The sequence below is a fragment of the Malania oleifera genome, chromosome 8, assembly GCF_029873635.1.
Source record: "Malania oleifera isolate guangnan ecotype guangnan chromosome 8, ASM2987363v1, whole genome shotgun sequence".
Classification (NCBI taxonomy): domain Eukaryota; kingdom Viridiplantae; phylum Streptophyta; class Magnoliopsida; order Santalales; family Ximeniaceae; genus Malania; species Malania oleifera.
In genome coordinates, this window is record NC_080424.1 from 75,470,272 (window position 1) to 75,542,360 (window position 72,089).

Here is a 72,089-nt window from a genome sequence, read left to right on the forward strand (position 1 = left end):
CCCCCTTTTTGATGATGACAAACCATTGGTGTTCTATATGGGGTATGTTTTAAAGCTCCCCCTTAATTTATGTGCTCTCCCTTAGTTTATGCATATTGTTAAATGATATTTATAATTTGCTCCCCTTTACTATATGCATATGAGGCATAAAAATAATTCATGTTCATTTGAACTTTTAACATGCATTCCATATTTTCTCCCACACATACATCATGTTTTCCCTCACATATATAACACCATAAATCTTATCCCCATGGATAACTTCAAATATCTTCTCCCCCTTTGATCATCATCAAAAAGAGAGGTCATTTATCTTAAAAATACTCTAAGAGCCTATTAAGACTAGTTTTCATGGTGGTGAGGTGAGTGTGTGCTAAACACATATACCAAAATTTTGGGTGCTAAACTATAATATTAGAAAAGTTTAGATTGGCTTCCTTCCAAACTCATGAATGATGATTCAGAAGTTAAACCATTTGTTGTAGATCAAACATTCAATGATCATTCAAGAATGAACATTTTCAAAATAAGCACAAAATATTCATGCTTATAATTTAGGCATGGTAAATGTGTCCAAACAACTTGGTAAAAAGCATGTGTAAAATTTAAAGCATTCTAGGAAAATTTAAAGGATTATTGAAAATTTTGCATGTTTTCAATATAGCATACAATGTTTAGGATTCAACATGTACCACTACCTATTCAATTATTTAACATGCATTATAAAAAATTCATAAAGTTCAACCCACATGCAATGGATTTCAAGCCATGATCATTTAACATGCAAAGACTTATAATTACAAATGAATCTTCATGCAAATGATCTTTTTATCATGCATCATTTATAAATATTCATTAATGACAATGTACGTGAACTTGTCTAAGTGACCACTTAAGGTTAAAACACTAAGTTCAACTTGGTCACCATACTAATACTGCATAAGACTTTCAAAAGTATTTAGAATTTAAAAATTAAGTCTTATGAAGTCATAATTTCAGTTGACTAACTAGCATGTATGTCTAAAATAGATCAATGAATTCAACATGCCAAACCCTAGTCAACTACCAGGATGCAATGGACAATCTGCATCGACCAAGTAGATTATGTTCAAATCAAGCACGCAATTCAATATATTCAATCAATATAAACTATTAAATAATATAACATTTAGAAAGTAATGGATAGTAAGCGTTCAGTTCACATGAAGCATCCAATATATATATAAAAAAAAAAAGATATTTCCAAAATAAGCACAATACACTGAAGTATTTATTGGATGAACTTTAAATTTACTACTTCCCTTCAATTATACAACCCAAGCACAAAAATTTTATGATCTTTTTGAATATATTAATCATTTAAGCTTCAAGATGAGTTTAGGGTTATATGTGCAAAGTCTATAATTAATTCGCAAGAGCTCAATTTTGTATGATGGACAAAATATACTATATTTTAAGATATTCATACAAAAACATATGTATATAGCATTTAAAAAATTATTTAACTAGTTAAGATCCTTTGTCCATTTAGGGGGTTTACTTAAGTATGCAATAACCAATACTATCATATAATAACCAATCATAATGATATATATATATATATATATATATATATATATATATATTAAGTGAAATAGATTGGATGTTTCACTTAAGTTCTCATATTGACTTGATTTTCTTAAGGTTCTTAGTATAATAATAATGTATACTTAAATTTAAAATTTTAAGCACAAAACACTATTTAAGCTTTTAGAACATTATTACCCCTTAAAACCTAGCAAGAATCTTATGAGTAAAAAAAATTCTTTTAAGATATCTCATAAGATATCATGCAAATATAACCCATGATTTGTTAATGAATTTAACATAAGATGTAAATCATGAATCATGACATGAGATAAAGTAGAAGGAGGAAAATATGCCTTTTCAATTAACTTGGTTTTATATAACAATGCTCTTAGAAAATAGGAGACATGTTCTCCTAATTTGCCACTAATGGGAAGGTATTCCTCAAGCATATGATATCACAAATAAATGCTTCACTTTAGAATGCCACTTGTTGTTATGATTATTTTTACTAAAACTCAATTCATGAATGCTATGTTTAGATATTCTACTATGTATTCAAACAAGAGCATATATCATCAAAACAAATTGTGACTAAGAAATACTTCTCTTTTCCATAAGAGATGGATTTACTTATCATAGCATGTTTTGAACTTAAATTCAAAACCTTAGAAACTTTTTTGATAAAAACAAGGTATTTCCATTTAATAAACTTAGAGCACATGCTATTTATCCCATAAAAATAGCCAACATTTTCAAAAAGGAGCCATTTGATAATGATATATACAATTAAAACATCACATTGGTTTTATAATTTGAACTCATCAATATTGGCATGCTTTTCAAAAGTTCCCAACAAGGTAATTTAAACAATTCAAAATTTAGGATTTTTCGCTCATTAAATACTTTTACCTCGGTGGGGTTTAAATCTACCTAAACCTAATTCCTAATCCTAGGTCCTAAGGAAACAATTCAAAAAGCTCATGTGTTTCCTTTTTGTACCCATTCCTCCTTGGGTCCCAATGGATTTTTCTTCACAACCCATTCCATTTTTCTTTATTTGCCTCTAACTCCTCTAAATGGGCAAAAATATCTAACATGATCATTTCTTTCACAATATAGACAAATCTTGTTTTCATGTGAGGGTCTTGACTTATTTGCATTATTTTTGCTTGTCGGGGCATAACTTTGTGATTTATAAGAGGATTTTGAATTCTTTTTAGAAACATTATTTTTCTTAACTTCCAAAGATTTATTTATGTTTTCTTTTCCTCTTATGATTTTGCCATGATTTTCAACTTTGTTTTTCAAAAGGGTATTTTCTTTCAAAATATTTTCAATTTTATTTTTCAAAATTCCTACTTCCCCTTAAAGAATTTCATGGTCTTTTTTAGCTTTTTCCATAAGCTCCTCATTTTCCCTTTTTAAAGAGCAATTTTCTTCTTTCAAGATAGAACAAAGACAAGGTTCCTTGCCTTTGGATTTTGACAATTTTCTTTCCAAATTTTCTATCTTTTCTTTCAAAATTTCATGCTCTTTTTGAGAATTTAAGACAAACTCTTCATTTTTCCTTTTAAGGGATTCATTTTCTTCTTTTAAAGAAAATTCTATTTGTTTTGACAAAGCAAGCTCTTTCTCAACATTTTTATTCTTCCTTTTTACTAAAAGTAATTCATCAAACAATTTAACACAACTATTCACAATTTCATCATATGACGGTGCATAATCCTCCTCATCCGAACTTACTTCATCTTCTTGTTCGTTAGCCATGAAGCAAGGATATGCTTCTTTCTCATTTTCATCATCGGTGGCTAATCCATCGATTTGATCCCAAGTAGCACCATTTATGGCATTATGATCCCCATTTAGAAAATTTTCTTCATTTTGATTTAGAGGGCAATTTATCATGTCATGCTTAGAGTTAATACAATCGCAACATTCAATGCATGACTCTTCTTTTTCTTTTTGTTGCATTCTTTTACTTAAAAGTTTCTTAACTTGTGAAGAATGCAATATCATTATCTTCAATTATTTCTTGTTGATTAGTACAAGATGATTCTAAGACAAAACCATTTTCTATCTTAGGTTTTTCTAGATTTCTTACTTCTTCAATGTTCATAGATGACTTAGGTAAAGATTGGAGAATTTTTTGAATATAATTTTCTAATGAATAAATTCTACCAAATGCTTTCAAGTTGTTTATGAGGCATGTGAACCGAGTGAGCATGGAAGAAATTTCTTCACCATCATTTAATTTAAATATTTCATATTCTCTAACTAGCATGCATATTTTTGATTGTTCATTTTTTGATGTGTTTCCATAGATGTTTTCAAGTACATCCCATAATTCTTTTGCTGTTTGACATTCACAAATAAGACTATGTACATCATCATTTAAACCACAAAAAATAATATGCTTTGCTTTAAAATTTAGCCCAACTAACCTTTTTTCACTTGGTGATTGTTCGAATAAAGTCTTTGGAATATCGTCATTTTTCTTTTTGATTGAGAAGTCTCCTTTGGAGATGATCTCCACAAATCCAAGTAATATGCTTGAATGAATATGGACATTTGATTTTTCCACGCGTGGTAGTTTGAACCGTTGAACATTGGTGGTTGATAAATGGATTGTCCATATGAAGAGGTGCTCACCGAATACTTCATTTAATCTTTTATGCTCTTGATTTTACTCTGAAAATACAAGCGCCTTGCTCTGATACCACTTGTTGGTTGCCCCAGCCCAGGAGTATATAGTCTAGAGGGGGGGTGAATGGACTCTTTTTGTGAAATATGTATTTTTCTACAAAATAAAAACTCTTGGTAAGATACAAGAAATTATATCGTAATATGAATATAAATCATGCACAAGATATAAAATAAAGAGTGTAAAGGAGAGAAAGAACAACACTAGTATTTTTACGTGGTTCGGAACCAAGCCTACGTCCATGCCTTAGCACCAAGCTAAGGATTCCACAATCCACTCTAATCACTCCTTCCGCAGTAGAGCAAGCCTTACAAACTTGGGAACAAATCCCTACCGCTCACAAAGAGCCTTTATCAATTCGGTTCACAAAGAACCTTTCACACGAAGATGGAAGATTACAAAGAATGCTCCTTACAATGAGCAAATATGATTTAAAACTCAAACCTCATACTATTCTCTCAAGAATTGAATCAAACACAAGTGAGTAAGAGAGAATGAACATATGTAATGAAGAACTAATATGCAATGTGCTAGGTTTTGTATAAAATGATGTTGTTTACTAACAATGATCAAAGACCTTCAAAACCATGTTAATACAATTCTAATAGCTTGTATTTATAGCCCAAGAGCCTTAGGAGCTGTTAACTAGCTGTTGGGGGAAAGAAAAAAGGCAAACTAGCTGTTTTCCGCCCGTTAGTGTCATTCTGCCCGTTGGACTCGTCGACGAATCCCTTGTGTTCGTCGACGAAGTCCCTGAATAAAAAAAAGTCATAAAAGTTAACATTCTGAAATTTTGTCTTAGCTTTCCAGGGACACCAAGATTGTCCCATTTGGACCTTTCTATCAAAAGTTATGCCCAAAATAATGAAAAGTGTTCAGGACTAAAGCCTGCACTATGGTAGTGACAATTGCTTTGTTTTTCCTTATCAAAAAGCGTTTTAATGACTTAAAACATTCTTAGACAAAAGTATATGAAATATATTGAGTCTAATGAAGATTAAAACTTGTCTAAGTGAGTTTCCCCATAAATATAAGATATCTTGTTTTATGAAAACATATTTGAAAACTCGTTTCGATATCTTATATGCTTAGTATGTCCTTTATTAAAAATATGCTTGACTTTTAGGACTTTAGGACGTAGAGCTAGTTTTGTAAAATCGGGATCAAGTTTTGAAAATTTTTATAAGTCATATATTACTTAACACTTGTCTCATTTTGAAAATTTAATTGAGTATAGGATTATTTTGACAACCTCTTTGTTTTTACTTTGAAAACTATGAATTGTGAGTTTGTTACTTTTGTGCAGATCCTATATGCTCATATGTCCTAGTATGCTTATGCAATGGCTCAACTCTTACTTAGAAATCATGCAAGACACACACCGCAAGTGTTATAATACACACTCACTCACACAACCCTTATTACAATTAATTTATACATAATAAAAACTCCGGGATGTGCTTTGGTGCTTTTGAGTCAGTGTCCTTCCAATCTTTTCTATTTGATGTCTATTAGGTCCGATCTTTGCTTCTGATTTTGCACCTCTATGTATCTGACACTTTGTACCTATACTAGATAAGATCTACAAGGATGGAAAATACTAGAAACAACAAATAGGTTAATATCATCAAAACATATAAACCAAGATAGTGTAGCTGACAGGGTTAACAACATCATTTTGTTCTTTCAAATGACTGGTTGAAGCATGTAGATTATCATGTTGTAACCAGCTCCCCAAGTGTATCCTCAAAGCATGGGATCGACAGAAAATAGGCCAAGAATTCAGAATCTATCTTTAACTCTTCCGCTAATATTGCTATTGGATTGAGTATATCGGTTGAAGATGGAAAACCTTCTAGGTTTCCACAGACAACGTCAACTGTCGCTGCCAAAAATTTAATGGCTCATGTGTAACGTCCTGCTTCTCTTATCACATAATAAACATAAATAATAATAACATCAACCTGAACCCGTGGGTAGCGGGGATAGCCTGACATAAACAATGAAAACCAAAGCAGCAGAAAAAATAATTTACATCCAACAAACCATTAATTATATAATACCAGAGTCTACTATATTCCCAAAATACAGTATTTGAATACAATCTCCAAAACATCAAAATAGATCTAGAATCTTACAAGAAAAATCTCCTGATCCTAAATCAAAGCCTACCCTTCTAGCAGGGAAGTTCAACTCACTCAATGGCGGTCACGACCCGCCGGTCTCTCAGGGTCTCCTGAAAAATTAATTAAGTTCAAGGGTGAGACACATCTCAGTAAGGGAAAATAAACTAAATGTAGTTGTATGACAACATGAATATATAATGTAGTTATACATATACAATACAGTTCATATATCTGTAAACATTCATCATAACATACTGAATCATCATATACTTTCATATTTAACTCATATCATTCATAAATTGTTTGTTATATCTGATAATACTGAAAACATACTTAGGATGAATAGCTAGTCGATGTCATGTATTACCCCCTATGACGGGTTGTGCAACCCAAAGGTGGGACCTGACAATGGCTAGCTGACCACTGCCAAGTCAAAAATGTCTGTAAGTAGGATGGGTCTGCCACACCTTGGTCCGGATTGCCAGGTGGACGTCTACACTCTACGCTGAAAGCCACGTCGACTATCCATCTCCCACCCCCTCCTCGTGGGGTGGTTAGCACAAGTCTGAACATAGATATCTGATCTATATAGCTACAGTACCGAGCTCTTGAAACTAAACTAAACTAACACCCGCTTTCTGATAACATATAATACATGATATTTATAGAAATTATCATAATTTCATAAATACGACCTTGTGCCGAAATCATTTCATAAATACGGTCTCATGCCAAACATTCTATAAATACGGCCTCACGCCGAAATCATTTCATACATATGGCCTCGCGCCGAAATCATTTCATAATTACGGCCTTGCGCCGAACATTTTATACATATCATACTGAAGATAATCAATTATCATGTACTTGTCAAAATCATCACAATATACTGTATCTTTTCATAATTCCTCAAAATATGCTTAATTCGTAAAATTTGTCATATCATTACTTTTCATAAAAATAACATTCATGCCACACAAAATTGAATAATTCCATACATTTCCTTTAAAATCTTATTTTTTGTATAATAGCAGTATTTTCCTAATAGCATACATTTTCTTAATAATATTCATGTATCATGCATATTCCCTAAAAATTTCTTTGCTGATGATAATAATAATAATAAGTGTGGAAAAATAACTGTTTTAATTTATTCCCTTACTTGGCTACTGAGAAAGCCCCTAAAAATCTTGGTCTAACACCCGTAGAATTTCCTAATCAATGCCCTAAAAACGACAACCCCCAGAATTAAACATCAGTATTTCTTAGTAAATATCATTTACTACAACTATGGTAAGACCAAATTTGGCATAAAAAGTCTTACCTCAACTTAGGGACGAATTTCAACTCAGCTCTACTAACGATCCACTTCGACGGATATGGAGAGAACTTCTCCAGAAGCATTGTGGTGACTTTAGATCTTTGAATCGGAATAAATTCAGCCCGAAATTGAAGAAAGAAGGAGAGGGAGCTGATGGGAGAAAAGAGAGGGAGTTCCTATGCTGAATTTCATCAAAAATCCGAGTTTTTTCACTATTTATAGGGCTGGATTCATAGACGAGCCACGTCATCTAGTCAACGAGTCGTTTAATAATTTCGTCAATGAAACCCACTCCTCGTCGACAAAATTCAGACTGCCCAAAACCTCTCTCGGTATTTCCTCGTCAATGAGACATGTCACCTCATCGACGAGCCCAATTACAATTTCTTCGATGAATGCATCCTTCTCTTCTTGTTTCCATTTTCCACTCTCTTAATCATTATTTAAATAATATTATTCTTCGGGTCATTACATTCTCCCCTCCTTATAAAATTTCATCCTTGAAATTTACTATTCATGTAATCTATCATCCCTTGAAGGCAAAATGGTCTACTTATTTTATTACTTACCCTCACTTATGGCGGAGGAATACCGTGGTTGCATTTTAAGTTCTGGGAGATTACATATACCAAAATAAAATTCCCCCAAAACTAAAATACCACATACTAACTAAAGTATTACATGTACCTGTAAAAGAAAAACTACATATTTACTTACATTTTATAATTACATTTAAACTTCTTAGAATAGTTGCTGATATTTCTGTATGATCTACTCCTCAAGCTCCCAAGAAGCCTCTTCTATTGCATGATTCCTTCATAGAACTTTTACCAGAGGAATCTTTTTACTTCGTAATTCCTGTTCTCTTCTGTCCAAAATCTGCACGGGCACCTTCTCATGGACTTGTGAATCACTGAGCTCCAATTCACTATAACTAATGATATGAGAAGGGTCTGCGACGTACTTCCTCAACATAGAAACGTGGAATATGTCGTGCATCCTGGATAATGAAGGCGGTAAAGCTAACCTATAGGCCACTGATCCCACTTTCTTTAAAATCTCAAACGGACCAATGAACCTAGGGCTAAGTTTACCTTTCTTTCTGAATCTCGTAACTCCTTTCAATGGATCTATCTTCAAAAACACATGATCACCAGCGTTGAATTTCAAATTCCTATGGTGATTATCATCATAACATTTCTGTCGGCTCTGAGCTGCACTGATTCTTTCCTTGATAAGCTGAACCTTGTCATATGCCTGCTACACCAGCTCTAGACCCCCAACTTTCCGCTCACCCATCTCGTCCCAATACAAAGGAGATTGGCATCTCTTACCGTATAAAGCCTCAAACGGTGCCATGACAATACTGGTATGATAACTGTTATTATACGCAAACTCCACCAGTGGGATGAACTGAGTCTAGCTACCCCTAAAATCTAATACACATGCATAGAGCATATCTTCTAGTATCTGTATCTTCCTCTCAGTCTGTCTGTTTGACTGAGGATGGAATGTCGTGGTAAACGATAACTGAGACCCCAGAGCCTCCTGCAAGCTCCTCCAAAATCGTGACATGAATCGCGGGTCTCAATCTGACACAATATATACAGGCACCCTATGAGAACGAACTATCTCCTGAATGTAAATTTCCGCTAAACGGTTGAGGGAATAGCTGCTCTTAATAGGGAGAAAATGGGCGGTCTTAGTCAACCGATCTACTATCACCCAAATCACATTCTGGCCATGCAATGTCGACGTCAGCCCTGAAATGAAGTCCATGGAGATATGATCCCACTTCCACTCTGGGATAAATAATGGCTGCAACTGACCTGATGGCCTCTAGTGCTCAGCCTTTACCTGCTGGCACGTCAAACACTGGGCTACATATTAGGCAATCTCTCTCTTCATACCACTCCACCAGTAAAACTCTCACAGATCCCTGTACATTTTCGTACTACCGGGATGAACCATATACAAAGATCTGTGAGCCTTATCTAAAATAGTCTTTCTGATGTCAGCATCAATAGGAATATATAATCTGGAACGGAATCGCAAAACTTCATCATCTAAAATGTAGAATTCCTCTCCTTGACCAATCTGCACTCTAACCATCACCTCTGCTAATTCTGGGTCCTCCTTCTAAGCAGCTTTAATTCTTTCCTGCAGAGTAGCTTGTACCACTAAAATGGCAATATACACTAAAGGATCACCCTCTACCAACTCTATACCGAGTCTCTCCAGATCCATAATAATTGGATGCTGGATCTCCATAGCTGCTAACACTGGGCTCGCGGTCTTCCTACTCAATGCATCAGCTATCACATTTGCTTTCCTGGGATGGTAACTGATGGTACAATCAAAATCTTTAATTAACTCTAATCACCTTCTTTGCTTCATATTCAATTCTCTTTGAATGAAGAAATACTTTAAGCTCTTGTGGTCAGAGAAAATCTTACATTGTTCACCGTACAGGTAATGCCTCCAAATTTTCAATGCGTGTACCACTGCAGCCAATTCAAGATCATGGGTTGGGTAGTTCTTTTCATATTCTTTCAATTGTTTGGACGCATATGCCACTACCCTGCTATGCTGCATCAATACACAGCCAACTCCCTTCAGAGACGCATCACTGTAGATAGTATACCCCTCACCCCTAGACTAGATGATCAATACAGGCGCTGTGACTAACCTCTATTTCAATTTCTAAAAACTCTACTCACAGCTGTCGTCCCATTCAAATCTGGCATTCTTCTTAGTTAGTTGTGTCAGAGGTCCTAATAAAGTTGAGAATCCCTCCACAAAACGATGGTAATATCCAGCTAAGCCTAAGAAATTCCTGATCTCCTGGACGTTCCTCGGCCTACCCCAATTCACTACTACCTTAATCTTATTGGGATCTACAAAAATTCTATCTCCTAAGATAACATGCCCTAAAAACACAACTTTCTCAAGCCAGAAGTCGCATTTACTAAACTTTGCATACAACTTCTTCTCCCTAAGCATCTACAATACCTGTCTCAAATGTATCTTGTGCTCCTCATAGTTCCTTGAATAGACCAGTACATCATCAATAAAACAACCACAAACTGATCTAAATATGGATGAAAAATCCTATTCATCAAATCCATAAATATCGTAGGAGCATTCGTCAAACCAAATGGCATAACAAGAAACTCATAATGCCTATATTTGGTCTTGAAAGCTATCTTTGATACATTTTCTACTCTCACCTTTACTTGATGGTAACCTAACCTGAGGTCAATTTTAGAATACACCTGTGTACCCTGGAGCTGGTTAAACAAGTCATCGATACAGGGTAGAGGATACTTGTTCTTGATAGTTACTTTATTAATCTCTTTGTAGTCTATACACATCCTCATAGACCCATCCTTTTTCTTCACGAACGGTGTTGGAGCTCCCCACAGAGATACACTAGGTCGTATAAAGCCCTTATCAAGCAAATCCTGCAACTGATCTTTCAATTCTGCCAAATCTGCTGGCGTCATTCGGTACGGTACTTTAGAGATCGCCGATGTACCTGGAAGTAGATAAATAGGGAAATCTACCTCACGATCAGGTGGTAGACCTGGTAATTCATCTGGGAACACATCTGTAAATTCTTTCACCACAGGCGTATTGATAAGCTTTAATTCATTTCCCGACATTTCCTTCACAAAAGCCACGAATCCCTGACTGCCACTCTGGAGCAGCCTCCTCACCTGAACAGCCGAGACCATCTGAGGTAAAGATTGCACTCGTGATCCTGTATATCTGAATTTTGGTTTCCATGGAGGTCTGAATATCACTTCTCTTGCACGACAATTTATAGTAGCAGAATTAGCTGCTAGCCAATCCATGCCGAAGATGATGTCAAACTCGTGCATATCCAGCACCACCAAATCAGTAAATAAAATTCTCCCTTGAATATCAACTGGACAACCACAGAGCATCCTACTACATCTCATCGCTGACCCGGTCGGTGTAGCCACTAACAATTCAACATCTAATGATTGCGTTTCCACCCTTACATAATTTAACACACCCTAAGGACACAAACGAGTGTGTGGCACCAAAATCAAAAAGTGTAATAACTTTAAATGAAAATATATTAATCGTATCTGTCACCATGTCGCCGGCTGTCTCAGCATCACCCAGCGCCAAAGAAAAAACCCTAGCTGGGGCCATATTCCTCTACTAGCCTCCTCAAGCAGGTCTAGGAGTAGGAGCAGCACCAATCTGAGCCTGGAAATCCCTCATCACATGCCCTAACTCCCCACATCGATAGCAAACACCTCTCCCGACACGACACTCCCCTAGGTGCCTTTTCCCATAAGTCGGGCAAGCTGGAGGTGGTTGTACACCCTGAAAATCGCGATTCCCGATCTCCTGCCTCCGATCTCTATAGTAGCCACCTCTCTTCCACGAACCACATCCAACCCCTTGCTGGGAACTAGAAAGTATGGATCTCCTCTTCTGTCTCTGCTCCTCAGCCTTCAACCGCTCTCCAATCTCTGCTATAGTGGCCCTATCAACCAGCTCGGCAGAGTCTTACAACTTTAGTATCGATACCTGCTTGTATATTTCTCTCTTTAGGCCTCTCTCAAACTACCGTACCTTCTTCACCTCATCTGGAATGATGTACGAGGCGAAGCAAGATAGCTCGATGAACCTCGCCGCGTACTATTGCACTGACAGCTGTCCCTGCTTCAAATTCAGGAACTCCTCAATCTTAGCCTCCCTAGACGAGGTTGGAAAATACCTGTCAAAGAATATTTCTTTAAATCGCTCCCACATCATCTCCATAGGTACAGTCCTCTATTTCTCTAATAATCTCACCGCTGACCACCATCTCTCGCCCTCTCTAGTCAATTTATATGTGGCAAATAGTACCCTCTGCTCCTCCGAACACTGCAGTACTGCAAACACTTTCTCTATCTCTTGCACCCAATTTTCAACGACTGTAGGATCTATCCCTCCTGAGAAAGCCGAAGGACTCATCTTAATAAACTTCTCGATCGAGCTACCATGACCTACAGATGGACCACCCTGTTCTCTCGAACTTCTGGAAATCTCAGCCATGACTTGCTGTGCTATGCTACGTAAGATTGCATCAGAATCACCACTCGCAGAGCCTGAGGGTCCAGCACCCTCATTCCCACTAGCGTGGGCACTATTGCCACCAGGGTCTATCCTGAAAAATAAATAACTTAACTTTGAACCCCTTCACTATACATATCACCCAACCAATAAAGTATATATTCCTAATTAATGCATCCCTTATTATCTTAATTCAAGGTTCAATCCTGCAACCTAGATACCCAACCCAACGATAGTTTACCATGACTTTCCTGAAATCATCACCCCAGGAAAATCACACAAACCATCACGGAAGTACTGCATCTAGACTACAAAACCAGATCTCAAATTCCCTTATCCTATACTTTGGTATTATTACTACTGCACTCTAGAATCTATAAAACCTAGTATCCTAGGCTCTAATACCAAACTGTAATGTCCTGCTTCTCTTATCACATAATAAACATAAATAATAACAACATCAACCCGAACCCGTGGGTAACGGGGATAGCCTAACATAAACAGTGAAAACCTAAGCAGTAGTAAAAATAATTTACATTCAACAAACCATTAATTACATAATACTAGAGTCTACTACATTCCCAAAATACAGTATTTGAATAAAATCTCCAAAACATCAAAATAGATATAGATTGCCAGGTGGACATCTACACTCTACGCTGAAAGCCACATCGATTATCCATCTTCCACCCCTTTGTGGGGTGGTTAGCACAAGTCTGAACATAGATTTCTAATCTATATAGCTATGATACCAAGCTTTTAAAACTGAACTAAACTAACATCCGAGTTCTGATAACATATAATACATGATATTATAGCATTTTTCATAATTTCATAAATACGGCCTCGTGCCGAAATTATTTCATAAATACGGCCTCACGCCGAATATTTCATAAATACGGCCTCACGCCGAAATCATTTCATATATACGGACTCACACCGAGCATTTCATAAATACGACCTCGTGCCAAAAATTATTTCATAATTACGGCCTCACGCCGAACATTTCATATTTATCATGCTGAAGATAATCAATTATCATGTACTTATCAAAATCATCATAATATACTATATCTTTTGATAATTCCTAAAAACATGCTTAATTTGTAAAATTTGTCATATCATTACTTTTCATAAAAATAACATTCATGCCACACAAAATTGAATAATTCCGTACATTTCCTTCTAAAATCTCATTTTTCATATAATAGTAGTATTTTCCCAATAGCATGCATTTTCTCAATAATATTCAAGTATCATGCATATTCCCTAAAAATTTCTTTTCTGATAATAATAATAATACGTGTGGAAAGATAATTGCTTTAGTTTATTCCCTTACTTAGCTACTGAGAAAGCCCCTAAAAATCTTGGTCTAACACCTGTAGGATTTCCTAATCAATGCCCTTAAAACGACAACCCTCAGAATTAAACATTAGTATTTCTTCGTAAATATCATTTCCTACAATTATGGTAAGACCAAATTTGGCATAAGAAACCTTACCTCAACTTAGGGACGAATTTCAACTCAGCTCTACTAACGATCCGCTCCGGAAGATATGAGGAGAACTTCTATAGGAGCGTCGTAGTGACTTCAGATCATCAAATCGGCGTAAATCCGGCCCGAAATCGAAGAAAGAATGAGAGGGAGCCGAAGGGAGGAGAGAGAGGGAGTTCCTGCGCTGAATTTCATCAAAAATTCGAGTTTTTTCTCTATTTATAGGGCTGGATTCGTCGACGAGTCATGTCATCTCGTCGATGAGTCACGCCATTTCGTCAACGAGTCCTTTAATAATTTTGTTGACGAAACTCACTCCTCGTCGACGAAATTCAGACTACCCAAAACCTTTCTCGGTATTTCCTCGTCGACGAGCCCAATTACAATTTAGTCGATGAACGCGAAGTGTTCATCGATGTCCTTCTCTTCTTGTTTCCATTTTCCACTCTCTTAATCATTATTTAAATAATATTACTCTTTGGGTCATTACATCATGAGGATTGACTTTTGATTACAACCACCTAAATGAAAAAATTAGAATGGGATGGAGGACACGAAGTGTGCTTCGGGGGGTCACTATATATGATGCTTAAGTTAGGAATCGAAGGAGGTTTAGATTACAATAGTTAAAAAGAATGGGTGAGAATGAGATACTTACCTCCTTTTGAAATACCTTTTTATAGTGGTCGAGGCATGCCCTCCTTTAATTTTGTATTGATGGGTGTATTATTATGGTAATGGGAGGTTAGAGATACTTTAAGGGTATTTACGCAAGGGTGTTAATGGTAGTTTTATAACCGTAATCCCTCATGAATGTGCCTATTAATTTTGGGTATATCATCACTAATGAGTAATTAGTAAATTTGTTTAAAAAAAAAAAAAAAAAACTACTAACAATTGCTCATTATCTCACCTTCCAATAATCTCAACATAAACATTAAATTTAGGGTTGTGAAGTCTACACACACACTATTTATATGACAACTAATATATACTAAAATAATATAATATTAAAATATGATTACTTTTCAAAAGTTGTAATTGTATACACACAACTCAAGGATATCTTGATAATTTTATTGAAATATCTAATGGGGTTTTCATGTTAATCAATTAAATATATAAACTTGTGAATCCTATAAATTATGAAGAATTGAATGTTTGTCTCACAAAAATATATATTTTTTTTCTATTACCATAGTGTAATATTATAAAGTTTAGTATGGTAACATAATTGATTATAATCTCACATTCAATATAAAAATAGAATAAGAATTGAATGCTTGAATATGATCATTTTTAATTAAAATATAAAATAAAATTACAAGAATTAATCAAAATTTTCATAAATAAATAAAAAAAAAATAGATTAATTGCAACATACATTCTATAAGATTTAAGATATGCACTTTTTGGGTCATAATATTCAAAAAAATGTTATTGATTAATTATTTTTATTATGAATATATCAACCTTAGAAACAAATTAATAACCCTTTAAAAAAAAAAGAAAAATATCTATCTATATATTATGAAAAAGTTTTTCTTTATAAAACTTTTTAAAATCCTCTGTCATTTCTACCCCTTTCTAAACTTCTATAAAGTCTGTATTATGTCCTCCCTCTCTTTGAATGAACAATATTAGAAATTTCAATCTACTTGTCAGAGTTATCTCACATCCTAAAATTAAAAAGAATAATTGGTTATAAATATAGTTGGATCCAAAATCTAATAACTTAAAATTTTAAGTCAAATTATTCGTCATACATTGTATCAAAATCTGTATGAAGATCTATCGATTTTATTGAACGAATATTTGACCACCTTCCACTACAACTTTTGTGTTCTCATCTCTCTCTACCCTTTTTTTTTCCTAGTAAAAATGATACTACTTCAATCATTTTCATCTTTATATATTTAGAATATATGTTCTCAATGATCAATATAGCTTTCTCTAATTTAACCATGTCATCTCTATTAGTTGTTATGAGGGCTCCTAAAATTTATTTTGTTAGATAATTTAATATTACACTTTAATCTATAATAAAATGTCATTCTTTACTAACTATTGCTATGATTTATGCTTTTGTATGATTTTCAATTACTATTATTTGATAATTTAAATGGTCGATTTATTTATAATATCTATTGGCTTATTTTTTGAGATATGTTTGAGTGATGAGGGATGGTGTTGAATTATATGACCTCTAAATTTGAAATTTGTTGGCTCAATAAATTTTGTTATGGAATGTCAAGAAAGAGAGAGAGATATGTTGAAATTGTCACATATTATACCCACACATTTTTAAGTGGATGGTTTGACTTTTAAATTAGTTGCATATTTAAGTGTTGAACCATCTTGAATTGATGAATTTAATTTTTATTTTTCATTTACGATCCCAAATGTCCTTAGCTCTCATGATACAAGTTATTAGATGATATAATAAAAGATTTTTAGTGATTTATTTAGAGATAATTTAAATTGAAATATTTAAGCCATTTGTTAATAAGAGATAACAAGAAAAAATATCTTTAAAATTTAGTTTTATTATATTTTAAATTTTAATATTTGTAGGAATTTTTATTGATTAAAATGCAAATCATGTATATTATATATATACCACTATTAAAAAATTACATAGATCTATATGAAGTGTATCAAATGGGTCTCTATAGTAATATTATAATAATATAATATCTACCATTAATTAATTAATCAATTAAGAGGGACATTTTTCAACTTGTAATCTTGTCGATTCTTTCTTAAATGCCCTTCTCCTATAAGTTTATAAAATTGAAAAAAAAAAAAAAAATTAACAAGTAACGAGCAATTAAAGGTTGTGTCTGAATGGTCTCTAAATAAATATTATGTCTAAATCGATTCACTAAATGAATCTATTAGACTTTGATTTAGACATTAAAGCATTTGGTGGTAATTTTAAATTTTCTTAAAATTATTTTATAGAATTAGATATGAAAACATGTTTGATTTAGATTCAAAGGTTTCTTTTCTAATTTTTTCCTTATAGAAAAATTGAAAATGACAAAAAAGTCCATGCTCAAATGATTAAAATTGAAATAATAAATTTTATTTTTATGCAACAATAAATTATTTTATTTGTATTTATAATTATTAATTAAATGTATTAAATGAAAACTTTGTACATCTTAGATTAAAATTTTAAGATATGCAATTGTTTATTAATTTTATCAAATATTTATTCTCCTAAGTATTACGAAGGTTTAAAATTGAAAAAAAGAAAACAATATATATTCAGATAGTAGATAAAAATAATAATTAAAATAAATTAGATTTAATGATTAGTTCAAGTTCAATTCATAACTGATTCACAAAATCACACTTGAAATTATTATTTAAAAAAAAAAAAAAACAAAACCAAGCTTTAACTTCCACTAGGTGGGGTCAGTTATATGAATCATTTTCTGTCAATTTATATGATCATAAATCATTTCTTTTGATAGATTCAGGTTTATTAATTAAATCCTTACTCACTATCTCTTTTTAATTTATTTTAAGTCTATTCCTACCCTTTCTATTGCCTCCCACAGTAACTAATTCACTCTTTCTCACTGACGCACTATGTGACATGCGTTACAAGTGTCCTTACCATCTGAATCATCCCTTCCTTGTCTACTTGAATTTATTATTTAGCACTTAATATTTACTTTTACCAAACATCCCTTAAATTTACATTTCTTTGAAAACTAAAACTCTCTATCACCTAACTCCTTCATTATTACCCTACCATAAATTTAGAGATATGCACAAACCATGTAGGTGTGTCCACAACCGGCATATAATAAGGTATGTGACATTAGAATATGATTATTCTTCTACCATTTCATAGCATTTTAATTGGAGCTTACTAAAGTGCATTATAAGATTTTTATGTTAAGACCAAAATAAGAACACTAGCATACAATCATACGTTATTGGAAATTCTATAACAAAAATTAAATAAAAATATTATTTTTATTAATTAAAGGAACGTATGACAGCTTTCAATGCCTTTTTTCTCATTATGTTAACACCTTTTATTTTTACAAATTTATAATTCCACTTAATGAGTAATCAAGTTAATATAAATAATAAAAATATTTTAATGTCTTGTTGCTATTAATTAAAGGAAGGTATGACAGTTTTCACGTCTTTCTTCTCATTATCTTAACAAAATATCCTCTTAATTTTTTTTTTTTACAAATTTAATGAGTAATTTAGTAAATATAAATACTACCCATAACTATCAATGAATATCATTACTCTTTTTAATTTCGAACTTATACTTTTTTATTATTATTCGTAGCTATAGAAAATAGGAAAGTAGGCATATTCTTAGTTTTCATTAGAGAAACATCTCATTAATTAATTGTCATATCGAACTTTCCCCATTCTCATCTCACAAAATTCATGTTCTTGCCGAAAAAAGTTAGTTGTCTCGGGGACATCGTGCCCCTCCATTAAAATCATGTCACGTAAGTTTGCATGGAGATTACATAGCTTACGTGAGATTACTCTAACGGAAAGAGACATACCTTGTAAATCTCAAGAAATTATAAAAAGTGTTTGCAACCCACATAGGATGTGTCGTATTTAAATAATAGGAACACGAACACGTGGAGAAACACTTTCATAATTTTTCATAAATCTCTCTTTTTGAACAGCATTAAGTAATTAAATTACCATTCTACTGATAATGCTTGCTCATGATAAATAGCATCACTCAGTCTTGTGTTCCAGGTTGCAACATTGAGGGATGGTAGGGTCTGTTTGGGAAGTATGAACCCATTACTGATCTCTGCATCTGTGTGTGTGTGTGTGTGTGCGCGCGTGTGTGTGTATGAGAGAGAGAGAGAGAGAGAGAGAGAGAGAGAGAGAGAGAGAGAGAGAGAATGATAGAGTCCAAGTTATAGATGAGAGCAGCGCAGTACGATTGGGCACTGCCCAAGTCAAGATACCATTTTCTTGCCAACAAGGAATGGGCAGCTGGTGAGTGTAGAAATGCCAGAAAAAGTACCTCCCCTCCACTGTAACTTTGTCCCCAGCTTTGACCACTCAGCAAAATTAATTGATCTTTCTTCCTTCCCTCCTTTGGCCCCTTTCAGAGCAAAACAAATTATTTACTTCAGTCGGCATCAATGGAACTTGCAACCAAGGATGATGTCACTTTGATCTCCCTTGATCTTGCATCAGCTATAAAAAATTTTACTTTTCTTCTTTTTTTGTTACTGAAGAGAATAAAAAATAGAAAAGCTATGGTCTCTGTTCTTCTCAATTCTTTTTTTTCTTCTTTTTAATTCTCTTCCCATTCCTCTATAATTTAGAGTAGCCATACAGTAATATGTTGTAATGCTCAGCCTTCATTTAAAATTGTAACAGCAAGTTAACTTGTTCATAAAAGGGTTGCTTCTTGCTTTGTCTCTTTGATCAGTTTCTTCTGCAATATAAAATGCCCATTACTTCAAAACTTTTAGGAGTCCAAGGACCCAAATAAGCGTTAAACATCATCCAAACCCAAAATAAGTGTTCCATTATCATCCTGTAGTTGTAATCAGAGAGAGAGAGAGAGAGAGAGAGAGCCAAAGAAGCATTCAACACAGAAGACTGAACTGGGTTGGGAAATGGGGAAAATGGAACCCCAGCACGCAAAGAAAGATCTATTCCATCAAGTAATATCAACATAGAAATTCTCTTTGATCCCAAAAACATAAACAATGTCTTGGGGGGTGGGGGTGTTCAAACTTTCAAGGCCCCTCTTCTCAAAACACCCAAGCTTTGGCTACTCAGGAAAAAAAAGAGGTCCCACCTTAAAGGGCGTCCCCAAACATTCAAACAAATCCAATCACATTTACCTTTACAAACCTTTGATGGGCAACAAGCAACACAGGTGCATCATTCAAATCACTCAGACAACTCCTCCCTCCCTCCCTTTCTCCCTCTTCACCCCCCAACTCTTCATTTCTTTCAGCCTTTTCAAAGACATGATAAGCATCCCAAGCATCCCATCAATAGGTAGGGTTGAAAGGGATCCTCAATACTGTAATTAATTCATAAATAAAGCAAAAAAAAGAAGAAAGAAAGAAATAATAAATATATTGAACAAATTGAACAAGTAAGCAGCAGCAACTCAGGGTGCCCCTGTTACAGACAGAAGGCAGGCTTTAAGACCTCCTTCCCTCCTACCTGGGGCCTCTTTCTCACTTGTCTTGTAATGTTTAGGACCTCACAGCAACCAGCCTTTCTATGCACCCCAAAGCTTTGCTTTTAGATCTCTTTTCCTTCCCTGGTTCCCCATTCTTTGATTGTTTCCTTGATGAGACAATCTACTTGAAAGTTGAACCCACATTCATGGAGTAATAATAATTAAAAAATTTATGGAAAAAAAAAATAGAACACGCTCATTAGACCAATACCATTATACCAATATGCCACTGATGAACCTTTCACCAATGGAGCTTCCCTAGCAGACTCACTTCTCATCAGATAAGCCATAATTTTTATCACAATCATTGAATGCAAGTCTCCTCCTTTTGGCACTAATGGCAGATGTAACTGAAGAATTATCAAAAGCATTAGTCTGGCTTAAATGGATTGGCGTCCGATCCGGGGATACCATGACCTGGGTTGTTTTAAGTTTTTCCGTCTCTAGTTTCTGCATTAGACTGTAGCATGAAAACACATCCTCCTGTAGCACAAAGCGACCAAGAAAGAGATCCAAGATTTCATTAATCAGAATCTAGTCTCTTGTTTGTTTGGTTTAATCATCTGCCCATATGAAAAATAACTTCAACAGAAGGAAGATGATGAAGTAGAGGACTCACAATTTCAATACATCTGCAGGAGGCAATGGAATTAATCTTAAATTCCAATTCACTTCTTGTTAATCCCTGCTCTAATGCCATCAAGGCCGCGGCAGCTGCTACAGTGGACGGCCGATGATCCATTAAATTCGCGTCTGCATTAAATAACAAAGGTAATTTCATTGACAATAATGTTGAATCAATTAACACATTAAATCATTAAATGAAAACACGAGACCAGACTTCAAATGTTCATCAATCACCTTTCATCATAGCCAAGATAAGTTCAAGTGCCTTGGACACAGCATTGCTTGGTGGAGCTTCTTTGCAGAACTTTGAGATGAAGTAATGAACAAAAGCAAAAGGAGTGACTACACCCATCCTCCATTCCAATGTGTTCAAAACCAAAAGCTCCATCCTCCGAATCACCTTGCTTTCAAATCTGTAATCCTCCAACTGAAACTCTGATAGTGCAGGAACTCTGCACTCCTCCATCTTCGCCGCCAGCGAAAGACAAGCCACTGATAGCAATCGAATCGCCCATGTCTTTTCGCTCTGTACAATATGTAGCATCATAAAGAACACGCGTCTAATATCACTATCATACAACGAGAATTTGATAATTTGAATCAAACACGTCGGCATTATTGTAAACAAAGATCAATGTGTAGAAAAACAAAACTTACATCTATGGCTCGCTTCAAAAGGAATCGATCGAAGTATGCCATGGACAAATAAGCTGTTTGGAAACGAAATCGGAAGACAGCTCTAGTCTGGATTAAAATGTGAAAAATTTCAATGAATATCAAAGTAATTAGGGCAGTACGGGTGAATTAAAGAGGAACCGAAACTAACTTTAAGAACCCATTCGATTGCTTCCAGGCGAGCGCTTTTAAACCAGTCTCCCATCATCAAAGAACAAGAAGACTCGCCCCTTTTGACCCCAAAATTGATCTCTCTAGCAAGCAACATTTCTATGTACTGATCTTCTGTATCGGGAAAAGTGTAATCTTTGAGGTTATTATTAACGAAGGTATCTTTCTCTACCTCTTCATCCAGGCAAGACCCGCTCTCTGGACAGAGGAGGCTGGAGTGCGAAACTGAAGAAGGGGAATCCTCCATTTTTGATTATTTTCTAAATCTGGGTCTCTCTCTCTCTCTCTACATATAAACACGGAATCTGAGAATCAGAAGCAGGGATTTAAACAGCTAAATCGACGAGCGACTGATTGGGGGGGCGGGGGGGGGGGGAGGAGAAATCGGTTGACCCCCACAACCAAACAGGGGCGAAAACGAAGGTGGGAGGTGGGTTATGGCGGATGTGATGTGGGATATGTAGATGCCGATGCCGCCAAATTTAGCGGATGTGATAGAGCTTAGTGCTTCCTATGTGGGGTTTTAGCGGTTACAGGGAGAGAGGGAGTGTGGGTTTGTGAGTGCGGGTGCGTGTTTGCAGAGAGGGATTGAGGTGAAAGGCGACTCGGGCGAGTCTGCAGACTCTCTCTGACTCGGGGACGCAAGTAAAGCCCTGTTTTGCGGCACGAGCGATTTGGGCTGCTGGAGTGCGTGTAATGCACGCTCCAATTACTTGGCAGCTTGCACTGGCTATCTTCCAATGGTGAGGAGCCATGTCAGCAGTGATATGAGGCATTTTCCTTCCATTTTTCATTTGCTATTGAAGGGTATTTTCGTCCATAGGGAGCAATAAATGAAAATTTTGGTTATGAAAGTATAGGAGACTGTGCGAGTTAAATTGTTTCTTTTTCTTTCCCTTCCTAGGATCTTCTTAAATAAGAAAAATTAATATTAAAGGCAGAGACTGTTAAATTTACAATATTGCATTAAGATATGCTTTTAATAAGTGAAATCCACATTTGATGTAAGCCAATTATTATTTTTTATTTTTATTTTTATTTTTTAAAGTTATTCTCAAAACAGTGTCTATCTGATCAAACTTATAATTATACCCAATCATGTTAGAATACGATTAACTGTCGCAGTGTGTACAATGATATATAATTATACAATTGTCGGAACGTCACGACAAAATTCCTAAAAGGGAACTGATCGGAACGTCACGACAAAATTCCTAAAAGGGAACCGAGCTTCGGCTCCCTTAAAGGGAAACAGGGAGGTGAACCACGTGAATGAAGCCACGTTTAATAAATGAATTTCACTTATTAAAAAAAAAAAAAAGCGACTGTTATAAATACTATCTAATGCTCTTATTTTGTAATTTTTATTTCAATTTTTTCAGGTGAATAAAGTTATATCACATTTAGTTTTTATAATAGAATAAAATTAAAATAAATGAAAAATATAAAGAATAAAATTAAAATAAATGAAAAATATAAAAAAGTTAAGTGTTAAATTCTATTTTATTTTATTTTATTTATACAAACCAAACATATTGTTAGATTCTATGGTCATGTCCAAGTCTGACTTATTTTAGTGAAATTGCTCAAAGTATTGCTTATTCAAGTCAAAGAAATTCAATATACATTTAGTACATAGGAATACAGCAAATTATTAGTAACATAACAAAATTCTTCATCTATTTTCTTTCAAAATCAATAAAGAAATAAATTCTTAGTTCTCCTCATTTTAAAACAAGGAGTCTATATTACTAGACCACTTTATATCCCAAAATGAAATACAAATTTGAATGAATAATATATAAAATTTAAATCATAAATTCAATTTTAATGATTAAATCTTTAATTATTATCTCATTTCAAGTTATTTTAAGTTTACACGTACCCTTTCTAATGCTCCTAACAGTAACTAGCTCACTCCTCCTCACTATTGCACCATTGGCCTACTGTGCATATGCCTAAACCATTTAAGTTATTCACCCCTTATTTCGTCTTGTCAGGAGTTAAGTGTACCATGAATATGTTTATTTCTTACTTTATCTTTTAATTTTATACCAGTCATCCACTTTAACATTCTCATCTCAACATTTTTTATTTTATAGATATGTTGTTTCTTAATCATCCGACATTAATCTTAAAGTATAATTGGTCTTACAGTCATTATATAAAACTTTTCTTTTTATTTTAAGAATATTTTACGATCACACAATACACTTGAAATACTTTTTTCATTTTATTCAACCCGTTTTAACTCTATGCATTATATTTTCTTCAATTTCTCATTTCACTTGAATAGAATATCTAAAGTATCAAAATATATTAGTGTTATTGATTTTTTGACATCAAGTTTAACTTTTTTTTCCAACATTCCTCTCACTAAAATTATATTTCATATATTTTTTTTTTCTTTCTGCGTATTTTATAACCTTTAGATTCTAAAGCTTCTTTCATAATTCTAACTTAAACTCTACTCTACCATTAATTTCATTAATCAAAATAATATCATCTACAAACAACATATACCACGACACCTTATTTGAGATGCTCCTAGTGAGCTCACCAATCACTAAAGTAAAAAGATAATGACTCAAAATATATCCTTATTGTACACATATTGTGATTGGAAATTCCCTAATGTCTCAACTTGTAGTCTTAATACTATTCATTACTTTATCGTACATATCATTTATGACATTGATGTATCTATCATATATACACCTGTTTTTCCTAAAACCCACTATAAAACATAATTTCATAAGTATCCTATTATACACTTTCTCTAAATCAATAAAAATCATATGCAAGCCCCTCTTTTTTTTATTTTTCCTAAACTTTTCCATTAATTTTCTTATATATATATAAAACTTTTGCAGTAGATCTTCTAGACACAAAACAAAGTTGATTTTTTGATACCCTCATTTCTAACCTTAATCTGAGTTTAACTATCTTTACCCAGATTTTCATTGCACAACTAATAAGTTTAATTGTACAATAATTATTACAATTTTGGATATCTTCTTTATGTTTTTTTATATAAGTATTAAAGAATTTGTCCTCTATTTGTTTGACATTTTCTTAGTTTTTATAATTATTTTAAACAAATTATTGATCATATAATTCAATTATCACCTAGGTATTTCAAACTATAATTAGGATGATATTCGGTCTTATACCAAATAAATGAATAAAAATTTAATTTTTCACAACATTAACATTTGATTTTTCTTAATTTTTAATCATTTTAAAATATTTTTATTTTATTTTTAACAATATTTATTATAAATAGAAAATAAAAATGAAAAATGAATTTTCTTTTTTATTTTCTCTTTCTAAATTTAAAATAATAAACAAATGTTGACCTACTCTTTCATTAATTATTAGTAGGAGAGATGATTTCTCTTAAACCCTCCTAGCTAGTGTAAGATTGTGATTCAATATTAACCTATCATCAAATGAAAAAAAAAATTTTATGACTTGATGGACTACCTTAATAGAAAATTCTTGACTTTGAGTTCATTTCGAATTTTTGTAAAATGTAAGAAGATATCAAAGAACAAAATTGTGAGATTGATGTAGACACTAATATGAGATCCTATAATTGATGAATCATTAATTTTAAGTGGGGATTGGTCTATCCTCTAAAGTATTTTTCATCTTTTAGGCATATATATGGAAATATTTTATTGGTCTGTGTCATACTCATCCATGGTTTAATGAGTTTTCCATTTTGAGATTGAATAGTTTTAAAAGTCAAACAACAATATACACATTCCATCAATTGACCATTTTACTTAAATATAGAAGTTAACTATTGTATTATCCTTAGTTAACACAACAATGTAATTAAATTGTGAAAAATTTGAAAAAATATATCAAACATATTAGTAAATATATAAAAAATAAATAAATAAATTGTCAAGCGTTATGAATTGTTTAATTAATGGGGCATTGCTGGAGAAAAAAGGTATGGAGGACTAGAGATGACATCCAAAATATGACAGTTCAAGATAATCCTTTACTTAATTCAAAAAACATTGAGTAGAATTATTAATTATCTAAAAATTAGAAATAGTTACTAACTAACAACACAAAATCATATGCAAAGTAAACATTAAAATTTATGTGAAAAACTCTTTGATGTGAAGGGAAAAATCTCAACACCAAAGTCTGCTTCCATTCTTCTATTATATAAAAATAGTATGTTACAAGAGGTCTTTCATTATTGAAAATAGAGTCATACATCAGCTATAGTCAACAATAATAAGAAATTCCTGACATCAAAAGTAATATTAGTCATTACTAACAAGTTGGAATCAAAATAAATTGAAAAATAGAATGGCTCAATCAAAATAGAGACTAGTATCACGAAACTAGGTTTACAAATTCCCAATGACAATCAAATTATGCATAAGAAACAATGATTAGTCATGAGCATTTTGTCAAAATTTCAACTCAATGATGAGATATTGCCATTTAATTGTCAAAATCAAAGTAACAATGGATACATTTTTACCCAAATTTTTTTTATATAACTATTTTCTTCTTTTTCTCACTCTCTTTCTTGGTTTTTCCTAGGAATGCACAAAGCTCATTATTTTTGCCAATTATTGCTTTCCAAATTAATAGATTTCACTTATCCAAAGATGACTATTCATCTTTCAAAGCAAATCACAACTAGTTAATAATTGGAGTATCTCATTGCAAGACAACTAGGTATAAATATATTATACTTCCACTTTGAATGTATTTTTCATCCAAACATGAACCAAGACATCTAAGTAGATCGTTCTATATATGTGGACCATCTTCCACATCACAGGAAAACCTAACATGTACCTTTTGACTAAGTCAAATTTACATTAGCTGGATAACACCAATATTATCGATAAAGCTTGTACAAAAATGATATCATACATCTTTTTCAATATTAAAACCTTTTTTTCATTTATAGTATAATTTATGAGGCTTAAGAAAAATAAATAAACTATTATAAGTGTGACGAGAACTATAAATGTGATATAAGTATCATTATAATTAAATACCAGACAATATTTGTTCTTAATGTTGGAGATGTGGCTTATATTTGAGTAGAACACATGTGCTGGGAAAGTATAGTGAAGTAAAAAACAAGAAAGCTAGTTATGGAAAATCATCGACTATTTGGTCGATGGTGATTGACGACTTTAGCCTTGAGAGATAACCATCGATGGTTTGAGGGAAACCGTCAACAATTTTAGTCTGCAGCAAGAGTAGGTCTCGGTATTTAACTGTCAACGGTTTGCCTGAAACCATCGACGGTTTTGTTTGGCACAAGTCACGGATTTTTTAATTTGGAGATCAGTAGATTGGGGATTTCAGAGGATTTTCCTCCAATGATTGCTACAAAAGTGTTTTAGATGTATTATAAATCTTCTGTGCACATAAGGTTAGAATATAAACTATATTTTGTAACCCTTGATGTAAGCTTGACAATCTGATAGTGAAAATCAATCGTTTACTTCTGTGGATGTAGGCACATTGCTGAATTACGTAATTTTTTGTGTCATTGATTTTATTGCTTTCTTTTATTCTCATTGTGATTGCTTGTTTCATGCATTCATCGTGGGTTGCTTGCATTACTTGTTCCGGATTTGAGTTGTGTGTGTTTCCACTGTGCATTCGAATCAACAATTGGTATTAGACTTATTGGTTGCAATGAATGGGATTTCTTCGGTGAAGTTTGATATTGGTAAGTTCGATGGAACAAGAAATTTCTGACTTTGGTAGAGGAGGGTCAAAGACGTGTTGGTGCAATAAGGAATAGTGAATGCACTATACGAAAAACAGTAGGAAGGCATGGACAACATAAGTTGGAAGGAGTTGGAAGCGACAGGTGTGGCTACTATCAGGCTATGTCTAGCCGATGATGTGATGTATCACATCATGGATGAGGAATCATCAGTGGCATTTTGGCTGAAACTAGAGAGTCAGTACATGTCCAAGTATTTATCGAACAAGTTGTAGCTTAAGCAAAGACTCTATGGGCTTTAGATGGTAGGGGTTTTAGATCTGAATAAGAACATCAACATATTTAATCAGATCATCAGCAACCTAAAGTGGGTTGATATGAAGTTTGAGGATTAAGTCAAAGCACTGATGTTGCTAAATTCCCTACCTACGTCTCCTACGTATGAGAATTTGGTTACAACTTTGACATGGGAAAAGAGACTTTGGAGTTGGAAGATATCGCAAGTGCTCTATTGAGTTTCCATCAAAGGAAGAAGGTCAGCGATGAAAATACTTAAGGTGGAGGGCTCGTGGCGAAGGGAAACCATGATCACGGGAGGAGCAAGCTCTGAGGTGGACCAAGTAACAATAAGGCATGGTCCAATTCTAGGAAGAGGAAGGATGTGTGGTGTTTTAAGTATGGGAAAAAGGGGCATATTGTAACGCCCCAACCTGGGTCTGCCAGGGAGCACTGCGTCTCTCCTCCTCCACCTGGACCAAACAACAGGGGGTGAGCCTTATCAAACTAATGACTGGCCCCACAAACCAACACGTGTTCTTTTCAGTGTGTTTTGTCCTTATTCACACACTTCATGAGAAAACTTCTCAGGTGGTCACCCATCCTAAGATTGCTCCAAGCCAAGCATGCTTAACTATGGAGTTCTTATGGGAAAGTTCCCGAAAAGAAATGTGCACCTTGTTGATATGGGTAGTAACATCTAATCCTTTTAAGTCTTTCATCCATGGGGTATCACATTCTCCCCCACTTATAGAACACAACGTCCTCGTTGCAAACCCACATTTCCAAACTCAGGCGATGTGAATCTCATCACACTTCCGACTGTGTGTTGTCTCTGATACCATTTGTAACGCCCCAACCTGGGTCTACGAGGGAGCACTACATCTCTCCTCCTCTACCTAGACCAGACAACAGGGGCGAGCCTTATCAGACTAATGACTGGCCCCACAAACCAACACGTGTTCTTTTCAGTGTGTTTTTTCCTCACTCACACACTTCCTGAGAAAATTTCCCAGGTGGTCACCCATCCCAAGATTGCTCCAAGCCAAGCACGTTTAACTATGGAGTTCTTGTGGGAAAGCTCCCGAAAAGAAAGGTGCACCTTGTTGATATGGGTAGTAACATCTAATCCTTTTAAGTCTTTCGTCCATGGGGTATCACACATATAAAACCTGATTGTTTGGAGAGGAAGAAGGGGAGTGTTGAAAACAATGAATGTCACGCATGCATTTTCCTTCCATTTTTTTTTCCTATTATATCATTTTTGTTTCAATATAATAAACAGTAATAATCAATCATCTATTAAATATCTCTGATACCATGATAACAATGTCAACCTAGTCCATAGTGGAATACCGAGGATATATCTGTTCATAAATACACACAATCCATGTAGCGGAATACATAAAGTGTCTGAGTCACATATACAATACCAGAGTGCTATAACCTCCACACATATACATATACGTCCTCAAAAATCTATAGAACTCTAGGGGTTATCCTCGACTCGAAATCACTTACCATGAATACTAGGGTACTAGATCTCCTCTATCTCGAAGCTCGCTCCGCTTATCTGACTTGATTTCCTAAAATGTTTAAATTCTGGGTGAGACACCTCTTAGTAAGACGGAATAAATTATTGACAGTGTGTGACAACATGAATTTTGATATATCATAACACATTCATTTAAATAATTATATCAACTGAGAAAAACGTACAGATATGTACTCATAGTTGTATATATAAACATAGTTTCATAAGCTTTCATTTCTCTTATTCAAGTTCTAGCTCATGAGTATCCACCAGTATATAACACAACACATCTATAACTCATGGCTGAGTATCCACCGGTATAATACACAACGTGTCCGTAACTCATGACTGTTCATTTTTCATTTCATTTCTCATATTCATATTCTAACTTATGGGTATCCACCAGTATATAACACTACGCATCAATAACTCATGGCTGTTCATTTTTCATTTCACCTTTCACAAACATGTTTTAACTCACGAGCATCCACCAGTATTTAACACTACACGTTTGTAGCTCATGACTGCTTATCACATCTGTAACATAATTATCACGCTTGTAATGAGGAACCATCCTGAGGACATTCATGTCACATCATCATGTATTCAACCCACATAATCGGGTTGTGCGGCCCGAAGGCAGGATCTAACCGTGGTTTGCCTACCAAGTAAGATAAAAAAATGTACGCATCTATAGTACAATTGGCCTACCCAATCCTGGTCTGGACCCCAAGGGGTAACTCTACTCTTCACAAGCCCAATCGACTGTCTCTACCACACTCTATTTAAGACGTTTTGTTGCACTAACACATATTCTAGAAATGGTACCATGCTCTTTGTATATCTCTAGTCCATCAAGGTTCTCATTTCCACATTTCTATACTCATATTTCATCACGTCTGTATATCTCATTATGTTTGTATAATTCTCATAATTTTTGTATAATTCTCATCATATCTGTATACATTTCTTTTCATCACATCTATTTTGCAAATATATCATCATATCTATATCAAACATGTCTGTATATATTACATATCGTCATTTCCATATAAAAAATATCTGTATATCACATTTCATCATTTCTGTAAAACATATTTGTGTATCACATATATCATCATTTCAGTATAAAACATATCTGTACTTCTCATATCTTCATAAATGTATAAAACATATCAATATATCTCATATTATCATATATGTATAAAAACATAATTGTATATCTCATAACTTCATTACTATATAAAATCATTTATGTGTTTCTCATAACATCATTTCTCTATGCAAATCATATATTTCAGTATCAATCACATTCCCAGTATAAAATTGTTATTTCATATTCCTCATGCCACACAATTTTAGATTGATAATCATAATATAATAATCATTGGGAAAATATCCATATTATAGTTTTCCAAAACCATATACAGTATTCTCAATTTCACATACTTTAAGTCAACCAGTTAATTTCCAAAAAGTATCTGTTATAATTTATTCCCCTTACCTGCTTACTGAGAGGGTGTCTGCTAAGATCTCTAAACCCACGTCCATGGCATTCGAAGTTCAAAACCCTGAAATCAATTTTCCCCAATTCAATCAACTCAACCCCAGAATTATAATCATTTAAACATCCCTAGACCCATATAGTCCATTTAATAAGTTAAATTCTAAGTAGATAACATAGTTATCATCCTTACCTCAACTTTGGTGTGGTGCTTGGAAACCCTAAAATACAAAACTACTCCAATTAAACGGCGGAGAAGCATCATCGGGATCCCGAAATGGTGTTTTTCAACTGATTCAGGCTTAAACCGGGCACAAAATCGAAGAGAGAAGGTGGGGTGGTCGTAGCCCTAAAGAGAGAGAGAGAGAGAGAGAGAGAGAGAGAGAGAGAGAGAGAGAGAGAGAGAGAGAGAGAGAGAGAGAGAAAGAGAGAAAGGAATATGATTTTACTCCAAAAATTTTGACTTGAATTCCTCATATAGTACATTGACCCGCAGCAAAATCGTTGACGATTTGCTCTGAAATCGTCGACGATTTGGTCTTTAACTAAACTCATTTTCACTGTTTTACCCTTATCTAGTTGCGGTATGAAAAAGAAGGCGTATTCCCAATAGGGGGGGTGAATTGGGATTTTAAAATTTATTCGATTGAGTCTTTAACTTAATTTAATACAAGCAAAGAAGGTTTTCAATTTTAAGTTTAGCAGAAAATTAATTTTATTAAAATCTTTATAAATGAATATATTAAGTTGAATATCCTGTTCAGCACCTTAACACAATTCAACCAACACAATCCACACTAGAGAAAGAATTCAGCAATGCTGTCAAGTTTCAGCACTTTTGTAACTCAAAGTAGAGTTTCAGAATGTATGCTTGCTGATAAAAAGCCCTGTGTTTATGAACATGTTTTCTCAATATAAACCACAATTCAAACTTCCAATAGTCAATTAGTCTTGGGTGTTAACCGATCAACGTACTCCCTTTAAGGTTTCCGCAATTTATATTGATCAACCAATGTACTCCCTTTTGGTTTCCGTAAACCCAAAATCAAATTAAACCTTGGTTTATTTAATTTCCAATCCACGTAGTGTATATGATCAAAAATTAAAATCCAATTGCGCAGTTAATATAAATAGGAAATTAAATGAGAGTAGGGAATAGAGTGGGACGAGAGTTTTTACAAGGTTCGGCTATACCCGCCTACGTCCTTGCTTTAGGCTAAACTACCCAAGGATTCCACTATAACCACTCCTTTACGAGTAGGAGCAACCTTAGACGCTTCTTTGATGGGCAGGAGTAGCCTTACAATCTCTCTTCCAATAAGCCAGAGTGCGCCTCTCCAAACGATACCCCATGCTTGGTCCAACAACGATTCAAGAACCTGAACCGTCTACAAAATAAGAACAAGTTTTGGTGTACAGAGACACTCTCAACAAGAGCAGATTAGTACAACAATTCAGCACTAAAATATACTTCAAATTAAAATAATAATTGAAAGAGTTTGAAGCCTTCAAAAGTATATCACCGTGAGCTTTCTTTCTTGATTCAAAGAATTTAGTATAGGCTCAAAATTGTGTGAGAGATTTCCAGCAAACCTTGGTAGAGAATTCAGAATGTAATTGCACAAGAGTGCTTTTGAGAGTATTGAGAGCAAGAAATCTTGATTGTTGTAATTACTTGATGTATTTGAATCCTTAGCCTTGGGGAGGTATTTATAGATGATTAATCGAGAGTATTTCGTGTTCCCTAAGTGACTTGGAGTGTTTTCTAAGTTTTCATAATGGTTAGTGTTAGCTTTGGTGCAATCCCAAGAGAGGGGGTGAATTGGGTATTTAAAATTTATTGCCTAGGTTAAACCAGATTAACAGTATTACTTAGGGTCTGTCTATGCAAATGTAAACCCAATCATTCACAATATAACATACACGTGTAATAAATAAATTGCAGAAATGGAAAGAACAAGCACGATATGTTATTGGGGTTCGGCCAACTGTGCCTATGTCCCCGCCTTGGCCACACTAGCACAAGGATTACCACTATGATGCTCACTTAAATGGGTGGAGTGGCACCTATACAAACCAGGTCAATTCAAGGGGTTGACCTCAACCAACACGCCTTAATAGGATGACGCACCTAACTTTCCTAACCGGGTCTAAGCCAATTCGGGACTATTCCACCGGGCTAGTCTCCCTCTTCAGGCCTGCACCTGGAATACAACCAATTGTTATAAAATATTTGTACACGAAAATGTGCTTCTAGACAAGCAGATGTGTGCACTAATACAACTCAATCAATAATGCAAGCACAAATGATATGCAAATATGCTCAGTGCTCTAATGTGTGCTAAACACTCAGTCATGTATAAGTTTTCAGTTTAGATCTAGAGTGTATACCCAAGCAATATTTGAAACACACTATGTGAATAATACAATTTCAGATCAGTGTTTCAAAATATGCTAAGCAAGTTCAAACAAACAAACTCAATACAATATTCTAATATTCAAAGCACACTAGAGTTGTTTGAAGCACTAGCTTTTGAAACAGATTTTTGCACACAAAATCTAGGTTTAGGTATCTTACAACAACAACGCAAGAACCACAACCCTCAAAATTTTTCCACACTAATTTATCAAATGAAATTGGTGGAAAAACCTTAATGCTAAACTCTCATAGAAAATCAATTAAATAATAATGTAACTGAGAGTTCTAGCTATAGAGATCAAGCACAATAGCCTTAGAAAATACTCACAATGCTTGTAGAAATCAAGAATGAGGAGTATGTGAGTGTTTGGAAGTATTATTTGGCCAATAAAGGATTTTGGGTGTTGAGAGAATTTTTTGTCTAATCAAGTTTGCTAATCCTTACTAATTTTCCCAAATGAAGGGGTATATATAAACACCTCATGAATTATGACTGTTGGGGACAAGGTTGGTATTATTAGAAAATATTTAATGACGTTTAGCAATTTTAACCTTGTTAAAAAATAGTTAACCATGATAAAAATTCAAGACAACCCAAGAGCACTGGTCGACTAGAAGACTTTTGGTCAACCGAAGTTCTTATGGCTCGGTCGACCGGGCTAATTTTGAACTTCAGGGTCACTAGTCGACTAGAAGACTTTTGGTCAACCGAAGTTCCTATGGCTCGGTTGACCGGGCTAATTTTGAACTTCAGGGGTCGATCGACCGGGAAGGGCGATTTTTCCAAAATATAGCGGTTCGATCGACCAGGGTGGAAATGAACTAACTAGTCGGTCGACCAAACCGTTAGGTTCCCACACGTGGGAACTCGGTCGACCAAGTTGGTGCAGTACAAAAATGTCTCGGTAGACCGGGAAGTCAAACTGTTGACTTTAAGGGGTTTCAGTTGACCAGGGTTAATGAACTATTATGTCTCGATCGACCAGGCTATGGTCAACTGGTTGACCCAGACCGAGTTCGGTCGATCGGGGGCAGAATGAACTGCATGTGTCGGTCGACCGAAAGTGCATAAAATGTGCATTTTGATCTTGTTTTAATTCACAATCACCCTATTCAAATGCCTAACACATATATGTGCGATGGTGAGTGTCTTAGGTCTTTTTAGGCCTTTTTTGAGTGCACCGAAAAAATTTGGTGTCGATCGACCGAAGGTTGACTGAAGGGACCTAAGGTATTTCTATGGTATGTGTAGGTACCTAAAGTCCAACTAGGGTCGATATGAGCATGCTTACCTACCATGTATGATGCAAAATATTACAAGCCATATGAGTGCACAGTCCATAATAATTACATCCCAGAATGAAGAAATGAAATAATAAATACAAAGACACAACACAATTCTTCATTCTTCAGCTTGAACATCGCACGCCATCATGATATGTCTTTAAGTCCAAATACACGTGCACAGTGAAACTGCATGCAAGTCTTAGTACAACCATCAGTACCAAGAGTATTTTTCATGGTCAAAACTGAGTGTGACCTATCAAGTCAACAGTTAAAATTTAAGAAATCAAATTTGGAAAGCACCCGTTATGTTTAAAATTTAAAATCTCAAAGAGTCAGTCGGCTGGAAAATATGAGTCAGTCACCTGGATTCATTTAAAACAATGAGATTTTCAAAGTTAGAGCGAGTCAGTCAACTTGGAAGACACGAGTTAGTCGATTTGGGTCCTCTCGGGTTGTTTCAAAATCAATTCAAATATTTTTCAGTTGCCTGGAAAGTCCAAAAACTGATTTTTCAATTTTGTTTCCAAATTCTTTTGAAAAGTATTTTTCGAGATTTTCTCAAAACAAGGTCTCCAGGTTAATGAGATTCCTAATGGGCTTCAATTCCAATCAAATTTCATTTGAATGAAGTACTTACATAAAGACTCTCTTAAGACACTAAAACATTTTAAGCTTGGAGTCTTTATGCTTGCCCTTTGTTGAGTCATTTCTTGTCTTTTAGCTTCAAATTCTCTAAGCTTTTAACAAGTCCTCTTTGATATTCATGCTCTTATGATCTTCAAGCTTTCATATTCTTTTTTCCATAGAGTCTTGCAATCAGCTTTGGTATTCATTTGAACTTGAGTTTAATGACTTGATTCCCGAAGTTTCATCACTTGCAACAAAACATGTTAAGTGACCGTTTATTTGTTGTCATCAAAACAAGATTAGTAAGTCATGTTAGGCCAACAATCTCCCTTTTTTTTTTTTTTTTTTTATAATGACAAATAAGGAGCAAAAGTGAATGAACCTAGATAAGGCTCCCACTTACAATAAGCATATTTTTAACATTGTTTTGCAAGCACAATATATTCAATAGTATCAAATTCAGTTTTATTTGTTTCATATCATAAATATTTAAATATGTTATCATATATCATATAGCCAATGTTGCTTTCAAGTTTTTTTTAAATATCTCAATTTTGCTCAATCCTTCTCCCCCTTTTGACATCAATCAAGAAAGAGAAAAATAGCAATTAAAGGACCAAGGTAGACACAAAGGCATACACACAAAATAATATTAATAGAAAGTCATAGGTGTACATAGTGTCATAGGCAACTTGAGATACATACCAAAAAGCAAACTAAAATACAATTTGAAGCATAAACAAACTAAATACATATATAAAGAGATAACATAACAAAAACAATAGATAAAGCATAAAAAGATCATCAAACATTAGCATCATCATCATCACCAGCACTATCATCATTTCCTTCATCTTTTTCTTCCTTAGATTCCTTATATGATGCATCATCACTAGGATAACGTGAGGAGCTAGCTTGATAATGTTCCAAATGGCTAATTCTTTGATTAATGGAGGAAATATGAGATTGAAGGGAGGAATGAATTTCTTGAAGAGATTGAAGTATTGTACGTACATCACTACTAAAAGTAGTGAACTGATGATGGAATGGCATGAAACATGAAGGAGCATCAGGTTGTGGTTCAAGCTGTTGTTCAGGAAGTGGAGCTTGCTCAAGAGATGGCCTAGGTGGTCTTCTTCCTCTTAGAAACCAACCTTGGTCATGCTTCTTATATCCCATCTATTTTAAAGTTGTAGAATTGACAAATCATATCGAGTTCTTTTGATGAACAACTCATTCAGACTGATGATACTAAGATGAGAAAACAACATATTGAGGATGCCTCTATAAGGAAGAGTAACCCGACGAGCTTCCAGCCTTGTCCACATCCATTTTAAAAGCAAACTGGATAAGTCAAGTTTTTTTCCTTTCAAAAGACACTACAAGATGAAGCAATCTACATATGACATGTAGTCATGGGATCCAACCTAAGGTGTGATGTTGTAGGTTATGATTTTATGAAGAATCTGAGCTTAAAGATTCAGCTGAGTGTACTTTGGAGGAGTTATGAATTGGTCGGGGTGCTTCCACTATGCTCAAAGGTAAGAATTCCTAGGGAGTGAAGCCTTGGTCCATAATTCAAGTACGAGAAAGTGTAGGACACTCGAAATCACCTCAGTTGAAGAATGGGGTCCAAGGTTTGAGGAGTTAAGATAATTTTATGTCCTCTTACTTCAATGGAAAGAACTGATAGATTTTGAGTCATGTTGGCATGAAAAATCTTAACAAGATTAGGGTATAGACCCTTTGCTTGATAGACTACTAAATTTTTCCAACCTATTACCCTGAACATCGGTAACATATTTGGAAAATCGGCTGTGATGATAACGGTATCAGTTATCATACCAAGTATAGGATTAGATGCTCGAAGATGGATACAATATTGTTGTTTGGCTTTAGGAGTAACCAGCCATTGATCTAGGTTATCTTCTTGGCTAGAGGTAGAACCTGGATTGGTAGCCCATTTGGTTCTCGACATATTTGTGAATGAATATCGACATAAACCCTAGAAATTCAAAGGAGAAGAAGTGGGAAGATGATTTTCAATCATTTGGAGGATGGATTTTGGGTTTAGAATCAAAGGGAATATAAGAGAAAGGTTTCTGGTGAGTGGAGGAGCAGAGTCTAGTTGACTGGAAAGAATGAACTTAGGGTTTTTGTGCTAAAATTTTATAAACCCCGATGATCTAGTCGACTGGGTCACTTGAAGTCAGTCGCCTAACACACAGACAAAATGAAATTCAGTAGCACAGGGGCTTGTCAGTCGACTGGGAATTCTAACTCAATCACCTGACTCCCTAAAATTTTCAATTTTTCTCCTTTTCTCTTCTCGTATTCTTTCTAAACCACTTCCCTATTATGTAATAGTCCTAGTTCTCTTCTAATTGATGTAAATCTTTCTTCTCGAAGAGCTTTTATGAAAATATCTGCCCATTGGTCGTTTGTATTTATGAAATTAAGCATTATATCTTATTTTTTCCCGTGATCTCTGACTCACTTTAAAAATGAGCAGCTTAGAAGTTATCCCAAGTATAGGAGTTCTGTCGTTTAATATTCAGCCCAAAGGCCAGATCGTCTCCTCAGAGAATGCGGTTTAATATCAAATTTTACGTATTTCCAATCAAAAATAAAAAGTTATTGAACTCGGTTCAGATTCGGGTTCTCTGGATTGTTTGAGATTTTCTATTGACAATTTAAACAAACATGCAATTTAAACTCTAAACCCTAACATGCACTGAATTTAATAACGAGAAATGGAAATCCTACGTCTAATCACGCAGACATTAAAACACACGTTGAACTTTGGAATAAAAACTAAAGACGGTAACTTTAACACATCACTTAAAACACGTAATAGTAAAACTCAATCAAACACAAATGCGAACAAGAAAGACCGAGCTTTTAACAAAATCAAGAACTTGAATCAAGATAAAAAATTAAACGCAAACAAGGACTCGAACAAAACATTAAAGCTTTAATGACTTAAACAATAACTAAACACGATAAAAATAAGAACTTTAATAATACTAACCCTTAACTAAATCAAACTTCAAAAAAATTTAAATTTTAAAGAAAACAACTAATTTTGCTTCTAAAAACAAAAATATTTTTTTTTTCTTTTTGTATTTTAGGAGATTAAACCAAACTTTGATCAATTAAAACTAACTTAAGTAAAAATTAAATCTAATACTAATTATTAATTAAGAGAAAAAATAAAAATAAATAAACTTTAATAATTATAATAATGATAATAATACCCACACAAAGATTCAAAAATTAAAACTTTAATTAAAATTCTACCACATAAATAATGACAAAGAAATAAGAATTATTCAATTTTTAAAAGTAATGACAAAAAAAATAACTAGAGAAACAAGGAAAAAGAAAAGAAAAGAAAAGGAGGAAGAAAGAGAAGGTGAGGAAGAGCTGGCCCGTGGTGTGTGGAGCTCCTGCAGGTTGTAGCAGTGGCTAGTTGTCTCAGTTGGGATGGCTAGTAGCGGCTGGGGGAGACCATCGGGGTGGCTAGCCTCGGGTTGATAGTAGTAGAGGGAGGCTATAGGTTCAGTTTCAGCACAGCAGCGGCAATGGACTTGCAACAGGCATTGGAACCTTTGGGTTGCAGCTGTAGAGGGAGGCTGGCAGCGGTTACTGGTTACAGGAGCACTGGGAGTAGCTAAGGAGGTCTTCGGGTCCCTGGAGCAGCAGTGGTGGCTTGCAGGAACAGTGGCTGTCCACGGATAGTAAGGGAGGAAGGAGCAAGGAGGTAGCAGCAGCACAAGGAGCTCGGCTAGAGGAAGAGGAAGGAAGAGAAGAGGGAAGAAGAAAGAAAGTAAAACCGAGAGAGCCAAGAATGAGAGAAGAGAAAGGAAGGAGAGGGAAAAGGCTCAGGATGGCTGGGTTGGCTGGAAGCAATTGAGAGAGAGAGAGGAAAAGAGAAGAGGAAGGAAGGAGAAGTAGAAAGAGAAGGAGAAGGGAAGGAGGAAGAGGGGACTCATGTTGCCAAGAAGAAGAGAGGAATTAAATAGGGGAGGGGGAGAGAAGCCCTACACCCACAAAAGACCTGAAAGCACCCAAACCCGGCTACATGGCCGGGTCACATCAAGGCAAAATTTAAGATTATTTTTTTTTCTTTTCCTTTTTTCTTTTTCTCAATTTTTTCTCTACGAACGAGGCCAATATTGACCCTCCTAGAGTCCATTTATCTCAGAGCTCAAAACATAGAAGTTGTTAATAATCTTCTTATATTTCTCTAGAATTTCAAATCATCTCGATTGGAGCTTGGACGGAAAAATTATGCATGAATTACAAACTGGTGTCAGTTTTAGCTTTTGATAATTTTCCTACAATAAAAAAATGCCAAAAATTCATAAATTGCTCAATAAAAATCAAAATATTACAAATAGGACACTGTATTAAAATATTGAGAGTAATTAGGTATTTAATTAAAAATATAAGCCCAATGCATGAGTTAAAATGCCTAATTATGCAGCTTAAGCGCGTAATCACACCCCCCAACTAACTTTTTGCTAGTCTCTAGCAAATAACATGAATGATTTCAAGGGTGGTATCCAAAAATACTAGCTCCAGTAAACGTGAAATTAATGCCCATACACCACATTCATACCATTTCACATATAGGAATATAACTGAATTTTACACAAGCTCGTTCATATTCAATGCACACAACTCTAAAGCACGTCACTCATGCAAGTTTCATCATTATATATCATTTAAGAATAGTATACTCACATGAAGTTAACCAATGGTGCAATTTAGAGTTAATGTAGTTATATAAGTTCGAGTATAAACAGGTGAAATCTCGAGGAATGTGTGCTGTGTGTGACTCATTACACCTAGGATACCAGTGGACACCTGTAGAATGGTCGTTTTGACTTGACCTAACTGGTATACACTAAAAAACACTCAAAAAGAATGGGTTCGCTCGTCATATGTGAGGAGGAGTGTCGCGATCAAACATCCAATATATTGCAATGAACAAACACTAAGTATATTAAGTGGACTAGTTTGAGAAGGATCTAGCCTATCTATGAGGTGTCGGGTCCTTCACCTTAGCATCTTCTCACCTACTCGCCATGTCCAACCGATACCACCCTAGATCAACTTATTCACAATCTTGGCTTGAATACATCTAAGGCATTAAACGATTGAAGAATCTTCATAAGTGGAGAATATGTGTCATGTCCCTGACTTTTTGTGGTATTTGTACAGAGCAGGCATTAGCATTTCATTTCATGTGCATTCCTAATTTTCATTCTTTCTTCTACTCATTCTCCAATTTTTGTCTTCTCTTGATCAATTAGGACAATCATCGCACTTCTTTCGTTATCTTCATACCACAAATGGAAATTAAGCTCGAATAATAGTCCATGAAATGAGTCTATCTCTAGGGGTGGTTCAGCCTTCACATCTTGAGTAGGCTACAAGATCTAGGTTTCTATCTCCCCACTAGATGTCACCTCTAGGCTAGCAAATAAAAAATAGAGACTAGTGTACAAAGAATCGTCCAGAAGAAAGAAGAACCAAGTTTCGTGAATTCTGATTTGATGCTAACACCCAAAAGAACGATAAATAGATCGAGGATATCTCACAAGGTGTCATAGTCGCCACGGGTGTTCTCTCAGTGTTCACGAGGAACCCTAAGTGCAATGAATCACGTGAATGTGTCTATTCAGCCTCATGAGATGCTGTGTAAATACAAGAGTTTATATAGCCAAATTAACACAAGTGTACTAGTAATCAATTCTTTATGGAGTTACAAAATAATATAAAGAGAAACTATGCATAAATGACTCGAGTGTGTAATTCTTAGGTTATATGCAAGTATGTGAAGGGTATAAGTCAGTGTTCATCATGGCATAGTTATGTAATTCCTCAATGCTCTTTCTTTCTTTCTTTATTTATATTTTTATAATTTTTTTTATATAAAACCTAGAAAGTAGACGTGCACAGTGTCACATACAAATGCTCACCCCCCAACTAAAGTGGAACATTGTCCTTAATATGAAAGCATAAGGGAAATAGAAAAACTGTGCATGAGAGAAGTAGGGCGTACCTGGGTGGAGAAGTAACAGAAAATAAAAACTGAACTACAAGAAAATGTACCTGAAAATTAACTAAAAATAAAATAAGGTAAAACAAAATGAAAAGAAGGGAAAGAAAAACATCACAGTTGTTTGGCGGAGGCTCTGGAGAAATTTCTTTTGGTGGGTGCAGGTCTATAAATTGAATTAGCGAGTCTCCCACCACAATGAATCAGTCTACATACCTGCACGAAAGTCAGCCTCAAATGAATTAATACTCTTCAAAATACCAGACAATACATGTGCAGATTAACTTTCTTGTTTTAACAAAAAAAGGATCTTTATTCAGCATATTTTCTAGGAAATTTACTTCTTTACGAATTGGTTTTTGAGGAAAATTTATTGGAAGAGTTACCTTTAGGTCTTCAGAAGCATTAGCATTAAAAGTTTTACCCAGTTCCTTGAAAGTTAAACATTCACCATTTTGCTCACCCTCTTTATCAGATGTACCAGTCATCTTACCACTATGGGGATATGCTTCAGCATTGGACTCCTCGACATTTATTCAAGCCGGGAGTGATGGTTCCACAGTTTCCAAGTTCTGAGGATAAGGTACCACAGGTTGGTATTCCTTATTAGTATCAGCCTCCTCATTAACTGACTGCTTCACTTCTAGGCCCGCTTCCTCTGGTTTTTCTTTGACTTCATCTGTCTCAGCCGTAACTTCAGGTGCCAGGACAACTGGTTTTCGATTGATGAGCATCTTAGGGTGGGGAACTTTTTTCTCACTTCTCGAAGAATGGAGGCCTCCTCTGTCTCAAGAGAAATGCTATGTATTTGTTGTTGTTGCTGGTATTCTTGAGGACTAGGCCGAGGTTCCACCAGGAATCCCCTTTTTCTAAGATATCCAACTGCGTGCTTCTCGCATTAACGGTGTCTCGGAATTCATTTATGTCCTGAGCATACTAACTGATTTGAATTTGCATGAACTGTTGGAAGGCATCCTCAAGAGACATCCCTGGTGGAGCAGGTGCTGCATTAGATTGAAATCCTAATGGCGCACAATTCTGAGGGGTCTGTTGTGGTTGATACTGAGGTGGAAGAGTGTCTTGGTAATATATTGGCTCATATATATCTCCATCACTAATTGTACTGATAGGTTGTACTGTCATGGGTGCCTGATTGTATCATGTATTCCATTGTTGGACACTTTCAGCTAGGTAATAAAAAAATGATAGTGCTTGATCTAGTTCCTTGTCGAAGAGTTCTCCTTTGCACATGGTCTGGGAAAAGTGCTTGCAATCAGGAGTAAGAGCTATATAGAAACAATTAACTAACCTTCATGATTCAAACCCATGATGTGGACAAGTACTTAGCATATCCTTGAATCTCTCCTAGCAAACCCGAAAAGTCTTGTCATCCTTCTGCATAAACTGAATGATCTGTTCCTGCAAAAATTGAGTTCTCGGTGAGGAACAAAACCTATGCAGAAATTCATGCTCTATATTAGCCCAATTAGAGATAGAGTGAAGTTTCAAAGAATTAAACCACATCTGCGCCCTGTCCTTTAAAGAGGCAAGAAATAAACATAGTTTAGTAGATTCATCAGTTCTAGCACGAGAGAAAAAAAATATTTCAAGTAAACTCGAACTCTGTTAGGTGCTGATAAGGGCACTCAGATTCCATCCCGTAGAACTGAGGTAGCAATAACTTCCTTCCTCGCTGCATCATGAAATTAAGTTCGTCATTAGGTAAAGTAGTGTAAGATGGTGCAAGTGTATTGAAGCTGCAAAAAATCCATAAGTGTACGTGGTGCAGGTGCAGCCATATTTTCTTTAAAACTTTTTTTTTTCTCTTTTTTTTTCTTTTTCATGAGACTAATTAAAATGACGGGAAAAACACTAATTTGAGACTAAGACCGACAATCCCCGACAATGGCGTCAAAAACTTGACTCACTCTAAAAATGAGCATCTCAGAAGCTTTCCCAAGTATAATAGTTCTGTCATGTAATATTCAGCCCAAAGGCCAGATCGTCTCCATTAGGAATGCGATTTAATCTCAAATTTTACGTATTTCCAATAAAAAATAAAAATTTACTGAACTCAGTTCAGATTCGGGTTCTCTGGATTGTTTGAGATTTTCTTTTGATAGTTTAAACAAACATGCAATTTAAACTCTAAACCCTAACATGCATTGAATTTAATAACGAGAAACGAAAATCCTACATCTAATTGGGCAGACATTGAAACACGCATTGAACTTCAGAATGAAAACTAAAGACGGTAACTTTAACATGTCACTTAAAACACGCAATAATAAAACTCAATTAAATACAAACGCGAGCAAGAAACACCGAGCTTTTAACAAAATCAAGAACCTGAATCAAGATAAAAAATTAAATGCAAACAAGAATTCGAACAAAAAAATTAAAGCTTTAATGACTTAAACAATAACTAAACACGATAAAAATAAGAACTTTAATAAGACTAACCCTAAACTAAATCGAACTTCAACAAAATTTAAATTTTAAAGAAAACAACTAATTTAACTTCTAAAAACAAAAATATATATTTTTTATTTTTGTATTTTAGGAGATTAAACCAAACTTTAATCAATTAAAACTAACTTAAGTAAAAATTAAATCTAATACTAATTATTAATTAAGAGAAAAAAAAAACTTTAATAATAATAATAATAATACCCACACAAAGATTCAAAAATTAAAACATTAATTAAAATTCTACCACATAAATAATGACAAAGAAATAATAAATATTCAATTTTTTTTAAAAGTAATGACAAAACAAATACTAGAGAAACAAGGGGAAAAAAAAAAGGAGGAAGAAAGAGATGGTGAGGAAGAGCTGGCCCGTGGTGTGTGGAGCTCCTGCAGGTTGCAGCAGTGGCCGGTTATCTCGGCTGGGATGGCTAGCAGCGGCTGGTGGAGACCCTTGGGGTGGCTGGCCTCGGGTTGATAGTCGCAGATGGAGGCTCAAGGTTCAGTTTCAGCACAGTAGTAGTAATGGAGTTGCAACAGGCAGTGGAACCTTCGGGTTGCAGCAGCATAGGGAGGCTAGCAGCAGCTACTGGTTGTAGGAGCACAGGTAGTAGCTGAGGAGGTCTTCGGATCCCTGGAGCAGTAGTGGTGGCTTGCAGGACCAGTGGTTGTCCATGGACAGCAAGGGAGGAAGGAGCGAGGACGTAGCAGCAGCACAGGGAGCTCAGCTGGAGGAAGAGGAAAGGAGAGAAGAAGGAAGAGGAAAGAAAGTAAAACAGAGAGAGTCTAGAATGAGAGAAGAGAAAGGAATGAGAGGAAGAAGGCTCAGGATGGCTGGAAGCAGTCGAGAGAGAGAGAGAGAGAGAGAGAGAGAGAGAGAGAGAGAGAGAGAGAGAGAGAGAGAGAGAGAGAGAGAGAGAGAGAGGAAAAGAGAAGAGGAAGTGTTGGCCTTACAAGGCTTAAAATCTTGTTATCTTGTTTTAATGCTAACAAACAAGTGAAATTTAATGTACTTGTGTGAGTAATGATATTTCAGGGCTTATATATGAGAAAGCAAAGGTCAAAGTGTTCAAGAGGATCAAATGAAGCTTAAAAGAGTCCAAGCATGGATTTAAAGATGATATACTAAATCTTGAAGAATATGAAGACATGAATGAGTTGTTGAAAGCCAAGGAATACTAAAAGATCCAAAGAAAGGCAAAGTGATAAAGCTCAAAGTTTGAAAGCTTGAAGAAAAGATGGAAGCTTGAAGAAACAAAACATGAAGACTTAAGAATGAGAAAAGTTTTAGAAGTTTTCATGTAAGTATTTTAAATGTTTAAAATATCGTTTGCAATATTTTGAAGCTCTTAGGTTAACTTCTTGAACCTAAATATCTTTTAAAATATCTGTAAAATAATTTTATAAAGTCAAAAATTATTTTAAAAGGGTTAGAATCATTTTTGGAATAAAAAGCACCAAAAAGGGTTTTTCTATTTGCTGTCAATTTTTATACAGCCATATTCAAGTGTATTTTTCACTATCAAAACCTCATTATTTTAAAAAGTGTTCAACATAAAATTTTTAGGATTTTCTCTTACTTTTCATTTGACACCAAGAACACCTAATTTGGAGTTATACAGAAAAGGTTATGGCTAAAACACTGAAATGGGGTCACTGCTGTCAGTCAACTGAACACTGTTCACGGGAGGGACTTCAAATGACTGAACAGATGACTTCGGTCGACTGAAGAATAAGTTCAGCTGACTGAAGTATTTCCAGAACAGACAAAAAGTTGCAGCAGTGAGTTCAGTCGACTGAACTTGTGACTTCAGTCAACTGAACTTGCGACATCAGTCAATTGAACCCTACTTCAGATGACTGACCCTGTATCTAGCTTTATTTTAAAGGCGTTTAAGAAACTTCAGTTGACTGACTATGACACTTCAGTCAACTGAACTCTGTTCAACAGGAAAATTTTTCAAATTCTAATATTTTAAAATATAGCCGTTTGAGCTCCAAACTTTCTATAATTTTGGGAAACTCTCAAAGGAAACTTTTGCAACATAGAAACAAGTTTGAAAGCCTATAAATACATGGTTTTGCAAATCAAAACATATCCAAGAATTGAAAAATCTGCTTGTAAAGCTGAAAGCACTCTTGTTCTTCCAAAAGCTCTCTTGCTCACTCATTGCAAATCTATTTTGCTGAGAAATTCTGAAGTGCTAATTATTCCTCCTTTGAATTCCTACTTCTAATCCTCTTCTAAGAAGGATATTGGTGAATTCTACACTTGAGCTTCATTGTATTTCATATTGGTATTTTACATTCAAAGTATATAGTGCTGCAATTGTACTAACTTACTCTTTGAGAGAGTATACTTGTATGCAAATCTTATCTTGTGTTTTTTATAGTTCTTTGACGTTCCAAGGGTCGTTTGGATCGTTGGCTAAGCAAGGGGACATTGCTTAGAGAGGCGGACTCTAGCCTATGTAAGGAGTGACCGAACGAGAGAATATCGTTTGGAGAAGGCGGGCTCTAGACTTAACCAAGGAGTGTTGTAATCGGTGTTGTTTCACCTGTCAACGAAACTGAACTAGTGAATCCTGTGGTGGTTTGCCAAAGGCGAGGACGTAGGCTGGGTATAAGCCGAACCTCGTAAAAATCTCCGTCTCATTCTCTCTTTCCCTTACTCTTTATTTTCAGCATATTTAAATTGCGTGGATGGTTTAAAATTTGGGAATCATATAAACTACATATATTTGGAAAATCAAACAAACTTAAGGTTTAATTTTGATTTGGGTTGTGGAAACCAAAAGGGAGTACGTTGGTGACACCATATCTTGCGGAAATCTTACGGGAGTACGTTACTTGGTTAACATCCCAAAGATAAATTTACCAAGAGTTTATTTGAGTTCTAAATATTTGGAAAGAGTGATTTGATTCATCTATACAGGGCTTTACATCAGCAAGCATAAATTTTCATTCATTACAGGGCTTGGTTCAAATTTGGTAAATATAAACAAACAACCGTTTTGAGTTGTTATATTACCAAAGTGCTGAATACTTTATATCTTGGTTTGGTTGTTTGTTGTTTAATTTGTACTTGACAAATAAATTGATTGTTTGGCTTGAAGATATTGTTTAATTGATTGGTTGTTTAATTAAGTTGTTGTGTGATTGGTGAATTTAAACAAACAAGTTAAAGAATTGGTTAAGTGTTTAAAGAAGTTAAGGATTCTTAAAAGAAGTTAAAAGAAAGTTTTAAAAGCCAATTCACCCCCCCTCTTGGGAAGCTATTCCTAATTTAAGGAAGGAAGGAGAAGGATAAGGAGAAGGGGAAGGAGAAGGGAAGGAGGAAGAGGGGGCTGCCGTTGCCAAGAAGAAGAGAGGAATTAAATAGGGGAGGGGGAGAGAAGCCCTACGCCCACAAGAGACCCGAAAGCACCCAGACCCAGCTGTATGACCGGGTCACATTAGGGCAGAATTTAAGATTATTATTATTTTTTTTTCTTTTTCTCAATATTTTTCTCTGCGAATGAGGCCAATCTTAACCCTCTTGGAGTCCGTTTCTCTCAAAGTTCAAAACACAGAAGTTGTAGATAATATTCTCATCTTTTCCAAGAATTTTGAATCATCTCAGTTCGGAGTTTGGACGGAAAAATTATGCACAAATTATGAACTGGTGCCCGTTTTAAATTTTGATAATTTTCCCGCAATAAAAAAATGCCAAAAATTCATAAATTGCTCAATAAAATCCAAATATTACAAATATGACACCGTGTTAAAATATTGAGAGTAATTGCATATTTAATTAAAAATATAAGTCTCAATCTGTGAATTAAAATACCTAATTATGCAGCTTAAGCACGTAATCAATTTTTTAGGAAATGATGTCTTATGTCAATATGTTTAGTTCTTGAGTGTGATATTAGATTTTTAGAATTGTTTTATTGCACTTGTGTTATCACATTTTATTGGAATAGTTGAATATTCTTAGTTAAAGTCTTTTAATTGTTGTTTCATGTACAATGTTTGTGCACAACAACTTCAACAGTAGATAAAGCTACTGAGTTTTGTTTCTTTGAAAACCAAGATACTAGAGATCGTCCTAGAAAATGGCATGTACCACTTGTACTTTTTCTATCAATTTTACATCCTACGTAATCGACATCCGAATAACTAATCATTTCAAATACGATGTCCTTAGGGTTCCGAAGTCCTAAATCAATTGTTCCTATCAAATATCTTAGGATTCTTTTCAAAGCTATCTGGTGAGATGTTAATTCAGGTATAATCCCAAGAGAGGGGGGGGGGGAGGTGAATTGAGTTTATCTAAAAATTCTTTAAGATTATTTACCCCTTAATCCCTATTTATATATTTAACAAATTAATTGCAAGGATTTGAAATTGATTCAAATTATAATCTCAATAAATTCGATTTTACCCAATTAATTATCAAGTGCGTATGGGGTTATTCAACATACACACATGTGAGATAGGTAATGAAATCCATTGCGAAAATTAAAAAGAGTAAGGGAAGAGAGAAGAAAAACATAATTTTTACGAGGTTCAGCCAACCCGGCCTACGTCCTCGCCTTGAGCAACCCACTCAAGGATTCCACTAAATCCCTGCTCCTTTACTAGGATGGAGCTTCCTTTACATCTACTGCTTACAAGAGGCGCAGCTTCCTCCTCACCCGACTCACAACCCGAACCGTGATTACAATATAGAATTTCAAATTTGCAAAACAACTCAATATTGCTTCTAAAAAAGCTAGTGAGTACAATGGAAAACCTAACACATATCCATATGATAAAACTTGAAGCTCAATATGTATGTAACGATGTAATCGTTATATGAATGATATGCTTCACAAAATTTCCCTTTGATTAAATCTCCCAAAATAATTATATAAGTAAGTGCTTTGGAGAAGTTAGGGTTATAAATAATATTTGGTTTAAAAGAATATAACTATTCCGCTTCAAATATTGAATCCAACCAAATGAGCTCAATAGAAATATGTAATTCAATTTTTCTCCAAAAATCTAGATCAATAAGTTTTATTACAAATATCCAAAAACACAATATGATCTTTGTTTATGTATATGTATATGTATGTATATATATATATATATATATATATATGATATATGTTCCAAATATCAAAAACCTAATATAATATTTTTAGAAAATATTCCTCAAATATATATAGTTATGAGCTCTAAGGATATTTAATCAAGTGGTTTTGTAATATCGAAAATATCGAGTCTTTAAATGAATACACACTTGAATAAAAAATATTTACCCATTGGCAAAACTTTTCTGAAGTAGTCATCTTTTTAAAACAACCTATCTGTATATAAGTACACTCAAGATCAATCTCTCAAATAATATTCAATGATAGATTTTGAGATGAAAAACTCTTTGAGAATAAGTAGTAACAAACATATTGATTTACCAAACCTCAATACCAAGTTGAATGCACAACAATCTCTACAATGCCCTTTTGAAGATCAATGTAGCCTGAACTCAGATTAGACGTATAAGCTTTGAAATCCTAAGTAAGAATTCAACAGTGTGTTAAATGCTCTCCCAATTTGTGCTGAACGTTCAATACACTCAATCTTATGCTAAAAGTTGGGGCACTAGGGTTTAGAGGTTGATTATATAGGTAAACTTGGTCTTAGGATAAGTCCTAATCATTGGATCAACTTGATTAAAAAATAACTCACGTGTTCTTTCACTAAAGATTAAATTTTTAATCTTCTCACAGGTTTAGATGACTGAGGATTAGAGCTCAGACGACTGACGTTCCTTAAAGTTTCGAAAAATTGAACAGGACACAGGGTTAGACGTCTGAAGTTGGGGGTTAGACTTCTGAAGTTGCGGGTTCAGACAACTGAAGTCAGGGTTTAGTCTTCTGATGTGCTTTTGTTTGTTTCTATGTTTCAATAATAAATCTTCAGCCGACTGAACTTAATCTTTGGTCTTCTAAAGAAATTCTTCAGACGACTAAGCTTAAACTTCAGTCTTCTGAAGTTGAATCTTTAGACGACTGAGCGTACATTTCAGTCTTCTAAAGTTGACACTTCGGACTTTTAGGCAGGGACCTCGGTCTTCTTAATAGAACACTTTCTTGTTTTTTCATTTTAGTTGCAAAAATCTGTTTTGCTCTCTTTCTTTGCTCTTTTATAAAATATTTTTCGGGGTTTTAAAAAGGGTCTCTAAGTCCATAAATATCCCCTAAATATTTTCATGAGATGCATGAATCTTAAGGTCAGTCTAGGGTATATCTTGAGCTTCGAATTAAATCATATGAAATATGTAAATACATTCAGTTCTGAATACCCATTCTCATGACGTTCTTGAACTTTCCGCTTGCATCTTCATTCTTCTACTTTTTTAGTTCCATGGATTGTGCCAAGATGTATATACTTTAATCTTAATGGCTTACATGACTTTCTAGCCTTCCGTGCATGCTAAATATTGTTCCTCTTTATAATCTCAATGTACAGATCAAATACCAAGTGATTTGTCATTATCAAAACAGGATTGGACTCATAGAGTCAACAATCTCCCCCTTTTTGATGATGACAAATACAAGAGCAAAAAATATAGAATGGGTTACGCCTAATAAGGCTCCCCCTCAAATAATGCACAAACAAATATGCAGCAATATGAAATATGCTCATACACAATTAGTTTTGCCAACTATTTTTGCTATAACTTGATATTCTTCTCCCCCTTTTGACATCAACAAAAAGGTGTGTAACAAAAACATGAGTGGACATGACCTTATATTCTTCTCCCCCTTTAAATCTTAAAGTTTTAAAATTATTCAACCAACAGATTTTAAAAATTTTACTGTGAAATGTGTCTCCCTGTGTTAATTCACTTTACTTCTCCCCCTTGCTAATGCAGAAAGTTGTGTTGTTGACTTAAAATGCAATGTGAACATACACAGTGTGTCAAATTTCATAGACATGGATAAGCTAACACAGTCACTAAAGTTCAAAGATTGTGTAAGTTACTATGCTCTCATAATGATATGAGTTTAATACCAAATGTGAACAAATGTGATACCAAATGGGAACAAATGAGCCGAATTTGAAATATTTAACCAATTTTGAATATTAAGTGACGTTGCTCCCCATGAATTATGTCATCTAATACAATTCTAGGCAACCTCTCGACTATGCATCAGGCCTAATTCATGCCTAATTTGGATAAACCTATGCTCCGCAAGTGGTTTCGTGAATATGTCTGCCCATTGTTCATCTCTACATACAAACTCAAGTGTCACATCCCCTTTTTGCACATGATTACGAAGAAAATGATGTCGTATTTCTATATGTTTAGTTTATGAATGTAATATATGATTCTTTGAGATGTTTATTGCACTTGTATTGTCGCATCTTATAGGAATTGTGTCATAACTTAATCCAAAATTTGTCAGTTGTTGCTTCATGTATAGTGTTTGAGCACAACAACTTCTTGCCGCTATGTATTCTGCCTCAGCTGTGGAAAGAGCTACTGAATTCTTCTTCTTGTAAAACCAAGAGACTAACGAATGTTCTAAGAAATGACATGTACCACTCATGCTCTTCCTATCCACTTTGCTACTAGCAAAATCAGCATCTGAATAGCTGATAACCTCAAACGATGTATACTTAGGATATCATAACCCAAGTTCCACGGTTCCTATCAGGTATCTAAGTATTTATTTGACAGCTAACAAATGTGACTCTTTTGGTGTAGCCTGAAATCTTGTGCATAAACATACGCTGAACATTATGTCAGGTCTGCTGGCAGTCAGATATAGTAAGCTACCGATTATTCCATGATAGAGCTTGACATCTACTAGTATACCTTGTTCATCTTTGTCTAATTTCAAATAAGAGCTCATAGGTGTCCCTAGTATTTTTCCGTCTTCCATATTAAACTTTTTGAGTAGATCTCTAATATACTTCGATTGATTTATAAAAATTATGTGTTTTGCTTGTTTGATCTGAAGTCCTAGGAAGAAATTTAGTTCACCCATCATGCTCATCTCAAATTCATTTTTCATAGTGTTTGCAAACTCATTGCACAAGTTTTTATTTGTAGCTCCAAATATGATATCATTTACGTATACTTGAATTAGGAGCATGTAATCTTTCTTAAACTTTATGAAAAGTGTTGTGTCTATCATTCCTCTAATAAATCCATTATCTTGTAGAAAGCCACTTAGTCTCTCATACCAAGCTTTAGGAGCTTGCTTTAAACCGTACAAGGCTTTTGTTAGTCTATAAACGTGATATGGATTCTTATGGTTTTCAAAGCCTGGGGGTTGTTCTACATATACCACTTCACTTATGTAGCCATTTAAAAACACACTTTTGACATCCATTTGATATAGCTTGAAATCCTTAAAGGTAGCATAGGCTAAAAGCATTCGAATGGCTTCCATTCTAACTACGGGTGCAAAGGTTTCTTGAAAATCTATTCTTTCTTCCTGGTTATATCCCTGAGATACTAGTCTTGCCTTATTTCTAACAACTATCCCATGTTCATTGTTCTTGTTCTTATATATCCATTTTGTTCCAATAATTGTCTTATCCTCAGGTCTAGGAACTAATGTCTATACTCTGTTTCTCTCAAACTGGTTCAACTCTTTTTGTATGGACATCACCCACGATTCATCCTCAATTGCTTTACTCACATTTCTAGGTTCTTCTTGAGATAGAAAGGCAAAATGACTAATCATATTCCTAAGTGAGGATCGTGTGACTACTCCATGTAGTGGTTCACCTATTATTTGATCAATGGGATGACTCTTTATGTACTTCCATTCTCTAGGTAGTTAATTAACCTCATTTTTAATTTGATTAGTTTCAGAAGATGGTTTCTTAATTTCGTTTCTCTTTTCTGAATCATTTTTAATGGACAGTTTTTCAAATTCCTTATTTATCTCAATTTCATCTTCATCAGTCCTTTTAGAGAAGGGGTTTGACTCATCGAATACTACATGAATGGATTATATAACTGTTAATGCTCGTTTATTATATACTCTACAAGCTTTACTATCTAAGGCATACCCTAGGAAGATACCTTCATCTGATTTCACATCAAACTTTCCTAAATGTTCATTGTCTCTAAGCACAAAACATTTACAACCAAAGACTTGAAAATATGATATGTTTGGTCTATGGCTATTCCATAATTCATCAAAAGTCTTATTTAGAGATGGTATAATCAAAACTCTATTTAGAACATAGCAGATAGTATTTACTGCCTCAGCCCAGAAGTACTTAGGTAGTTTATATATGTTAAGCATAGTTTTGGCTATTTCTTTTATAGACCTATTCTTCCTTTCAACTACACCATTTTGCTGTGGTGTTCTAGGAGCTGAAAAATTATGAGCAATTCCTAATGAATTGTAGTAGTCTTTCATGCCTTGATTTTTAAATTCTCTACCCCTATCACTTCAGATTTTAGTGACAGTATAACCCTTTTCATTTTGAATTTTCTTACACAAATTTATGAATTGTTCACATGCTTCATCTTTGTGACCTAAAAATAGTACCTATGTAAATCTTGAATAATCATCAACTATGACGAATGCGTATGATTTTCCTTCTAAACTCTAAATTGGGTTTGGACCAAATAAATCTAAGTGTAGCATTTGAAGTGGCCTAGTAGTAGAGATTACTTTCTTCTTCTTAAAGCTCGTTCTTGCTTGTTTTCCTAGTTGGCATGCATCACAGATTTTATCTTTCACGAATTTAGTCTTAGGCAATCCCTTAACTAATTCTTCCTTAACAAGTTCAGATATTAAATCCATGTTTTCGTGTCCTAGTCTCCTATGCCAAATCCAACTAATCTTATTTATAGCAAAAAAAACAAGTAACATGCTGAGAAGCAAGGTTGTCAAGGCTAGTGGTGTATACATTTTCATGACGATCAGCAGTAAGCAATATTTTGTTTTCAGTCTTGTTCTCTACAGTGCATTTGTCATGTTCAAATGAGACTTTATAAATTTTATCACATAGTTGACTTATACTCAATAACTTATGTTTCAATCCATCAACTAATAACACATTATCAATGACAAGTGAAGGTTCCTTACCAACCTTACCAACTCTAATGATTTTACCTTTAGAGTTATCCCCAAATGTAACGAATCCTTCATCTTTGGATATGATTGATGCAAATTTAGCTTTATCTCCTATCATATGTCGCAAGCATCTGCTATCCATATACCACTTGTCCTTCGAGGAGAACAATCTCAAGCACATCTGCAGGACATAATCAGACAACTACTTTTAGTACCCATATTTTCTTAGGTCTATGGAGGTTAGTACTAGATTCTCCTTTGACTTTCCAGACTTCCTTAATTTTGACATCTTTATTTTTGAAAGGATAGTCAAATTTTATGTGACCCAACCTCTTACATTTAATACATATAATATTTCTATGATAGTCTTTAGTTAGAACATACGATTTTGACTCTCTTATAAAATATCCCATGTAGAGATGTCTCTGTTTTAGATTTTCCTTCCCATTAAAACCAAGACCTTCTTTTTCTAGAGAATTTCTTTGAGCTCCTAGGAGTTTTTCAAAATTATTTTGACCTTCTGTAAATTTACAAATAATCTTAGATTTATCTTTCAAATTTTTTTCTAACTCCTTAATTTTCAAATCATTGTCTTTCATGAGAGATGCATAAGATTCATTTTGACTTTCAACAACTTAAAAAATTCTTTCAATTTTAATTTCAAACCATAATTTTTCTTATTCATTTTTTCAAGCATTTTAAGGGTATACAGATATTCCTGATGCAATTCATCATAAGAAAACATGATATTTTCATTTTATGAATCACTTGAATAGTAAGATGAAACAGAATAAAAGGATTGTACCTCGTGGTCATTGTGAGCCATTAGACATAGATTCGAAATCTCGTCATCACTAGATTCAGATTCTGAACTGCTGGTACTATAAGTGTCCTAGCCCACCTTTAGAGCCTTCTTCTTCTTCTTCTTAGACACTTTCTTCAGCTGGGGACAATCCGACTTTATGTGTCCAAATTTTCTATAGTTATAACACATGAGAGGATCATCTTTTTGCTTCCTTCTGCTTGACTCTCCCTTTTCTATTTTTGAGCCCTTGAATTTTCTGGTGTATTTCTTGTTCTTTCTCATGAACTCTCCAAGTTTCTTAGTGATGAGTGTCATGTTTTCATTCGATTCTGAATCACTTCCCTCACTGGAGTAGTGAGATAATGCCTTAAGTGCTGTAGCTTTCTTTGCTTTAATTTGCTCATTTTTCATCTCATTTATTGCAAGCTCATATGTGATGAACGATCCAATTAGTTCATCAACAGACATCTCCTTGAGATTTCTCCCTTTTGCTATTGCAATAGCTTTAGCTTCCCAAACTAGTGGTAGTCCCCTGAGTATTTTCCTGATCAACTCATAAGTAGGGTAAGATTTACCAAGAGCTTTTAAAGATTTTGTGATGTGTGTGAATCTAGTGTACATGGATTGAATAGATTCATCAGCAGTCATTTTAAATGCTTCATACTCACTAGTGGGTATATCTATCCTACTATCTTTTAGTTCCTTAGTACCTTCATATGTAACTTCAAATTTTTCCCAAATCTTTTTAGCAGTGTTACAGGCCATCACCCTATTAAACTCATTTACATTTAGTGCACATAATAATAGATTTATTGTAGTAGCATTTATTTGCACAGATTTCCAGTCCTCTTCAGTATACTCATCTTCAGTTTTGGGTACATTAACCTTATCAACTACTTTCATAGGGACATGGTGCAATGATCCGAAGAATAATGGTATTTAAATAATAAAGAAGGAGGGAAATGGAAACAGGAATAGAAGGAGGCAACAGACTCCGTCGACGAATACAGGGCATTCGTCGATGAGGATAGAAGAGGGTCTCATCGACGAGGACATGTTTCATCGATGAGAAAATGCCGAGAGGTTGTTCCTAAGCTCTGAATTTCATTGACGAGAAGATAATGTTCATCGATGAACCTCCTTCTTGGCCTTGTCGACGAGATGACGTGGCTCGTCGACGAATCTCGCAGTATAAATATTGTTAAACGAAGATTTTTACGTAGAAAATTCACCGACACTCTCTCTCTCTCCTCTCCTATGGTTCCTCCTCATTCTCTTTTCGATTCCGGCCATGTTAGTCACCAGATCGACGATCTGAGGCCACCACGACGCTTATGGGGAAGTTCTCTCCAAGTCTACTGGAGTGGATCATTGGTGGAACGAAGTTGAATTTCATCCCAAATTCAGGGTAAGGTCTTTTAAGCAAAATTTGGCTTTCTAACAGTTGTAATAAATATAGTAGACGTAGAAATAATGATATTTTGTTCTGGGATATATGGTTTTCAGGGTGTTGAGTGGAAAACCCCGTGGGTGTAAGACTCGTCACAGTAATGGATTTTAGCAGGATTCAGGTAAGGGAAATATGCTATGCTAGGCAATTCTAGTATGTTTTCAGTATAAATTATATGTTTTTACTAGATTATTATTCACAACAGAAATTTATACAGTTTATCAGTATGTTTAATATGCTTCAAATTAATGTGTGGTTTGAGAATATATATATATATATATATATATATATATATATAGTTCAGAAACATGTTTTACAGTATTTTTCAGAGTTATGTTATACAGAATATATAGACAGTGAATATGTTTTACAACATTTTCAGAATACTATGATTATACAGTTTTACAGTACCATGACATACAGATTTACAGTTACTCTTAAAAACACAGTTGATATAGATACAGTTTACTACAATGTCATGGTTAATATAGTTATTACAGAATCATGGTAAAACAGATAGTTATATATAGAGATGTATTATATCGTATTTGACCCTGATGGACCATTACAGATACAATTTATAAAGCACGGTATCGTTGCTATATACAGAATAGAGTGCAATCACCTATTTAAATAATACATGGTAGGTAGGTCGATCGTGCCCGCATGTGGATAGACTCCCCATTAGATATAGGTTGAGGAGGGCTGATTAGACTAATGGAGTATAATGGTTTATCTTGGTCGACCAGCCAGGTTAGATCTCACCTACGGGCCGCACAACCCTATCATGAGGGGTTATATCAAGACATATAGTTATCCATCTAGAGAAGTTTTCAGTTATTATTATGTATGTACAGTTTCACAGAAACAGGGAAAATACGTATATATATTAAAAGTATTATGTATAGAAACCTAAAATACATATATGTTAAGTAACATGAAAAAGGTGGTGGTTTATATTATTTGTATTGTATTTACAGATTCAGTTATACATGATTATATAGAAACATATTTTTATAGTATTGTAACTCATTTGCCACACACTAGCAATAGCATATTTCGTTTTACTGAACGTCGTCTCATCCCATTAAATTAATATTTTTCAAGTGATCCAGTCAAGCGAGCAAATCAGGCTTGCAGGTAGAGGGGCTTCAGTATCACCCTGTCAGTAGAGTGAGTATTTTTGGGAGTATTCCTGTATAGCCCTAACCTAGTTGAGGGTATTTTGGGAAACAATCATATATGTATAGTTTGGGAACACTGTAGCTCTCTGGTATTGTATATATTTATATATGGTGGTGGTTATGTGATTTTAGCTTCTTGCTGCTTAGGTGGATGGTTAGTTTTATATATGAAAATATCATAACAATGGAATTCCGAAATAATTGTTGTTAAAAAAAAACCCCCAGTTAATTTAGCAGGTCGTTACACATGGTTTCCCTTGGAAACAATTTTCCACACCTTCCAATCAACATTTAAAATGTATATACTCACCCTTCTTTTCTAGTAGGTGTAATTTACACCGCAGAAAATATGTGGTCTAGTGGACAAGTGTCCTTCACCGAATGGAGTTACACCGATGCGTGCCATGTGATCTTTTTACAAAATGAACAGTTAAGTCTATATAAACCCGCTCTGATACCAAATGTTAATTCAGGCGTAATCCCAAGAGGGGGGGGGGGTGAATTGGGTTTATTTAAAAATTCTTTAAGATTATTTACCCCTTAATACCTATTTATATATTTAACAAATTAATTGTGGGGATTTGAAATTGATTCAAATTATTATCTCAATAAATTCAATTTTACCCAATTAATTATCAAGTGCATGAGGGGTTATTCAACGTACACACATGTGAGATAGGTAATGAAATGCATTGTGGAAATTAAAAAGAGTAAAGGAAGAGAGAAGACAAACACAATTTTTATGAGGTTCAGCCAACCCGGCCTACGTCCTCACCTTGAGAAACCCACTCAAGGATTCCACTAAATCCCCTGCCCCTTCAATCGAGACAGAGCCTCTCTTACATCCACTGCTTACAAGAGGCACAACTTCCTCCTCACCCGGTTCACAACCCGAACCGTGATTACAATATAAAATTTCAAATCTGCAAAACAACTCAATATTACTTCTAACAAAACTAGTGAGTACAACGGAAAACCTAACACATATCCATATGATAAAACTTGAAGCTTAGTATGTATGTAACGATGTAATCGTTATATGAATGATATGCTTCACAAAATTCTCCTTTGATCAAATCTCCCAAAATAATTATATAAGTAAGTGCTATGGAGAAGTTAGGGTTTTAAATAATCTTTGGTTTAAAAGAATATGACTATTCCGCTTCAAATATTGAATCCAACCAAATAAGCTCAACACAAATATGTAATTCAATTTTTCTCCAAAAATATAGATCAATAAGTTTTATTCCAAATATCCAAAAGTACAATATGATCTTTGTTTATGTATATATATATATATATGATATGTGTTCCAAAGATCAAAAACCTAATATAATATTTTCAGAAAATATCCCTCAAATATATATAGTTATGAGCTCTAAGGATATTTAATCAAGTGGTTTTTTAATATAAAAAATATCGAGTCTTTAAATGAATACACACTTGAAAAAAAAATATTTAACCATTGGCAAAATTTTTCTGAAGTAGTGATCTTTTCAAAACAATCTATATGTATATAAGTACACTCAAGATCAATCTCTCAAATAATATTCAATGATAGATTTTAAGATGAAGTCAAGGTTCAGTCTTTTGATGTGCTTCTGCCTGTTTCTATGTTTCTCCAATATATTTTCAGATGACTGAACTTAATCTTCGGTCTCCTAAAGAAAGTCTTCAAATGATTGAGCTTAAACTTCAGTCTTCTGAAGTTGAATCTTCAGACGACTGAGCGTACACTTCAGTCTTCTGAAGTTGACACTTCAGACTTCTGGGCAGGGACTTCGGTTTTCTAAACAGAACACTTTTTTGATTTTTTCATTTTAGTTTCAAAAATCTATTTTTCTATCTTTCTTATCTCTTTTATAAAATCTTTTCTAGGGTTTTAAAAAGGGCCTCTAAGTCCATAAATATCCCCTAAATATTTTCATGAGATGCATGAATCCTAAGGTCAGTCTAGGCGCATGAATCCTAAGGTTAGTCTAGGGTATATCTTGAGCTTCGAATTAAATCATTTGAAATATGTAAATACATTTAGTTCTAAATACCCATTCCCATGACAATCTTGAACTTATCGCTTGCATCTTCATTCTTCTACTCTTTTAGTTCCATGGATTGTGCCAAGATGTATATACTTTAATCTTCATAGCTTCCATGACTTTATAGCCTTCCGTGCATGCTAAATATTGTTCAATCTCAATTGACAGATCAAATACCAAGTGTTTTGTTATTATCAAAACAGGATTGGACTCATAGAGTCAATAGTGAGATTCTTTGGGAGCAGATTGAAATTGTGCACACATGCATATGCTAAACATTATGTCCGGTCTACTAGCTGTCAAATATAATAGACTTCCTATTATACCTTTATAGTATTTCATATCTACCAGTTTTCCTTTTTCATCTTTGTCAAGACTTATGGAAGTACTCATGGGAGTTCCTATGGGCTTACTACTTTTCATGTCAAATTTCTTAAGCATGTCTTTTATATATTTAGATTGATTTATAAAAGTTTCATTCTTGGTTTGTTTAATTCATAAACCTAGGAAGCAGTTTAATTCTCCCATCATGCTTATTTCAAATTCTTCTTGCATACATTTAGCAAATTCCTCACATAGATCATCATTAGTTGCTCCAAATATGATATCATCTACATAAATTTGGGTTATAAGCATGTTATTCTTCTTAGTTTTGATAAATAAGGTACTATCAATATTTCCTTAAGAAAAGCCCTTTTCTAGTAAGAATCCACTTAGTCTTTCATACCAAGCCCAAAGGGCTTGTTTTAATCCATTCAAAGCCTTAGTTAACTTATACACATAATCAGGATTTTGAATGTCCTCAAAGCCTGGTGGTTGTACTACATATACCTCTTCATTTATAAAACCATTTAAAAATGCACTCTTTACATCTATTTGATACAATTTGAATTCCTTATGAGATGCATAAGGTAAAAGCATTCTTATTGCTTCCATTCTAACTACGAGAGCAAATGTCTCATCATAATCTATTCCTTCTTCTTGATTGTATCCTTGAACTACAAGTCTAGTTTTATTTCTTACTACAATTCCATTTTCATCCTTTTTATTTCTAAATACCCACTTAGATCCAATGATTGAATGATTATCTGGTTTGAGAACTAATTTTCATACTTTATTTCTTTCAAACTGATTTAATATTTCTTGCATGGCTATTATCCATGAGTCATCACTTAGAGCTTCTTCAACATTCTTAGGTTCATCTTGAGATAAGAAAGTATAATGATTATGTAGATTTTTCAAAGAAGATCTTGTAGTTACACCTCGTGATGGTTCTCCTATGCTTTTATCTTTCGAATGATTTCTTACATATTTCAATTATTGGGGTAATTCCGAATTTTCTATAGCATCATCATTTGAATTTAATTCATTTTCTTCTTCTTTTTCTTCTACAATTTCTAAGTCTTCTGGTTTTTGAGTATTTTGAACTTCTTTAACATTTATTGTTTTATTAAATGGATTTTCTTCATCAAACGTTACACGAATTGATTCCACAATTGTAAGTGTTCTTTTGTTGTAGATTCTAAAAGCTTTGCTCTTTAATGCATACCCTAAGAATATACCTTCATCGGCTTATGCATCAAATTTACCTAAATCATCTTTATCATTTAATACAAAACATTTGCATCCAAAAACATGAAAGTAAGAAATGTTAGGCCTTCTACCTTTCCAAAGTTCATAGGGAGTTTTATTTAAATTTGATCTTATTGATACTTTATTTATCACATAGCATGTGGTGTTTACCGCTTCAGCCCAAAAATATTTTGCTAGCTTATGTTCATTTAACATTGTTCTTGCCTTTTCTTGAAGAGTTCTATTTTTTCTTTCAACAACTCCATTTTTTTGTGGAGTTATAGGTGCTAAAAAATTATGATTAATTCCACATTCATTACAAAAATTTTCAACTTCTTTGTTGTTGAATTCTCTTCCTTGATCACTCCTTATATTTGAAACACTATATCCTTTTTTATTTTGAAGTTTCTTGCACAAATGTATTAACATGTTACAAGCATCATCTTTGGAGGCTAAAAATAGTACCCAGGTAAACCTGGAGTAGTCATCAACTATGACAAAGTATATTACTTACCTCGTATTGAGTTCAAATAGGACCAAACAAATCTAAATGAATAGTTTCTAAGGGTCTACTAGTAGAAATATGCTTCTTCTTTTTAAAGCTTGTCTTAATTTGCTTTCCAAGTTGGCAAGCATCACAAATTTTATCTTTTATGAATTTCGTATTTGGTAAACCTTTGACTAATTTCTTTCTAGATAAGTTTAATAATATCCATGCTTGCATGTCCTAGTCTTCTATGCCAAAGCCAACTAGCTTCATTCATGGCAGCTAAGCATGTTACATCTTGAGAGATTAAGTTTTCAGGGTTTATACAATATACATTATTGATTCTATAAGCTGTAAATAACACTTCATGTTTTCTTGGGTTTTGAACTGCACTTTGTTGACCGCATGGGTTATACCCTGTTTTGATTATGACAAATACTCAGTTATTTAATGGTTTCCAAGTTTGTGTGCAGGTTCTTATTGGAAAATACTCATATAATGGCATGCGGCAACCTGAAGTGAAGCTTGAAGACCTTGAAGATTCTATTTCATATTGTAAAGTCAATTAATGTAATATGGGTCTGTAATAGTAACTAGGAATATGGTCTGTAATAATCTCTGCATGTCATGCATGTAGGTTTGTAAGCTCAAAGATGCCATAGACTGACCATAGGGACCAAATGACCTTAGAGCATCCTTCGGTCGACCGACGCCGGATTTTTGGGACTATCTCAAAATGGCCTCAGTAATACCTTTAGTGAGACTTTAGGTCCCAACACTCTCACATATATCATACAAAATTGAGGAGTGTTAGAAATGCACTTGATTGAATATTACTAAGGAATTTAAGAGAGCTTAGGCGACCGAACCCTAGGAGTTCAAAATTCCTCAGGCGCTCAAACTGTTGATAAGTCAACAGTTGACTTAGGCTCTCGGGCGACCGAACCATTTTGTGCATAATGTCCATGGGCGCCCGATCCCTTCGAAAGGGACATTCCACCAACTTGGGCTACCAAGAGATATAGTTCAAATAGAGCCTCGGATGACCGAACACACGAGTTCGGGCTACCAAACCTATGACCGGGCACCCGAATTTATGAAGAAATGTTTCTAACTTTGTTTCGGGCCACCGAACTAAAACTTGGGTTGCCGAACCTATTTAAAGACCTTTATTTATTGTGCCTGTTCGGGCGACCGAACCACGGTTCAGCCACCCAAATCTCACCGGGTTAAAATTATTTTAACTGTGGTAAAATCAGGTTAAGTTGGGATAATTGTGTTTAAACTATTTGAAACTTTTCTAATAATTCCCAAAAAGTCCCAAACGGTTATAATTTTACCCTATCCTATAAATATAAGTTCATTTGTGTGGATTAAAAAGAGATTAAGAAAAATCATTAGCTAAAATTCTCTCAAACCCAAAATCCCAATTTGCTTATAATACTTCCAACCACTCTCATACCTTCATTCCATTGATTAATCTTAGCTTTGTGAGAGTTCTTGCTTGGTTTATTGCTTAGTATTATTGCTCATACTCCCATTAATTTGCTTGGTTTTTCCATAGATTTTAGTTAATAAATCTTGTGTTGGGAAAAACCTAGTAGTTTAAGGATCTTTGCATTGTCATTGCAAGGATTCCTATAACTTAATTTTGTTGTGTAAAATATTTTTAACAAGCTATATTATTCTTTCAGATGACTCTTGAGAATATTTCATTGAAGAAAATATTTTCAAGTTATTTTAAAGATTGTTGTAGCATCTTTGAAACTTTGATTCATTATTGAGATTTGATATAACTTGTTTCAAAGAAATAGCTTGATTAGAACACTCCTGAGCATTCTTGCGATCATATCTTGTTGAGTGTAGCTTGCACAAAAATATATATCACCGAGCTTACATTTCCTATATTGTTGATGTGTGATTGATTAAGTATATTGCACATTTTGGGTACATATTTGCTTTACATGAAAGAATAATTATTGTACCAGTTGATTGAGAAAAATATTGTTGTATTTCCAGGTGTGCCCTGAGGGGGCGGTAATCTAGTCCGTAAGGATTGTTAGGGCCTTCTCCGCCCCATAAGGAGAATTTGTAAAGGTTGAGATCAGCCCTGTGTTAATTGACCTGATTGTATTAGGTGCCGCTCCACCTGTTAAGTGAGTATTAGTGGAATCCTTGGGCTTGCGTGCTAGAGGCTGGGACGTAGACACAGTTGACTGAACCTCGATAAGATATCATGCGTGTACTTCATATTCTTAGTACTTTACATTTCTGCACGTGTATGTTATAGCGCATGATTTAATTTCCACATATTATGTGCGCATTTGGGTTTGTGTATATAGAAAGATGCTAGGTTGTGAAATACTGCTGTTGAACTAGCTAAACCTAGGAATAAATCTTAAATACCCAATTCACCCCCCTTTTGGGAATACACCAAAGCTTACACACTTATCTTGCTTAAAGACTATGTCAAACCCTTTATCACTAAGTTGACTTATGCTTAAAAGATTATGTTTTAATCCATCCACTAACAAAACATCATCAATTGTAAGGTAGGGTTCTTTATCTATTTTACCAATCTCGACGATTTTACCTTTAGCATTGTCACCGAAAGTCACATACCCTCCATCTTTTTAAACTATGGTGGTGAACTTTGTTCCATCCCTGGTCATATGTCTTGAACATCCACTGTCCAAGTACCATTTTTCTGTCGATGGAGTGGTCCTAAAACATACCTACAAGGAAGGATTCACGGTGTTACTTTTGGAACCCAAAGCTTCTTAATTCTTTTTAAGTCATATCTATTTTTAGTGTTCACTTTCCATTCATTCTTGAATTTGACATACTTCTTTTTAAGTAGACAATTAAACTTTATGTGTCCCTTATTCTTACACAAGAAGCAAGTAGCGTGTTCATGAATATTTGTAGAAGGTGTACTAGCATAGTATTTTTCTTCTTTTACAAAATATCCCATAAATAAGTTTTTCTTCCTTTTGTTTTCAATTCCATTGAAACCAATTCCTTCTTTGTCACTACTCACCCTTTGTTGTCCAACCATCTTTTTCAAAATTCTCTTTTCCTCTAGTAAAATTATAAATGATTTTTTCTTTATCTTCAATTTTACTTTTAAGATTACTTATTTCTAAGTCTTTATTGCTTTCACCGCTTACTTGTAGTTTCACCAACTCTTGAGACATGTTGTTTATTTTCTTCATTAGGTCATCAATATGAGATTCCTTTTCTTTTTCAGCTAATTTATAGGATTCTAGCTAATTCTTAAGATTTTCATTTTGTTCTTTCAAAGCTATGTTCCTTTTAGTTACTTTAATGAACCTATTGTGTAAGGCAAATAATTCAACTTGGATTTCCTTGTATGAAGGCATACTATCACATGAATCATTACAAGACTCTCCACTAGATTCTTCCGATGAACTATAGTAAGAGTTTACCTCAACATTGTGCGCCTTAAAGCACATGTTGGAAACTTCTTGTTCGCTTGATTCATTCTCCAATTCGTTTGAGCTTGTATCATACCATGTAGCTTTCATTGCCTTCTTTTTCTTCTTCTTGTCTTTCTTTAGCTGTGGACAATTAGGTTTAATGTGTCCAACCTTCTTGCAATTATAACATGTAGGTGGTTCATTCTTAGTTTCCTTTGTGTTTGTTTCTCCTTTAAACTTCCGAGGAAATTTCCTATTCTTTTTCAAAAAATTTCCAAGCCTTTTAGTAATGAAGGCTAGTTCTTCATCATCTAATTCATTATCTTCGTCTTCATCACTAGAAATTTCTTTGACAGCCTTAAGGGCTATTGATTTATTATTTTTATTATTGTTCTTTGAATTTCTTTCGTTTATCACCATCTCATATGTGAGAAGGGATCCGATTAACTCATCGAGGTATTTTTCAGGTTTCTTCTTTCCGTGATTGCTTTGGCCTTAGGTTCTCATATCGGAGGAAGTCCTCTAAGGATTTTTTGAATCATTTCATATGTTGAATAATTTTTTCCTAAAGCATTTAAAGAATTTATTATATGAGTAAATCTGGTATACATGCTAGTGATAGTATCATTAAGATTCATCCTAAAGGCTTTACACTCGCTAGTGAGCATGTTGATTCTACTATCTTTAATATCTATCGTTCCTTCATAGGTTACCTCTAACTTATCCCATATTTTTTTAGTTGACTTACATGCCATGACCCTATTGAATTCTCTAACGACCAAAACACAATATAGTGCATTCATGGCACTTGAGTTTACTTACATCATTTTATAGTCATTATCAGTTAAATCTTGTTCTTCTTTAGGAACTTCTTTACCATCTACTAATTTAGTAGGAATGTGGTCACCATGTGTGACAACTTTCCATGCTTTCCAATCCATAGTTTGAATATAGATTCTCATTCTTTGTTTCCAAAAGGTGTAGTTCACATCACAGAAAAAGGGGGTCTAGTGGAGGATTGTCCCCAGCAAAAGGGAATACGCCTAAGTGTGCAATAGTGATCTTTATGTATTTTCTAGTTAAGATTTTCTATAACTCTACTCCAATACCAATTAAAATAGCCGTTACGAGGTTCAAGTACTTGGACTCATCGGGGTCACTCACCTTGACTTTGAAATTTAGCATAATATCAAGGTTAGAATAGGGTCAGGCACCTGGACTCATAGGGGTCAGTCGCCTGGGCCTATACTGTCTTCCAAATTTTAATTCAGCAAAAATGTCAGTCTCCAAACCAATCAAGGGCCAGTTGCATTGGCAGTAAAAATCATGTTTTTAAAACTTGTTTCCAAAAACTCTTGCCAACTTGTTTTGATACATTTGAAAGTATTTTTCAAAGTTTTCAAAATATGGTCCGTAAGTCCATGATTAACCCTAATGAGCTTCAAAGCACTCATATTGATTTTAATTGAAGTACTTACACAAGACTTCCTTAAGACTTTAAACTTTTTTAAACTGGAAGTCTTCATGTATATCTTGCTTTGAGTCCATCTTATCTTGAGTTTAAATATTCTTTAAGCTTTCATAGGATTTGTCTTTTTTTGACCTTTTGAGCTTTCTTTTCATCACTTGTTGTTGGAATATGAGCTTTTAATAACACTTGTGATCTTGAACTCATAATACTTGAACTTTTGAACTTCATATGCTTAGTTTCCTAAAATATCATCACTTAAACCACAAAATGTTAAATTACCTTGATTTGTTATCATAAAAATAAGATTCGAAAGCCATGTTAGACCAACAACTTCAACTAAATACTTCATTTTCTCCATTTTTTTTTTCACTTCTACGAAAATCTAAATTTTATAAGTTCCATCAATGGATCTAACATTTTGATATTTTATATATACAAATAAAAATTGTTGTAAATCCCCACAAAGGAAGTGGGTGAGTGAAAAATCTATTACAATCATGGCCTCTTTTTATTGTGTTCTTGGATTCACCACAGAGCAGAGTTCATTTTAATATGTAAAAGAAATATTTGGGTCTTTTCAGAATTGAAAGTAATACTAGTTGGAGATAATTCAAATAAGATGAGTATTCCCAAATTATATTTTGAGATCTTTTGCTCCAGTAGATAAACTAAAGCACAATTAGTTTAAAAAACTTTTTTTAAAAAAATAGACGAGAATACAAATGAAAAGGAAGAAGGAGAAGGAGAAGGAGAAGAGGGGAAAGAACATGCGTGCATCAGAGGAGCAAGGAGAATGTTAAAAGAGGAGAGACAACACTAAAGATGTTCATTTAGCAACGAAGAGACCAAAGAAATGAGAGCTTGGAGAGATAGGGCATGATTTGTTTGAGTAATCTTGGGAGGTGAGTCGAGGTTCTCTAATTTATGTCATTTTTTAGGGGTAGAAAAAAAAGTTTCTAATTTGTGCTCATACTAAATCAGCATCAAGGAGATTGTTGAATCTCATAGAGGCAATTCAAAACTATTCCAGAGGCTGACCAAACAACACAAGTTCGTTGAATTTTAGTCTGCTAATAACCTAACCACTATTTAGAGGTCATTGAATGCAAACAAATGACACCTTAGTTTGACCCCCTATGGTTTTTCTAAAAAAGAACTTAAAAAAAAAAAACCAAATGAAAAGGAACTTTTCAAATAATTACAAAATTTATTTGACCTCTTTGTGAAAAAGTCACTATTGAAAAGAAAAAAGTTGGTGTTGAGTGTTTGATAAAAAAAAGTTATAAGTTGATTAAAATATTTGAAATGACTAAAATAGATATGTTGATTTATGAGTATTTTTGTCAAATTATTTATCAAAAGCTAAATTAATATTAATAACATAAATTTTTAAAACTAACATATATGAGTAATATGATTTAAAATGGTTATTAAATTTGTTGCTGAACAAAACTAAGAGACCTCTGGATGCATTCTTCATTCACAACCACCTAAAAGGAGAGAAAATAAGAATGGCTTGGAGGACCCGGGGTGTACTTCAAGGGATCACTCTGATGCCTAAGTAAGGGATTTTTTTTAGAGGTTTTACATAATAGTAAATAATAGGTTAGAATGAGATACCATTACCTCCTCTCTAACTCCCCTTTTATAGTGGTGGAGTTTGAGCTGGTGGTAATACGACTTTAATGGGCTCGTTATTGCACAAGCGCGAATCGCTCTAGCCTTTAAGAGCATTGACCCAGAATAACTGTGCCCATTAATGGGTGTTTTAGTCTAATATCTTGATTATGGAAATAATAGGTTGGAATGAGATACCATTACCTCCTCTTTAACTCCCCTTTTATAGTGGTGGAGTTTGAGCTGGTGGTAATACGACTTTAATGGGCTCGTTATTGCACAAGCGCGAATCGCTCTAGCCTTTAAGAGCATTGACCCATAATAACTGTGCCCATTAATGGGTGTTTTAGTCTACTATCTTGATTATGGAAATCATAATAATGAGTGTAGTCAACTTTTGATGGTCCTACTTAATGAGGATAATTTTGGGTATATCAGTTGCCGCCCTCGCTTGAAATTTTGAACCTTTGAAATTGGTTTTCAAGGTTCAAAGTCTTGTTTAAAAAATATCTGTCTTTTGTTTGGCTTTGTCTAAGTCGTTTTGGGATCATACGTGGCTTTGTACGCATATTTGGGTTGCTTGTCACGTTGACGAGCCATTTTTATTTTCACCTGAGCCATCTTGGATTAACCAGTGGCTCCACTCATTGATTCGAACCGATGGTTGCATTGACAAGCCATCTTGGGCTAGTCTGTGGCTCTACTGATTCATCTGAGCCATTTTGGACTGGTCTATGGCTCTACCTATTGGTTCAAGCCGATGATAGATTTTACGAGCCATCTTGGGTTGGTCCGTGGCTCTATTGATTCATCTGAGCCATTTTTACTTCATCCGAGCCTTTTTGGACTGGTCCATGGCTCCACCTATTGGTCTGAGCTGATGATAGATTTGACAAGTCGTCTTGGGCTAGTCCGGGGCTTCACCGGTTGATCCGAGCCGATGATAGTTTTTACGAGCCATCTTGGGCTGGTTTGCGGCTCCACCGGTTGATTTGAGCCAAGCAACTCTCTTTGTGCCGACTAGTTCTTTGTGTCTAGTAGATTTTTGAGATGCTCTTTGTGCCAACCTGCTCTTTGAGACTATCAACTCTTTGAGATGCTTCTTCATGCCAACCAGCTCTTCATACCGAGCAACTCTTTGAGATGCTCTTCGTGCCGATTAGCTCTCTTTGAGATGCTTTTTGTGCTAACCAGCTCTTTGTGCCAAAGAACTCTCTGTGCTAAGCAACTCTTTAAGACGCTCTTTGTGCCGAGCAACTCTTTGAGACACTCTTTGTGCCGGCCAGCTCTCTTAGAGATGCATTTGGTGCCGACCAGCTCTTTGTGTTGAGTAGCTCTTTCAAACACTTTTCGTGCCAACCAAATCCTTTTCAGATGCTTTTCATGTTGACCAGCTCTTTGTGCCGAGTAGCTCTTTGACACTCTCTTCGTTCCGACCAAATCTTTGTGCCGAGCAGTTCTTTGAGACGCTCTTTGTGTCGACCAACTCTCTTTGAGATGCTTTTCATGCCAACTAGCTCTTTGTGCTGAGTAGCTTTTTGAGATGCTCTTCGTTCTAACCAGCTCTTTGTTCCGAGCAATTATTTGAGATGCTCTTTGTGCCAACTAGCTCTCTTTGAGATGCTTTTTTATGCTGACCAATTTTTTTTGTCGAGCAACTCTTTGATATGCTCTTCATGCTAATCAACTATTTTTGAGATGCTTTTCATGTCGACCAACTCTTTGTCTCTTTGAAATGTTTTTTGTGCCAACCAGCTCTTCGTGCTGACTAGCTCTTTTTGTCGAGTAGCTCTTTGAGACGCTCTTTATGTCGATTAGCTCTTTTTGAGATGCTTTTCATGCTGACTAGCTCCTAATGCCAAGAACCTCTTTAAGACACTCTTCGTGCCAACCAGCTCTCTTTGAGATACATTTCGGGCCGACTAGCTCTCTTTAAGATGTTTTTCATGCTGACTAGCTCTTTGTGCCAAGTAGCTATTTGAGATGCTTTTTGTGTCGATGTGCTCTCTTTGAGATGCTTTCATGCTGACAAGCTCTTTGTGCCAAGCAACTCTTTGAGACACTCTTCGTGCTGACCAGCTCTTTATGCCAAGTAGCTCTTCGAGATGCTATTCATGCCGACTAGCTCTTTGTGTCGATTTTCTTTTGCCTTATGAGTTGTGCTCATCAGTTGGGCTGTCTTCAAGCCTTATGAGATGTGCTCATCAATTGAGCTGGTTTTCAGGCCTTATGAGCTTTGCTCATCAGTTTAGCTAGCTTTCTTTTTCCTAATAAGTTGTGCTCATCAGTTGGGCTATTCGTGGACCTCAAGAGCTTTGCTCATTAGTTGGAACAATTTTCTTTTGCCTCATAAGTTGTGCTCATCAGTTGGGCTATCCGAGGGCCTTATGATATTTGCTCATTAGTTGGGCCAATTTTATTTTACCTCATGAGTGGTACTCATTAGTTGGGCTATCTGTGGGGTTTATGAGCTTTGCTCATCAGTTGGGCCAATTTTGTTTTGCCTCATAAGTTGTTCTCATCAATTGGGCTATTCGAAGGCCTTATAAGCTTTGCTCATCTTTTGGGTCGTATTTGCAAGATTCTGAGATCTTCTTTGGGGTGCCTGCTCATTCGAGATACACACCTTTCTTGAGATGCGTGGTAAGCGTGTCCTTAGGCGCCTATTTGATATCTATACCTATTTGGAAAGTGCATCTATTTGGGATACACATTCTTCTTGGAATTTGTGCTTATACAGGACTTGTACTTTTGGTTTTGGGGTTCACACCTTTTAGTGATTCCCACCTTCTCATGATGTGTGCTTTTCAAGATTCGTGGCAACTTTGCTCTATAAAGGGACTTACCTGTTCATTCTTTTCTTGTCTCCAACGAAAGTGCCTCTTGTGCCTACTAGGTATGCTCTCCTCTTTTGGAGCTTCTATTTTGTCTGTTCTTCTTGGCATTGTCTTTGTGTTTGTATATTATATTATGGCTTGGTTTTTCATATGTTCTTCACGTTCTCCATGTGTTATTCAAGTGTTCTTTGTATATTCTTTATAGTTTGTTGAAGGCTTGCTTTTTTATCCTTTTCTTCGAAAAGCAAAAGTTGTTTCTCTCCTTTTGCTCTTTAACGTATTATCTCCCTTTATGGAGTCTTCCAAGGCTCAATCCACGCCCTCCACTAGTGTGAGAAATGCTAGGTCGTACCTATCCCAAGGAGATTTGCATGACCTATGCTGTTTGTATTACATCACGAACAACATCAGCCTTAGGTTGCTTACCAGCTCTGAGACTACCCAATAGCTAGGTCCCGATGAGATCTACCTTTATATGGATTATCTTGATCTTGCTCTATGACTACCTTCCCTCCCTTTCTTTTATGATGTATTACGATTCTATAGCATAGACCCTCCCAACCGATCCCCAACTCTTACTTGACCTTAGTGTGCTTTGCTACGTTTCTCATCTAAAAAGGCTACAAACCCATAATTGCCTTGTTTCAGTGCTGCTATCAGATGAAGAAACATACCATAAAAAATGAGGTTTTCTACTTCAACTGTCTCCCGGATTTCAAACTATTCACCCTGGTAATTTGTCTATCCACAATTGGAAATTTAGGTTCTTCTTTGCTTCAGGGGAGTTGAATTTTCATGGGCCTTGTATCTGGGTGACCCCTTTTAATGGTGATGTCTCCTATCCTGCCCCCTAATATATATATACCCTTTTGCTCCCTATCTAATAGTACAATTCCTTTTTTAGCCCGACAACATCACTTCTTTCCTTCCTTGTCTTCCTTAGAGCGAGCCATCCTTGAGGAGCTTCGAGCTTGTGCCTAGCATGGGATTGTTCCCCACTCTGAGATGCTAAAGGAGCAAGTCCTTTTCAAGTGTGAACTTAGCCCCGTTCCATATGGTCTTTGCCTCTCATAAGTTTTATGGTAATACATATGCCTATTTTATGTGGTCCTTACTTTCCTTTCTTTTTTAGGTATGAATTGGAGTCTCTTTGAGAATGTGTTGTCTTAAAAGAAAAGGGAGAGGGCAAGCAAGA

General features: G+C 34.8%; 1 protein-coding gene across 1 annotated transcript; it reads right to left on the reverse strand.

The window, feature by feature from the left end:
- Nucleotides 1–20,154: 20,154 nt before the first annotated feature.
- Nucleotides 20,155–22,548, reverse strand: LOC131161855 (cyclin-D5-1-like). The gene is made up of 5 exons (XM_058117839.1): nt 21,983–22,548; nt 21,814–21,900; nt 21,391–21,682; nt 21,149–21,282; nt 20,155–21,012 (listed from the first exon to the last, which is right to left on the reverse strand). Exons 1-5 carry the CDS (start codon nt 22,247–22,249, stop codon nt 20,797–20,799), a joined length of 996 nt encoding a protein of 331 aa, XP_057973822.1. The 5' UTR covers nt 22,250–22,548; the 3' UTR covers nt 20,155–20,796.
- Nucleotides 22,549–72,089: the final 49,541 nt, after the last annotated feature.

Coding starts and splice junctions, on each gene's coding strand:
- LOC131161855 (XM_058117839.1), bottom strand. CDS start 22,249: ATGGAGGATTCCCCTTCTTCAGTTTCGCACTCCAGCCTCCTCTGTCCA. Junction 21,901..21,982: donor CAATCGAATGGGTTCTTAAA/GTTAGTTTCGGT, acceptor ATTTTAATCCAG/ACTAGAGCTGTCTTCCGATT. Junction 21,283..21,390: donor TATCTTGGCTATGATGAAAG/GTGATTGATGAA, acceptor TATTTAATGCAG/ACGCGAATTTAATGGATCAT.